The sequence below is a fragment of the Convolutriloba macropyga genome, chromosome 7 (assembly GCF_964194025.1).
Source record: "Convolutriloba macropyga chromosome 7, txConMacr16.3, whole genome shotgun sequence".
NCBI lineage: Eukaryota > Metazoa > Xenacoelomorpha > Acoela > Convolutidae > Convolutriloba > Convolutriloba macropyga.
The window spans coordinates 606,087-677,934 of record NC_134474.1 but is presented as its reverse complement, the minus strand read 5'-3'; the positions used below and the strand labels follow the sequence as shown (position 1 = coordinate 677,934).

Sequence of the window (71,848 nt, the reverse complement as noted above, 5' to 3'; positions counted from 1 at the left end):
CTCGAATAATTTTTTTTCCTGAAAATGTGAACTTTCTGATGGCGGAAATTCGTTTTTGACCCATTTCTTTTTTTAAAAATGCGAATTCAGACCTGGAAATGGTTTTTATTGCTAATTTCATTAAATAACTGAGCTCAATTTTTTTTGAAGTTAGCGTTGCATTGGGCCCCGTTTTGCTATTTAAAGCTTAAGGGGCTTGATCAGGTCTATATTCCTAGAGCGACTTCATCTGGATTTATCACGACTGAAAATGAGACCAACCTATTCCAATTTCAGAAACTCAAGTTTTCTTGGCTAGGCCAATCGTAATTTCTATGTTAGGTCGTTTTCAGTTCCTATCTTGAAACAGGAGAAACGGCAGTGAGCTAATTAATGACGTCCGAAATAGCCATAGTAGCTAATGAATTTTGGAGTTTTGTTTGAGCACTAGTTTTTGAGTTTTGTTCTCATATTTTAAAGAATTAGAATTCAAACAGACCCATGTCGGAGGTTTAAGTTTGTCGTCGTTTATGGCGGAGACCATATTTGAACGCACCCCAGGGGGTACGCTGCCCCACGCATGCGTTAAATAACCCAGGTTGAGGTGCCATCCGGAATAGACCTCTGATCAGACCGTGCCAGACGAAAGTAACCGCTGATCAGACCGTGCCAGACGAAGTTGACCTCTGATCAGACTAATGTGCGCTCAAAACACCGTGTGCGCTGAATGTGCGCTCAAAATGGTCCCTGATCATACCATTCCCATCCGGAACTGATCTCTGATCAGACCCAAATCAGACCATTGTCCAGACGATTTTGCGACCATGGCCCAGGCGATTGTGCGCTTCAGATGACCCCTGATCAGACTATTCCCATCCGGAACCAAAACCCAGACCCTGTAATTATGGTCTGGGAACACAACGTGTGCGTTGGACTTCGGATGATCAGAGGTCACTTCCGGATGGCACCTCAACCTGGGAATACATGGCCGATGATTCTTGCTTAACGAGCAGCATTCTCGCACACAGATACTTAAGGTCGCGCAACATTAACGCACCAGCTGGAGCCTGTTTTCCGGAAGAGAATGAAAGTGAGGCCTGTTTACCTGTGGTTCGTAGACTATGTCCAATCTGTCGTGTCCAGACTTAGTGTGGACTTTTGTACCCACTCCCCGGCTGAGGAGGGAAAAGCCACTGCCTCCAAGGGGCATACTCCTATTACTTATATAACCACTAGTTATAACTACTATGACAACCAGTTAGTAATGAAATAATTGATTATAATGGTTTCATTTAAAATTTATAAAGTAAGCAGAATTTATGGGAAAGAATGAAAAATGGTCTCAAATAACTTGCATCAGTTCTAACTAGTAATGACTAACAACTAATAATGAACGAATTGTTGATTTAAATGATCAAATAGAAAATTTTTACAAAAAACTACAAGAAAATTGGATTTCGATAGTAAAGACAAACGACCAAGCTCGATTTCATACTACATGATAGAAAAAATCCATACTTTAAAACGCAATGTGCATTTGATAATGAAAATGGTCAATTTGATTCGAATAAAGTGAACAGTTCATGTTTAGAGCTAATTAAACGCATGGTTTAAAATACACACACATTATAACGAGTAATATTGTTATTACTGTTCTTTATTATGTGTACTCAAATCTCGAACATAAATTGGTCTCAAATTCGGCTCATAATAAATAACATATAAATTTTTTAATTTCTTGAAAGCTTATCAAGCCTGTAGCGGCAAATTTTGTTGTGAAATTAAAATAATTTGGAATGTTTAAATTTGTTTTTCGTATTTGAGAAGCTTTCTAAGAGAAATAACAAGTAGATAAAGACTACTATCGCCACTTATTTTAACCGCGACAATTTTATCTTGAATTTCAAAAAAATGAAACACTTTCAAGGAAAATCAAGGAAGGCTGATAGTTAAATCAAAGATGCAAATAAATAAACGGTGGAAAAATCTGCAACCAAATAAATAAACGTTCTGGTGCGTTTTGAACAAAACGTTGGTTCTTTTCATTTCATGACAAAAGATGTTTTTCTATTTATGGCATGTAGTAAAATACAGTGGATACACAATCACGTATTTCATCAGTTAAACGTTGGCAGCATCAAAAAGATGATGTTTCTCTTTCTACATCAACAAAATGTGTTGTCAACCTAACAGTTTTCACACTGATATTTGTTCCGAACACACTTAATCACCATCGATATTATTATCGTAGAGGGTTCACATATTTTCACGACCCATGTTTTAAGACTACAGTTGTTTGCGTGCGTGAAAACTGGTTACACTAAACCAATGTAGTTCAAATTTGAGTAAAAATAATTCTTTTTCCACTACTAAAGTATATTCAACGCATTCTGTTGGTAGTTCTGAATTTTTTCACTGCATTCTGCTGGTAGCGCTGAATTTTTTTTGCAACGAATTCTGTTGGTAGCGGTGAATTTTTTTCACCGCTTAAGTGGTGAAAGAAAATTTTTCACTGCTACCAGCAGAATGCGGTGAAAAAAATTCACCGTTAAAACTTCAAATCTAACAAAAATTCACCGCTAAATTCAACACCTATCTTAAATTCACAGGAAATATCATTGAAGTAAGTGACAGAAGAAGTTGAAGACAGTGCAACAAGAGGTTTATGACATGTAGGTTCGAGCCCCGGTATGTTAGTCCTTTTTTGTAAGAAATCCAGTGAATACGCTGAAAATAAAGTTTCACCGCTAGAATCCAAATCTTACAAAAATTCACCGCTTTCTCCGCATTCAACGCAATAAGATGCGGCCGCTTAGCGGTGAAAAAGTTTATTTTTAACACCGCCTTTCACTGCTAATCTTACACTTTTCTTACCAAATCTTGACCCGGGTGCTTTTAAAATATGGGCGAAAGAAAATGGACTAATTGCATTATCAGAATGATTTTATTTCTACAAAACCGCAAAATTTATTGATGTCTGCCTATTTGGATATTGTCCACGTATTGATAAAGATAACCAGTGATGTGGAGTGTATATAATCATTTTTTTTGAACTGCCTGTTTTTGCTGAAAAATCAGCATTTAAAAATTTAGTGGACATTGGCAAAGTTTTGCCAATTTTTTTTTTCCAATTTGCACTGATTGATATTTTTGGTTTGATATTTTTGCACTTCTCTGGCTCAGTAATGCTGCAAACTTTGGGAAGCTTGAAAGCTTTCATCTAGCAAATTCTCATAATTTATTCCAAAAGAAAGCACCAAGTCAGTTAAATTAGCGCACTTCTCTAGAGCACTTACGTAAAACCGACTCAGATCTTAATTTACTGATAGCAGAGCTAATTGAACCCTTGACATCTACCAAACCTACTAGGAACAATTTTTGCTAACTCGAATCGATTGAACGCAATTTCTTTTATTATCAGAGTTATCTGTAAAAAAATTAGATTTTTTTGTTAGGTTAATTTATAATTTGATACCAGCTGCAATGCATAAGCTACAAATTTATTAATCTCATCATGACTTTTTACTATCCGTCTTGGCACTTTTTCGAAGTTTTGTGTCAGCGCCATTAAGAATGAGCAGGGATTTTAACTCACACTAGAGCAGTAATTTGAGTTATCGGGGGTTTGTTTCGAAGCGTAAGTTTGGTACTTTCTTTTGAAATGAAGCAAGAACAAGCAATTTTTATATTGATTGTTTTCGACTTCACAAGTAAAACTTCCACCAGTTTTTTTGTTTTTATTTGAACGTAAAACCTAATATATTCAATGTTTCTGCTCTAATAGAGCGTATTTGCTGTGTTGCACCATGCAATCAACTGCCCGCTATTGATTTCATCACTATGATTCTAAGTTTTTGTAGAAGTGTTTCTGAATACTTAGCTTTTGCTAGTATTTTTTGTTTCAGGTTTTATTATCATTTTGTTTTATTATCAACTTCAGTTTTGAATAAATGAAAATAGCTTTGAGTATGAGATCCCAAAGCTGTTGTCCTTTTTTGTGCTATAAATTGCGGCTCTGACACTATGTGTTTGATTACGTGATGAATAAGTGCTTGAGTACGTGGTTGTTCCTGTTGGTTTCTTGTAAACTTATGTTTTAGTCTCATTGTTTTTGGAAAAAATTGTAGTCATGAGATTTTAGCTGATACATAACTTATTGTATATTTTCATTTAATCTTTAGATAAAATGAACAATTTTTTGTTGTCTATAGCTCGTTCATTTTGCAGCCTAATTAATTAACCGAATCTTATTAATGAGAGGTTCAAGCAAAAATCAATTTGATTCGCCTTAGTTATTTATGGTTTTTGTAACAGTTCTTAAAACTGATAGTTTCTTGATTGAAAAATTCAAAATTATGAGTTAAGCCTAAATTTTGAAATTTTGTTTTCTGAACTAAAAGGAGGTTTATGTCAAAATAAACTGTTTCATCGGCAACTGTTTCATCATAAACTGTTTCATCGGTGTTACTTTTTGAATTTTTTAGCAACTTTCTTGATGCCTTCATGAAACAAGTTTGCTTCGGTGCGAAAGAACAACATATATTGACGACCGTCTATTGTGGCGCTTTTTAATTGAGAGCAATCAACTGCATCTGGCCTTCATAGGAAAATTAAACATTTTTCATAGATTCGAAAAGTAACGAATCAGAAATTATAGTTAAATATTCATTAACGTTTCCCCTGAGTTGACTGTTAAAACAAATAAAATGAACCAGACATAAACAAACAGTACTGATTCTATGCTACACTGACTAAAATATTTGCAAAACAGATAGAAAAAAAGTTTGAAATCATCATATCAGATTTAAAGTCTTACAAAAACGAGAATTTCTTCGATTTTTTTGGATGAAGAAGTTTTATCATTTTGCATATAGAACATATCAATCACCTTTAATTCTTGGCTCAAATGAAGCTGAATTTTGACCTCTAAAATAAGGCAATTTCAATCAAATGTTCATATATTTTTTTAAAATATCGGCGTTCTTGTTTAGGCCGCAAACAAATGAGTTTTCTGTTTTCAGTCTTTGACAAAATTCTCTGCTGCAAATACACTTTTTTATAAAAGATTTCCATATCGAACACAAACTGTCGTATTGAAAAGCGTACCTACTGGTTTTGCCAGGAGAAACTCCAATTTTTTTTATTCCAATATATTTATTTTCAATCCAAGACATTGTTCAGTTCATTGTCAAGTAGCTATCACCTCATGAGAAAATATTATTGAAAATCAAAGTTTGCTGAAATCTAAACCATTTTTGATATTTTCTGGACCCCAGTTGAAAAAATATATTTATATGCAATTTCAGCGGAAAAAAGATTTAAAACGTCTTTTTTTAAAGCAAGTATTGATTATGTTTCAGCAATGGCATGTGAAGCAGGCTTGCAATAACTGGCTACAATTATTCTCTGAAATGATATTTGTTGTTCATTTCACTGGAACCTCTAGTGGAAATTCAGTTATTTCGTAACTTGTCAAATTGTAATTAAAATCTTTTTTTAAGAAGCTGTTCTCTACAATCAATTCGTTTTGCGTGAGTTTGAACTTTTCATGACTCTAACACTAATTGGCACTGTTAAGGCTTCATGGGATATATTTTTTTATAACTTCCAACAAAAAATAGTTTGTAAAATTTTCATGACATTGGGAAGAGGTACTGATATACTCTACAAAATCATGTTTGCGGTTTTCCTTGGTTCATTGATGTCTACACTATTATCAAGTTTCACATATCTATTCCTATATTTTCAATTCTACATTCAGAATCCAGTTTTATTGCTGCGAGTTGTCTTGCTTCGGTAGTTGAGGCGAACCCAAAATTTCAAAAGAAAACTGTTTTTTTGTTCGATTTCAAGTCTTCTTTAAATGGAACCAGGTGAAAAATTTGTAGATCAGTCTTGTCTAAATGCAAGTCAATTTTTCATTGAATCTTTTTTAAATTCGTTGTATTCATTAACGAACATTATTTAATTGGAACATTTTTTAACTTTGGTTGAATTTTCTAAAAAAGTCCATAACTTCCAGATAATGAGCAAAGCCGTTTTTGGAACACCACACATCAAGTATGTGTTTATTTAAATAGTACTAAATAATTTTTCAATAATCAATTCGAGTCTAGTCGAGCGCCTGATAGATTCCAAGTTCAGGACGTTCATATTTATTAGTGTTTAAGGCAACCTCAAAAAAAATAGAACTGTTTTAAGATATACACAATATATTTCGGCGGAGAATAACCTTTTCTCTCTACATCTAGATGTAGCTTCAACCTTAGTTTCGCTAAAATGTAACTAATAGCTATAAAAAGCTACAATCTGAGTTAATAACTGCACATTGTAAATAGGAGATAGGAAAAAAGCTGTTGCCTGGCAGTTAGAGGCGGGGCACCTTAGAAGAATAAGGGACGTTAGGAAAATTTTTTAAACTATATGCATTTTGTCATGCATAACTATATGCATCTCCTTCGTAGGTGAAAGATACATTTTTCATAAATTCGAAATGTAACTAATCAGAAATTGTAGTTAAATATTCATTAAGTTTTCCCTTGAGTTGACTGTTAAAACAAATAAAATGAACCAGAAATAAACAAACAGTACTGATTCTATGCTACACTGACTAAAATATTTGCAAAACAGATAGAAAAAAAAATTGATATCAATCACCTTTAATTCTTGGCTCAAATGAAGCTGAGTTTCGACCTCTATAATTAGGTAATTTCAATCAAATGTTCTTATTTTTGAAAAATATGGGCGTTCTTGTTTAGGCCTCAAACAAATGAGTTTTTTTCCGTTTTCAGTCTTTGATAAAATTCTCTATTGCAAATACAATTTTTTATACAAGGTTTTCATATCCAACACAAACTGCGGTATTGAAAAGCGTACCTACTGGTTTTGCCAGGAGAAACTCCAATTTTTTTTATTTTCTATTTTTATTCTCAATCCAAGACATTGTTCAGTTCAGTGTCAAGTAGCTATCACTTTAAGAGAAAATATTATTGAACTTCAAAGTTTGCTGAAATCTAAATCATTTTTGATATTTTCTGGAACTAAGTTGAAAAACTATATTTATATTCAATTTCATCGGAAAAACAGATTTAAAAAATCTTTTTTTAAAAGCAACTATTGATTATGTTTCAGCAATGGCATGTGCTGCAAGCTCGCAATAAGTGACTACAAATTCTCTCTGTAATGATATTTGTTGTTCAATTCAGTGGAACCTCTAGTGGAAACTCTGTTAATTTGTAACTTGTCAAATTTTGATTAAAATCTTTTTTAAAGAAGTTGGTCTCTACAATCAATTTGTTTTGCGTGAGTTTGAGCTTTTCATGACTCTAACAGTAATTGGCACAATTAAGTCTTCATGGGATGCATTTCTATAAACTCATGTTTGCGGTTTGAAGGTTTTTCTTTGGTTAAATGATGGCTACATTATAAGCAAGTTTCAGAACCCAAATTTCTGTAGCTCTTTTGCACCAAGTTGTTTTGCTTCGGTAGTTGAGAAGAACCCAAAACTACAAAAAAAAACTGGTTTTCCTCGTTCGATTTGAAGCCTTCTTATAATGGAACCAGGTGAAATGTTTGAAGATCAGTCTGTTCTAAATTCAAGACAGTTTTTCATGGAATGCTGTTTAAGTTCTTACCATTCAATATCAAAGATTATTTATTTGGAAAATTGTGTAATTTCGATTGAACTTTTCTAAAAAAAGTTACACTTCCAGTTAATGAGCAAAACTGTTTTTGGAACATCACACTTCAAGTTTTTGTTTATTTAAAGCGTTCTTAAAATTTTTTCAATTATCAATTTGAGTCGAAGGTGTAAGAAATTCCAAGTTCAGAAAGTTTATATTTATTGCTGCTTAAGACAAACTGAAAAAAATACTAGTGCTGTTTTAAGAATTACAAAAAATATTTTGGCGAGAAAAGACTTTTTCTCTCCACATCTAGATGTAGCCTCACCCTTAGTTACGCTACAATGTAACTAATAGCTATCAGAGGCTACAATCTGTGTTAATAACTGCACATTGCACATTGGAGACAGGAAAAAGTTGTTGCCTGGCAATTGGAGGTTGGACACCTTAGAAGAATAAAGGACATGAGAAAAAATTTTTAAACTCTAAAAAAGTAACACTTTATTTATCCACAAAACAATGTCAAGAGGTAACATTATCAATGGTAGTGTAAGTTAAAATAATTATAGCTTTATAGATAAAAATACAGGTGGGTCAACAACAGAAAGTATTAAATAATCTTGTAATGCACTAGAGAAGGATCAAAGAAAACGCACATCACGCCAAGAAACATCTCCTTTTGCCACTTGGTACGTTTCGCAAAAATCTTTAAAAAAATTTTTTGATATGTATTTTTGCATCAAGTAGGGATTTGTTTTTCATCTTCGAAGTTATTGAACGTCGATTACTCCATTGGTTAGAAATTTTACTCAATTTAAGACGCTATATTTCCTTAAGTCCGCGAAATTCCTCTGTGCATTTTGTCATAGTGAAGCAGCATTGTCGAACTGAAGCAGCATTTAACTTAGACCAACTCACAGCAAACGGTTTTTCAGCTTTCTAATTAAACTGGGTTTCACTTTCCCGCGTCAAGCACTGCGCATATTTTCAAACCCAAAATTTTAAAAATTTCTCAGAAGTTTATAGCAAATAAATATCACAAAAAAGGGGAAAAATTACGGATATGAAAATTAGTTAGAGGGATACAACTAGAAGAGACAACAAAAACAAAAAGCGAACAAATTGAAAGATAAGTCCTGCGAGCATTAGATGACTTTTACAAAAAATAATTGGATCTTTTCCGTTTGCGTTCCGCAATACGTTAAGCTGCCCCTAGTTACAGAGCACGTGTCATTTCATATTAAGTCATTATGTAGATAATTTTTTCGTGCATCTGGAGGGAGCAAATAATGTGCACAAAGGCACACAGTAAGCTGGGGGCCATGAACGGAAAAATCAAAATTTTTATAAAAGGAAGGAAAATGAGGAAATGAGGAATTTCGCGGACTTAAGGGAGTACAGCTTCTTAAGTTGAGTAAAACGATAATTTCTAACCAATGGAGTATTTTTTAGAGATTGGAAGCATCAGAAAAAGAAATTAGGTCCACGGAGACAAAATTTACACTGATCAAGTTTTTTGTTCAAGTCTTTTTCTTCTAATTTCAAATATTGAGCTCCGTTTCGTTTTTAGATTTTATTTTCTCATATGTGTATTGACCAAAGTTTAAGTAAATTTTTTGTGAAGTTTTAGAAACTTGGTTCAATTTTACACAATATTCAGAGAACGTTAAATACATTTGAAAAAAAAACAAGCAGCGTTTAACGGCAGCGATCAAAAATTTTTTGCAATAGTTTCTGCTCGTATATGCATTTTACAAACATATGTCAGCTGTTTTCATTTTTTGTCTAGTTTTTTTTCTATAGCTCGCAAAAAATTTTAGTTCGAGGGGAAGCGAATCAATTATTTTCAAAAAATCGACTCGTATTTTTTTAACTTTCAGCATATATCTGTGGCAACGGCTTTAGAAGTTAAAAATTACCATTCCATAGATCAATAAACAAATTTTTTTTAAACGAGAGTAATGTAAAATTGATTTTTTTTCTGTTGTAGCCTGATTAAGCACTGTTTTTTTGCGAGAACATTTTCAGCAACCTTTAGTTTCCGCTAATTTTAAACCAAGAAACTTTTTTAAACTTTTTTTTTAAACTTAGAAATCAACCCATTCGTCTCATACCCCAGATGAAATTCCTCAAATTGTACAGCTGATGTTTGCTAAAGGATTCGGCAAAGATCATTCTGCCGACTTCCATTCGTGAAAAATATCTCAATCAGCTAGGATAATTTTTTTGCAGTTAATGTTTTTTATTAATATTCCGGAGTATGTATTTTTATGGATTTTTCTGATATTTATCTGCTACTTGAAACGCTGTTTATGACAGCCGGTTGCAAATTAGGAATTGTTATATAACACTTTTCTGTGTATGTCAGTCACTTCCTCGCCCAGTGGCATAAATATTATACCACAATATAGTAAAAATCGGAGGAGGATAATTGCGGCACATCTAAATTTAACCCAATTTTAAACAACTACTAAGCTACTTTTTCATTTCCTTCTTTTACATCACCCCCATAAAATTTGTGGTACATCTCTAAAAATAGATAATCATTTTTGCGAATACTTTATGCCAGTATCTGTATTACCTAGAGAACAAAATCTCAAAAAAATGAAGCTCGAAAAAAATTATTAAATGCCAAGAAAATAGCCGGCACTCCAACTGCTATTGATTATAATCCAGACAGGTAGATTTCCAGGAAAAATGTTGCAAATACCCGAACCAAAATGAATGTTTGTCATTTGAAATACCGATTTAAACTCAGTGGAAGCTGTATGCATGCTAAAATCAGAATCAAATTTCTGTTTTTCTATTGTTATTGACGAAATGTAACGAAAGTTACTGACGCATTAACTATATTTAGGGATATATTGCCCAAGAAACAGCGCTTAAGGTATAGACTAAAATATTTACTATCTATCATTTTCAATTTTTATTTTTCAATTCCTGCCAGCCGATAACGACAGGTTTTCCCTGTTTTCCTCAAAATTCCTGCTAATAGAATGGCAGAAATTATACTGTAAATAAAGGCTTACATGCATTCTATTGTCTCATCTCTGTTGTCTGTTTTACTTTGAGCCATTTAAAATGTTCATCCTTTTTCATCCGAATTTACTCACTTTTTGTTCAGGAAAAGAGTCTGAATTGAATATTTTTCACGCCTTCGCAGTAAATTCAGGATAATTCACGAGCTCAAGTGGAAGCTAATAACAAAAATCAATATTCCCAGTAGCGTAGGTGGTATATTACACTTTACTTCCCCCCCCCCCCCCCCACCTCAAAAAATAATCGCGACGCCTGTTTCATAATTTTCCACGCATTATTTTAGTTATTGCTTCTGTACTTTATAACCTGCTCAAAAATGTCGTCGTTCTAATTAACCAAATTTCTAGTACAAATAAATTAAGTGATAAAGATTTCAAGAGATTAAATATTTTCCTGTAAACTTAAACTGAGGTAATTTTGACGCATATTTGCTGTAAACATTAACTCTATTTGGCCCAACTCGTTTTCAGCTATCACACGCACAAAAAAATAATACTCCCCCCCCCCCCCCAAAAAAAATCACCAGCACACGTACTCTCAATAGCTTCCTCCGCGGTTTTGTGCGGGCAAAATTAACAACAACAAAACATTAGCAAAATATTTTTTGCGGGTCGGAAGAAAATTAGCTAATTGAGCATGATATAGCAGAAAAGTATGTCAATAATTGTGGATTGCTGGCCAAATTAAAAGTCGCAAATGGCGTCGGTTTAATGAACAGCGATCAATTTTGTGTTTCGCAATTTTCCGTCTGTGCCTTCCGGAAATAATCGAACTTTTCTTCCTTTCGTTAAAAAGTATGAAAACTGAGTCTGTAAGAAACAGTCGCGTTCACAATCCACTGTTTGCCTATTCAGCCTAAATTTGTGAGTTTATTAAGGCAGAAAACATTTCCTCAAAACTCAATCGAACGATTCAAGTCCTTCTAGTTTGATGAAATAAAAATGTCACATAATTCGTTGTGTTGAAGCTATAAATTATCATCAAGTTTCAACCAAGCTAGAATTATAACTCTTGTAGGCGACATTCAAACTATATTTTAAACCCTAATTCTATCTTATGAATTATGAAAATCAAACTACGTCATAGAAATTTTGTCCACAACGGATCAAAAATCTAGTGCAAACTTAATTCCTCTTTTATAAAAAAATGTTCGCAACCATTTCTTCTAACACTTAATATTTACTACATAAGACCAAAAATTGGCACATATATTCCATATCTATCGTCCCATAAATTAATTTTCATCTTTTCACTTCAAGATGTTGCAGTTTGGCAATCAATTTTTCATGCTTGGTTAGTGTAAAAAAAAACTGGTGGTCAAACTCAATGCCGCATTTTTTCGTCTAATAAGGTTTTCGACTATGCAAGATAGCTAAATTTGAATTTCCTTGTTCTCGTCTGAAAAAATAGTAATGAGAAAACTCAAAGCTTGAAAGTCTTTTTTTCCTAGTTGAGTTTGGTATTTTTCCCATTTTAACCACTTTTTATCTGCCTTTTATTAAAAATAAAAGCCCCATTTTAATAGGCCACGGTAATAAAGTCTGTTCAGCATTTGCACTCCGTGAATTTTAACCCGCATTTTGCGTCTTTTGGTTTTTGGGTATGAAAAAGGGGTGTATAATTGAGAGATGGGTATGCTTGTTTGGAGAAAGAAGGGCGAAAGAGTTGGGACCCGGGCGAGGAGGGAGGGAGGGGGGGGGTTGGTTAATTGAGGGTATGGGTAGCGAATGTTTGTCATTTTGAGGAAAAGGCAGGGATGAGTGTAAAAGATGTTTTTAAGGAGTATTTTTCACATTTTTCACTTTGGCGGGCGCTTTAATCTGGTTTTACGCTGTTTTGAGGGTACAGAAAAAAAGTGATATATTAAAGGGGACTGTGTTTTACCCCCTCAAAAAGCGTTCTTCTAAAGCAGACTTGTGTCATTTAACACCGAAAGTACATTAAAATATCGTTTCTATTTCCTGACCGACGTTAGATGTTGTACTTTTTTGCTATTTTCTTCCTTGTGTCTTATGAAGTGCGGGGTGGTGGTTAGTTCGCTTCTTTAATCTCCCAGGGAAATACAAGTATTATAATCAGCGTGGGGAGGAAATTATACTAAAACGACATTTTTGTGCCAACACGGCAACACTTTTTAAGCCATGTTTTACGCTTGAAGCAGTTATAATCTCAAAACCGACAACATTAAAAAAGTTTAGCTGCTTATTTCAAATTGGTGGGCTGCAAAAATGTTTTTTTTTTTACATTAATTAATTGCAACACTACACTTTAAGTAGTTTTCACAGTTTTGTAATTAGAAGTTCTGATCATCAGGAAGAAATTATAAAATATTTCCATATTGCTAAACTTACTAATCTCAGTTGCCTGTAAAAACAATCCAATTCTGATAACTGTTTAGTGTTTACTTTTTTACTTCTTAATAATTATGACGCCATTTTGCAACTAGAGGGCAATTAAGCAGCCTATAACCTCATATTTTTAACAAGATACCGTTCTTATTTTACCCACCAATTGTTGCTACCTGCTCAACATATAATACTCAATCGGGTAAAAAAGACCTGAGCAATAAGTGAAACAAAGAAAACCATTTCCTCTTTTGTGGGTTTGAAATTCACCTTTGTTAAACAAACAAAGTTCATTTTTATTATTTTCCCGTTTCCTTATTACCTATCAAGCTCCAATTTTTCCTCGGCGTAAAATATTTCCATGAAACGTTTTGATGTATTGCTTGGGAACGATATTGAAAATGCGAGGTATATATTATTGATCAGACATAATCAGACAGAAAAAATTCCATTTAAACTCATTTGTTTTAAGCACTGAAATTATTGCTTCAAATTGCTGTTAAAAGCCTCATTACATTAAATATCGCCTTCATTTTATTCTCTCGATAAAACCACGTGGTTTTCGATTAATACCTTCTGTTTTTTTTCAGTCTTGTCATTACCAATTTGCTTCAGCAGTTCAACTATTTGTTAACAAATTTTGTCTGTGTTTTTTTTCTCGTCAGCCTAGAGTCATTTCTGTGTTTTTAATGACATTTACAACCTTTCCAATAAGTAGATAGATTATTATAACTAGAAACATTAAATATTCTCAGTTTAGCTTTTCCTATAATTATTAATTGCTATTTTTCCTACAAGCTATAATCTATCCAGTTATTCGATGATGCCACGCAAGAAGTTTGTTAAGATATCTTGAAAAATTGAAGCAAATCTTTGACAAATTTGTTCCCCAAGAGATAAATTGCGTAACAATTTATTTATTTTACAGAAACAGACCATTCACACCACGAGAACCCAAAGCTTGAAACTTTGAAATGGCTGAGAAGCCAAATCACAATAGCCAAATTTGTGATTTGACAAACAATGATTTTCCTGATCAACAAAATAGCGATAGTGACAAAATTCCAACAACTGCTGATAACTCATCAGAAGTTGATATGGTGCAAAAAGAGCTGAAGAGAGGAAACATCAAGATTCTCTGCAGAGGCAGATTACACACGTCAAGGTATGGACAGAATCCCGTACTTTACCTCCAGAGCAGATCAGAACTGGAACAGACTAAATTCAGGGAAACTCTCAGAGCTAGATCAGAGTCCGATCGGATCACTTTTTACAATTGACAGAGTAGCCCCAGAGTAGAAGTATGTGATTACTCTTGGCAGAAGAGCTCCCAGGTCGAGGTGGCCAGACCGAAGTGACCTCTGATCGGACCATCTTTGAGCGCACACATGTTCTCGGTGCGCTCGAATTACATGGTCTGGAGAAGACTTGGGGCGCACTTTTGTCTGGACAATGGTCTTGATCTTGTCTGATCAGAGGTCACGTCGGTCTGGGACGGTCTGACCAGAGGCAATTTTGAGCGCAAACTAGTCTGATCAGAGGCCGATTCGTGCGCATACTGGTCTGATCAGAGGCCGATTCGAGCAAAATTTTTTTTCATTTTTTTTTGTTTTTGTTTTGCTGACTGAGGCTGTCTCTTCCAAGAGTCTACAATACAGACGCATTCTGGTCAGAGACCTACCGAGAGCCTGATGGGTTGATCAGAAACACGAGGCCCAGCTGATAGCAACTGCCGGTCCCCTTTTGAAAAGCTTGGGATTAAGCTGTAGATCAAGACATTACTATGTAAAACTGTCTAAGTTCATCTATTAAGTCAAAAACATGAATTATTGGCATACTCAACAAATTGTTTTTCCGGCACTTCTTTTAATTGGCAATACTTTTAATATAGGTTTTTCCTTAGTTGAATATTTTTTTGAAAACATCAATTTTCATGAAATGAATATATAACAATATTGAGAGATTTTTTCATGTTCAGATCCTTTCTCCGATCAGATTATTTTGAACGCACTTTAGTCTGATCAGCGGCAATTTCGAGCGCACTTCAGTCTGATCAGAGGCGACTTCGTTCGCACTTCAGTCTGATCAGAGGCGATTTCGAGCGCACTTCAGTCTGATCAGAGGTGGATCCGAGCGCACACTTATCTGATCAGGGTGTGACATTCGAGCGCACAATAGTCTGATCAGAGGGAGTTTTCGAGCGCACTCTAAGCGCACACTCTAGAGCGCACTCTAGTCTGAACAGAGGTCAAACCAGTCTGGCTCGGTCTGATCAGAGGTCAGTTTTGTCTGGGATGGTCTGATCAGAGGCCATTTCGGTCTGGACCTCATCCTGGGCTCCCAGAGTAGCCCTATTCTGGGCTATCCTTGACAGAGTTGGGCCCAGAGCAGGCCTACTCTTGTACAACTCTTGCCAGAGTTGTCCCAGAGTAGGCCTACTCTGGGACAACTCTTGACAGAGCTGGCTCAGAGCAGGCCTACTCTGGGACAACTCTCGGCAGTGCTGGCTCAGAGCAAGCTTACTCTGGGACAACTCTTGACAGAGCTGGCTCAGGGATGTTGGCTCTGCTAAGAGGCAACAAAAAAGCAACATTCTGATCAGAGGTACATCTAGTGTCTGATGGATTTGATCAGAACCAAAAGGGTCCAGCTGAAAAAAATGCTGGTCCACTTAAGAAGGAAAATTTGATTAAAATGACTAATATTATGGAAAGCTATCTAAGCTCATCCCTTGAGTCAGAAACATGCACTAACGGTATACTAAATTTTCTTTAAATCAGCGGTTGGTTTTTTTTCATTTGCAATAATTTTAGAATTGTCTTTTCTTCAGATAAATTTAATAATTCAATCATCATTTTATATGAAATAAATATATTATAGCAAAATATTTTGGTTTATTCTGTGATTAACTCTGTCAAGACAGACTCCAGAGTAGACGTACTCTGGGTTTCTACTCTGTCAATGCAATTTCCAGAATGGACTTACTCTGTGTTCTACTCTGTTAAGACAAGACCCAGAGAGTAGAGGTATCGTACTATGAAGAGCTCTTTTTGAGCTCTGATAGCGCTCCTAACGCTGGAATTATCCTGCTCCAGTTCTGATCTACACTAGAGATTCGGTACGGGATCTCAATGCGATGGGTTCTCTACTTAGATTTTAGTAACTGTTGCGCTAGATTGTGGAAAGTTCAGAAAAGGCATTTTAGAGTATATATTTTACAATTCATAATGTTTTTATTATTATATCATCTATTTAAATCCATTGTTTACTAGTACAAGTCAATCAGTTTTCTCGTTCATTGACACCAAAAATCTGACAATGCTGTCTTGTTTTTTCACGCCTATTCTTTTAGCCCCCGATATTTTAATCCCAATTTTTTTAACCCCTAAGTGATTTTACCCCTCATTAATTTAACGCCTATATTGTTTCACCCCAATTTTAAGCTTCCTATAAATAAGGATAATTAGGCCTCAGTCAATTCTTTTTAGTCCCATTAGCAGGGATTAAAATTAGGGTGGAATGATAGAGGTGTGAGTATATTTTACACATCACAATCATTTCACCAGAGCTTCCATCTTCAAACTCATTGATCATAATTGTCAAGGACATAGAATTACCGACTCAATAGTTTAAAGCAAAACTATTAAAATGAATGAATTAATTATCATATCTAGCACCTAATGGGAAAATTAAAACCAATTAAAAAGTGGATGGAACTCTAGAACATCTCTTGTTGCATTGGATTTTGAAACCAGCAAAATAACTCCCGACTTTGAGTTTACTATTTCTTCCGAAAAAAACTGTTTTCCATAAAGTCATGAGTTTTATGTTAAGATTTATCAGTGCCTGGATTTGCTCAAATTTTCAAAGCTACAGGTGCCGCGTTTCCGCTTTTACACAAGATGGCCAACTTATTCCTGTAAACAGTGAGCACAGCCATAATGCATCGATTGGAAAGCTGGCCACACGAAAAGTTTTAAAAGATATCAAAGCATTGAGTAAAGACTTAAAGCCAGCTGTAGCCGTAGCTTCCGCAATTTTACCGGTAACTGACGTCCTCTGGACGGGCTCTAGATTTCAAAAAATTGAGGAACTAGAAAACTCTTTTGAATAATTGTGAAAGAAATAACTAATCAACAGCATTTAGATAGCTTAGATATTGAGAAATTAGACGAGATTTATTTATAATTCCAATCATTTTATATTATGTGTCCAATAATTAACCGTCCTCCTATGTTCTCCCACAAATTTGGAATAAAAGAGACGCAGTCATTGATGGAGTCACAAGGACAACTAATGCTGTTGAAGCTTGCATTATTGGATAAAAACCCTGTTCACCGGATCCCACCCCGGAGTTTGGAAACTTTTGGCTAACTTGCATAAGAACGCTGCGTTGCAAAAGCTAAACTTTTTGAATGTCTCATCCAAGTAAAAGTACCGAAAGAAGAAGAGGTAAGAGAGCTTAAAAGGAAAAGTGCGGAACTTGATAGAGATTTAAAAGGATGAAGCTGATATTCAATTTTTCAGGGTCATTGCCAGTTTGACTTAGTTGTGTATTTAAAACATCATCGGGTTTGTGTTTTCGTGTTAATTTAAATTTGAAATCCATCTGAATTTTTATGATTTGGCAACATCCTTGCTTCCTCACGGAGTTAAGAAGCCTCATATCGTGACACACAACAGAATTTGATCCCGGAAGTTAAGCCTATGATGGGAACCCTAATTGGCAACAGAGTTTTTCAACATTTAGATATGGAACATGCACAGCGTAGCTGCTAGCAAAAACATCAATCTGGTTTTCTTTGAAAATTTTGTTAAACACACGGTTAAATTTCTGCAAAATTCAGTTTTGAAATGCTAATTTATGTCTGCTCAGAAACGTTTTAAAATTTTAGCTGATGTTTTATCTTAGGATTTAAAAAATTAGATAGGTATTTAAATTTAGCTTAAAACCTTTCATTTGAAATATACCGGTTCTTTCATCTTCTAGACAGGGACAGTTTTGAATTTTTTTGGTTCAAATCAAACTGCAACATAAAAGAGGTGAGATATTGTTTTGAAAAGCAGTTTTGTCTATATTCTTTGATTTCAAACAAACGCAAGCTGATGCAAGTTTTGTGCTATTTAAGTCCTTTGAGTTTTAGTTTTGCTAACTGTTCCTTTGGTCGCCGAAATAGATATAAACTTTATGTGTTAAACTTTTTCCAGGATGAACAAATTGCGGGGTTAGATGATTGAGGGGTGATTATGTACGGGCTTAAAGAATAGGGGTTAAATAAATCAGGGTGAAAAAAACAGAACCCTAACAACTCCTTTTATGTCTGTACTGAAAAATATGTTGGGGGAATTAAACAAGTTAGAATATACCATATAGTCCAATAGTTTGATACCAAAATGTATTCAATTCATGGCTTTTTATAGATTGATGGGGTCATATTTGAATATAATTTGAAACCAAACATCCGATCCAGAAAAAAAACAAGCCTGCTTTCTCTTTCTCTCACTCAATCAGTCGTCTGTGTGACAACAGAGCCCACTCCAGCACTCGGCTTTCATCTTCTCTCGAAAAATATCCGGCGGCATCAATTTATCGAAAAAGCCTCCAAAATAAAAGATAAAGAGGAAATGCCCATTTAATAAGTCTGATAGGTTAGAAGTTCACGGACACTGTCCTGTTGAATAACACTGGTCAAACATTTCAATCAACTGAATTTCAAAAACACTTAGAGCTGAAAATATGCAAAATTTAGCTCGTACTTATAGTAGTTTTCTATGCAAAAAAAATACTGAAAAGAATTCTTAGATCAGCTAAAAAATGTTCCTGTAAACAGTGAGCACAGCCATAATGCATCGATTGGAAAGCGGGCCACACGAAAAGTTTTAAAAGATATCAAAGCATTGAGTGAAGACTTAAAGCCAGCAGTAGCCGTAGCTTCCGCGATTTTACCGGTAACTGACGTCCTCTGGACCCATTATCAATGCCTTCCAAAAACCCAGCAGCTTCAATGCTATTGGGCTGCTAATTCCATTTAACCAGGATTTTTGTAAGGAAAACTGGAGCATGTTGACTAAAAAAGCTGGTGTCCGAAAATCAAGAAGCGGCCCTGGCATTTTAAAGGATCCTTGCTCTAGATTTCAAAAAATTGAGGAACTAGAAAACTCTTTTGAATAATTGTGAAAGAAATAACTAATCAACAGCATTTAGATAGCTTAGATATTGAGAAATTAGACAAGATTTATTTATAATTCCAATCATTTTATATTAAGTGTCTAATAATTAACCGCCCTCCTATGTTCTCCCACAAATTTGGAATAAAAGACGCAGTCATTGAGGGAATCACAAGAACAACTAATGCTGTTGAAGCTTGCATTATTGGATAAAAACCCTGTTCACCGGATCCCACCCCGGAGTTTGGAAACTTTTGGCTAACTTGCATAAAAACGCTGCGTTGCAAAAGCTAAACTTTTTGAATGTCTCATCCAAGTAAAAGTACCGAAAGAAGAAGAGGTAAGAGAGCTTAAAAGGAAAAGTGCGGAACTTGATAGAGATTTAAAAGGATGAAGCTGATATTCCATTTTTCAGGGTCATTGCCAATTTGACTTAGTTGTGTATTTAAAACATCATCCTGTTTGTGTTTTCGTGTTAATTTAAATTTGAAATCCATCTGAATTTTTATGATTTGGCGACATCCTTGCTTCCTCACGGAGTTAAGAAGCCTCATATCGTGACACACAAGGGAATTTGATCCCGGAAGTTAAGCCTATGATGGAAACCCTAATTGGGAACAGAGTTTTTCAACATTTAGATATGGAACATGCACAGCGTAGCTGCTAGCAAAAACATCAATCTGGTTTTCTTTGAAAATTTTGTTAAACACACGGTTAAATTTCTGCAAAATTCAGTTTTCAAATGCTAATTTATGTCTGCTCAGAAACGTTTTAAAATTTTAGCTCATGTTTTATCTTAGGATTTAAAAAATTAGATAGGTATTTAAATTTAGCTTAAAAGCTTTCATTTGAAAAGTACCGGTTCTTTCATCTTCTAGACAGGGACAGTTTTGAATTTTTTTGGTTCAAATCAAACTGCAACATAAAAGAGGTGAGATATTGTTTTGAAAAGCAGTTTTGTCTATATTCTTTGATTTCAAACAAACGCAAGCTGTTGCAAGTTTTGTGCTATTTAAGTCCTTTGAGTTTTAGTTTTGCTAACTGTTCATTTGGTTGCCGAAATAGATATAAACTTTATGTGTTAAACTTTTTCCGGGATGAACAAATTGCGGGGTTAGATGATTGAGGGGTGATTATGTACGGGCTTAAAGAATAGGGGTTAAATAAATCAGGGTGAAAAAATAGAACCATAACAACTCCTTTTATGTCTGTACTGAAAAATATGTTGGGGGAATTAAACAAGTTAGATAGAATATACCATATAGTCCAATAGTTTGATACCAAAATGTATTCAGTTCATGGCTTTTTATAGATTGATGGGGTCATATTTGAATATAATTTGAAACCAAACATCCGATCCAGAAAATAGAACAAGCTTGCTTTCTCTTTCTCTCACTCAATCAGTCGTCTGTGTGACAACAAAACCCACTCCAGCACTCTGCTTTCATCTTCTCTTCAAAGAGAAGATGAAAGCCGAGTGCTGGAGTGGGTTTTGTTTGAGTTTTAGTTTTGCTAACTGTTCATTTGGTCGCCGAAATAGATATAAACTTTATGTGTTAAACTTTTTCCGGGATGAACAAATTGCGGGGTTAGATGATTGAGGGGTGATTATGTACGGGCTTAAAGAATAGGGGTTAAATAAATCAGGGTGAAAAAATAGAACCCTAACAACTCCTTTTATGTCTGTACTGAAAAATATGTTGGGGGAATTAAACAAGTTAGATAGAATATACCATATAGTCCAATAGTTTGATACCAAAATGTATTCAATTCATGGCTTTTTATAGATTGATGGGGTCATATTTGAATATAATTTGAAACCAAACATCCGATCCAGAAAAAAAAACAAGCTCGCTTTCTCTTTCTCTCACTCAATCAGTCGTCTGTGTGACAACAAAACCCACTCCAGCACTCGGCTTTCATCTTCTCTCGAAAAATATCCGGCGGCATCAATTTATCGAGAAAGCCTCCAAAATAAAAGATAGAAAGGAAATGCCCATTTAATAAGTCTGGTAGGTTAGAAGTTCACGGACACTGTCCTGTTGAATAACACTGGTCAAACAATTCAATCAACTGAATTTCAAAAACATTTAGATCTGAAAATATGCAAAATTTAGCTCGTACTTATAGTAGTTTTCTATGCAAAAAAAAACAGAAAATATTTTTAGATCAGCTAAAAAATGTTACTCGATTGACATGTCATCAGTGTTAGTTCCAAATCCCGGAGATGATATTCTACGTTCATCAACATTTCATGAGAACCAAAATTGGCCTTGTTACAATCGAGTTCATTAGTTGGAGTTCGGCGGATGTTGGAATCAAGTGTCTATGGGTGGTAGATTTCGATTGATAGGTCAATAAGATAATGATGGCTTCAGATCGAAATTAGAATCGAGTTTAGTTTTGTGGCCATTACGTATCGACATAGCAAAAATTTTCAACAGGAATACTTTTCTTTGTTTTTTTGAAACTTCAATAAACATAACTTCTAAGAATTTTGATGTTCCTTTGATAACAACACGTCCTTCCTCTTTTTTTAGGCAAATTATTTAGTATCGGTTCTCCAAATGTGTCGGGTTGTTTGCTACTTTCTATTGTTGTGCTTGGAGGATCTGATAATTCCGGTTGTTGCTGCTCTTCGTCTTAATGTAACGATCTGCTCTTCGTCTTAATGTAACGATCTGCTCATCGTCTTAATATAACGATCCCACATCTGTATTCTAAACTCGTGGTTCTGATTGAGTTATGGTCTTCTCCTCTGGTGGTTCCATTTTAATTTTGTCTCGTCTGGTGTTGCAAATTGCTTTTCGCTCACTAGGATAGTGCGCGTTGAGTTTTCGGGCTGTATGAAAGATGTTCAAGCCCTTCCTGATGATAAAAATTGAAGGAACTGTCTTCGTCTTTTCGTTGGCCATGAGTAGAATGAGTTCGCACACGTCGAAATCTGCTATTGCTGGTAGTCTCACTATACCCAGAAGTAGTTCAACCGAAAATTTTCCCCTCATCTTTGAAGTTTTTCGATGTGTCATATTCGATGCTCCAAATGACAAAATAATATTGGGATTCCACGCTTGAAGCGCACGCTTCGTTGTGTGAACTGCTCTTTCAGCTAGTCCATAAGCTCTTGGATGATAGACAGGTGATTCCATTTTCTTTATTCGCAGTGATTCATACCACAGTGTAAGGTCAACACCTACAATTTCAGGACCATTATCAGACACTAAAGTTTTTGGTTTTCCGAATCTTGCAAAGATTTGACTAATATATACTTTGACTGTTTCTGATATTCTAATTCCGCTGAGAAAGCTTCTACCCAGCCTGAACCTGCGTCGACAAAAACTGAGATTCTGCCTTGGTCCTTATCATAACCCCAGTTCATGTGGATACGTACACAAACGTCGGCTTCTGGCCACATAGAGACTCTTTTTCTAGGCTTCGCCAGTTGATTTAAAAAATGTTGATTGTCCTGGGTGATTTCATTACACCATACTCCCACTCTGACTGATGCCTCAGTTGCATTCTTCTCAAGATGCGTGTCATGCGTTTTTGCCAAAACCAAGTGCCATAGTTGGGATCAAATGAAAAGAACATCACCTCTGAAGATGAATCCATTGTGTAAAGTCAGTGCATCTTTCTGTTGTTCGAATTTTTTTACCGCTTCTGAAAATTGTTTCCAATTGCCGCTTTTGAATCGTTTCATTATGTCCTGGACGAGTATACTTGTTCCGAGCTCAGTTTTGATTTCGGCTTGGGTCACAAAATCACTCTGAGCGAAGTAGATGTTGATGTTTTTGATTGCACAGCACACTCGATCGTTGTCGGAATTTTTTTGTCAATTTTTACTCTGCTGAAAACATCATTGTGGGGTATCTTCTCTCTTGGTATAAAGTTCAATTTAAAGTCGAAACCCATTGCAGCTATTGCCCATGTTGGGATTCTAGCTGATGCAGTTTTTGGGATCCCCTCGTCTGGTGCAACGAGATCTTTGTGTGGCATGTGGTCTGTCTGAGGGTAAATCGTCTTCCAAGAAGAAATTTTTCAATGTGGCCGCAAAGACAATTGGCAATGCTTTTCACTCTCTATGTTTGCGTAGTTTCGCACCAATGGAGTCAATTTTCTCGAGACATATATTACTGGATGTCCTCCTTAAGAAAGAACCCCGCCAATTGCCTTTTCAGAGGCCTCAGTAGTTCCGACAACTTTTTTTGCAAAATTCAAGGCTGTACCAGTGGGTAAGCACATAATTTGTTTTTATATCTTCAAATTGTTTGTTGCATTTTTCTCCTTGAGAAGTTGCTATTTCTCATGTCATTCAGTGGTAGCATTTTTGTTGCAAAATATCATTCTTCCGTGAAAATTTGCTAGCGCAACAAACGATTTGAATTGTTTGTTTTTAGTTGGTGCTTTTGCATTTTTGTTTTTTCAACAAACTAACGCTAATGAGTGGTTTTGAATTAGAATTTTTTAATTATTGGTAAAAATTTTCCTCAAGTAGTCGATTTTTGACTGCAATTTCAGTCCCTTTTTCAGACCAATTCAGCGTGTTTTGAAGGCACTTCTTTGAAATATGTGTATGGGCTTACAGACACAGGGGAGGGGAGACGCATAATTTCAAAAATTTCAATTTTTCCACTTTCTTTTTATAAATTTGTTTAAAAAAGCGGTAGAAAGTAGAAAAATATAAATTTTTGAATTATGTCTCCTCTCCCTGTGCCTGTAAGCCCATTCACACATTACTCTTCTTACATAAGTCTGCCCGTCAAAGTTGTTACCTATGACTTGAAGAAGTGGCTATTGAATGAAAAAGTGGTTTCTCATGAATCTGTTGGTATTTTTCTTTAGACCCATGTTCGAGACTCAGCTTGAGCTGTTGGAGGCATTACAGGAGGTTGTGCAGAGATGTTCAAAAAGCATTGAAATGTGCAGGTTTTTCAAAAATCGACTGAAAATATTATATTAACGCGCTGAAGAGTTCTGAAGACTCTGTAAGAACCTCATTAAAATTTCAGCGCACTTCCTAATTAACAATTTTGAGCTTTGAATTTTTCGAGATTATAGCGCTTTTCCTACATAAATATTGCAAAAATCATCGAGGAGTTTGTCAGAAAGAGGTTTCACTCGGAGAAAATGAGCAACTTCCCTCTTAGCTAATCAGAAATCACAGTTCATAGGTCACAATGACCCCTGATCACCATCTCATACCAAGGTGACCTCTGATCAGTCAGTCATTAGCTGCCACCTGTGATCAGACCTTCGTGCCGTGGAACAGTTTTCTAGGCTATCCCATGCAAGCATATCGTGCTTCGTTTGTTCCGAATATAAACTGATCAGATGTCAGTTGGGACTGTGAAATCGACTAGGGCAACTAAATGTTTTCCAGGTCAACAGATTCCGAAGGAGAATCGGGCAAATCTTCAAAGTCAGTATCGTCATCTTCATCCAATTTGAGGACGGGTGCTAGGTTCCACAACAGAGACAGCATCAAGGTCACCCGGAAGAGGTTCACCCACTCTGCCCACTGTTCCTATGACTCACCCTCCGATACTATTCCAGGGGGACCCGATTACTCTCCACAGTCCTACTCTGCGGCCCATTCTCAGAGCCAGTCACCCAAGGTAAATATTTCAGATTATCTATAATAGTTGATGTGTCCCCTTCAATCTTGTCTTGAGAACGCGAGTATTATTTTGATTGTAATCATTTAAGTTTGAATCCGTCGAAAACAGAATTCATTGCATTGTGTTGGAAAAACGAGACGAACAGCTGACAATATTTTGCCAACAATTAGTTTTAAAACTAAAAAAATGGAAAAATCACTTACGCGAAAACTTACGATAGGTTACAACTTTTAATGAGTAATAAGTTAATTCCCAAAAACGTTAAAAAAATAACACAACCCCAATTTAAATGTTTTTTCAAGAACTTCACAGATAATTATGTCTTCGATAATAGAACTATTTTTGATTTGCTTTACTAGGATGTCACCCAAAATCAATTTAGTTATTCTGGGATCCCCGCTTGATGAGTGGAACAACTCTTCGGTGATCCTTCCAGTTGTTAAATCTGAAGTTATTGTAAATTTATAATTTACTGTTACTTTTCTACAACAGCTGGTATATAAATAAATATTTAGTAAATAAAAGAAAGAAGTTTGTAATGCAGGAGTCACACGTTAAAGCTTACTCTGAAAAACTGCAAAATTTACAACAGAAAAAGTTAAATATCTCGGAATTGTCCTAGATTCAACGCTATCAATGCAACATGGGTTCAAAAACCTTCTCAGAAAAATGACTTTTAGCATAAAATTGCAAAATGCAATCAGTCCATTGTACCCGACTAACGCCAAATTTCTAATTTTGAATGCAATAGTCATCAGTCATATTCTTTACTCTTCTATACTGTTAAGTGGAGTTACAAAAATTTTAATTATGTCATCATAGAAACAATTGGGCTCGGCAGTCAAAACATTCTTGCTAAAAAAATTGATTTGAGTCTCAAGAACCTACACTACATCATGAAAATACGAAGCCTACAACAGATTAGACTACCCAACTTAAAAATTGAGCCAAGTTAAACGAAAAAAGTGTCCTTCACAATCCAGTTGTCTGACTTTTGATAAAAGTGTTTTCAAAATTGGAGTTTTATTACGGAACAGTAACAAAAAAACTGCCAACTTTGATCTCAAAAAATATAAACCTTATTCAAAACAAATTTAACCGGGAGATCCTCGACAAGCTATGGATGGTAATTTGAACGGGGCTGAAATTAAAATCAAAACATAATTCGTATTACTTTCATTTTAAGTCTTCGAAGATAATTTTGGCTCACTCTCGTATTTTTTATTACACTTCCCCATTTGAATGTAATTTCGCATTTATCTGGAGAATGAACGTGTTTTTTTACGACTAACCTAGTCCAATTCCGACGGCCATCTTTTTAGATCTCACAAGATGCTGCATAATCCCACCTGATAGCCGTATTAGAATAGAGTATGGTAACAGTGGTGATATAAAAAGAACATGAACAAACTTTTGGCATATGTTAGCTATCTGTTCTTTTCGCATCGCGATTTGATTAAAACATCTATGGAAGCAATGAAAAGTTTCATGAACTATTGTGATTTTTTCATCGACCACTTGAGTCAAATTCCTGATAATTTTTAAATTCATACGCTATGTTTATGATTCTGCTAACATTCTGCAAACAATATTTATTGGCAAAACGCACCAAAAACGGTGAATTTACAGCACCTGTTTCTCTCATGTATTAGTTTATAAATTGTTCAATACTTTTTAAAATCAAAACCCAAATAACTAACCAACGTTTTGGTAAACTTTGTGGACGGCCAAAAATATGTTACAACATCAAATAGCTAAGAAACGAGCAAGTTGGGAAAATTTTGTTAAAAAAACTCTATGACTCTGCGCTGCTTGAATTTTCCAGCAGAATTCATCAACACAAGCAAACTTCCTTCTTTAACAAAAAATCGACGGAAGACATAGTTTCTAGTTGCATTTAGATATCATGACCACCAAACTCAATCGTTGTTAGCTAATGCCAATTTTAAATAGACGACTGCGCTCACGTGCCGAGAACAGAACCCATTGCTCTAAAATGATCTCAAAGGTTGCCTTTGTCAATAAAAATTGGTAATTAAATAAAATTAAATATGATCTAAAGTTTTGCTATATTTTACTCTCTTCATTGGAAAAATTGGCAGAGGGTTAGTGGTTTCTGGCTGCCACTAATATTTGCGTTGTTTTTTTCTTGGCGTTGATTTTTGCGAAGAAACATGTTGAACAACTATTTTTTTAAAAAATTAGACGTTTCAAGCTGAAATAGTTTGATTTGAGTTCTTGTCAGGTGACGTAGAATTAAACCCAGGCCACCTCTCATTTACACGCAATTTACCACCTTAATGAAAAAATACAACGATCAAGTAAAGTTTTTACATCAAAATTGTCAAAGCGTGCTTGGACAAAGGTTGCTCCTCAGGAATTTTCTATCTGACCTAGGTGACAATTGTGTTTCGGGCTTCTCAGAAACGTGGTTGAAATCAGTTAACGATATTCCTTTTTGGTCGAAGCACTCAGAATACTTAGTTTACTTCAGATGCGACCGACGTACTGATCTTCAAGAGAAAAATAAAGGCGGTGGTATTCTTTTGTTCGTTCCGAAAAAATTTCATCCAAAAACACGAAATGATCTAGAGACAATGTCAAAAGACCATTTTGAAAGTGTTTGGGTAGAGTGTAAAATAAATAAAAAGCCCGCGTTGATAAATTTGGCTTACTGTCCAAAAAAACAACTAATAAATTTGTTTTTGAAAGAGCTAGCCCTGGGTTTAGATAGAGCAGCGACTGAAAATAAAAAATTTTTTCTACTAGGTGAATACAACATTAATTACTTTTATTGCAATGAAAGAAATCTCCTAGAAACTCTGATCTTGCCGTACGGTTTACTGAATTCAAATAAAACTTGAGCAACAAGAGAAACACCAAGAACGAAGTCGCTAATAGTCTATGTTATATGCGAAATATTTTTTAGTTCCCAGACACTAGACTCGATTCTAAAAAGTGATCACTTAGCCACGCTTACTTTAATTGGTGAAACCGTTAAAAATAAAAAAGAAGTTATCAAAAAATTGTGTTTGATAAAACAAACTACTCTAAAAATGCTTTTTCCCTAGATGTTGGAAAGATAAAATGGAGATCATTTTATTTATCAGAAAATCCTGAAATCATGTAAAAAAACTTTTGCTCGTCATTGGAAACGGTAATTAAAAAGCATGCTCCACAAAAGACCGTCTTCGTACGCTATGACAAGCCTAAATTAACGCTACATCAACAATGGATATCAAAAAACACAGTAAAAATTTTGCAAAGACATCAAATAATAACAACAAAAATGTTTTGAAACAGGAAAATGAAAAACTTCTGCTAGATGTGTTTCAAAACTTAAAAAGTGCAAGAGAAAGGTGGAATTTTATCAACGAAATCAAAAACTGTGAAAAAACACAGACAGAAATACCAAAACTCAAAAACAGTTTTGGAACGGTTCTGACCAATGGAAATAATATTGCCAATCTTCTCAACTATAAATTTTCAGCGTTAGGTGAATATTTTGGTAAAAGAGAACAGTATCAGTTTTTGTAACAATCCGGCACGCCACAGTAACTAATTTATATTCAGGTATACGACAACCAAGGAGATATTTGATATACTCAACAATTTAAATGTTAAAAAACCGCTGGGTCCATCACTCATTCCAGCTTGGGCTTTAAAAGATGCAAGAGAACACATAGCTGAACCTCTCTGTTTTTTGTTTAACCAATTCTTAACTGAACAACGCTTCCCTGAGCACCTTAAGCGTGCCCACGTGTTGCCTTTCTTCAAAAAAGATGATCCTGAAGATCCAATAAATTATCGACCAATTTCGCTTACTGGAGCTCTAGCTAAAATTTTTGAAAACCTTCTTCGAGATCAAATATTAGCTTATTTAGAGAAGAATAAGTTGCTTGCAACAACACAGTTTGGATACAGAAAAAAAGTATCAACTACAGATGCTCTTTTATATTGCACTGAAAAAATCAGATATGATCTCAATAAAAAAGACATCGTCACAGGAGCTTTTTTAGACCTATCTAAAGCTTTTGATTCCATATCACATCCTACTCTTCTGCACAAAACTAAAATTTTAGGTTTTAGTGCACAAGCAAATACAATTCTAAAATCTTATCTAGAAAACCGTGTGCAAAAAGTCAAATTCTCGAAGTAAAAATCAAATTGGATAGCACTTAACCGTGGAGTACCACAAGGTACTGTGCTAGGCCCACTGCTTTTCAACATATATGTAAATGATATGAAAGATGATACTGATGTGAATTCTAATATAATCCAGTACGCTGATGATACTTTTATCTTTTGCAGTGGAAAAAAAATTTATGAATCAAAGTTACATCTTGAAAAAAATATTGCTAAACTCATTCACTTTTTCAGGAAAAATGAGTTAAATGTAAATGAAAGCAAAACCGAATTAATTATTTTTGGAGCCCCTAAAAGAAACAAAATCAAAGAAATAGTTGTTATCGGATGTACAGTTCTCGAGAAAAATGTTGTGAAATACTTGGGAGTTCATATTGACTGTAATCTTTCTTTCGATGAAGAAATCAAAAATGTACTAAGAAAAATGGCTGTTGGCATAAAGGTCATTTACTCCATCAAAAATATATTTCCTGAAAAAACTAGATCTGCTTTACTGAGCGCTCTTGATTTAAGTCATCTGCATTAACCAATTGTTCTGTTCTCAGGTCTTATAAAATCACTTCGAGTTACTCTAAATAAAATTCGAGTTACTCTAATTGAACTGGATGAACAATTGAATAAAGACATGTTTCAATAGATCCAAATTTGACAGGACCGCTGATCTCAAGATCAAACACAAAATCTTACCAGTAGAATACCTCATAAAGTATCGGGTTATTATATATTTTATAAAGCTTCTAAAAGCAGATCTACCAGCTTTCGATGAACTCAAGTTAGCCACCCTAAGTGCTAAAATGACTGACCGTACAAACAAGCTGTCATTTGGAGCAAACCAAAAAACAAATTTAATGCAAAACTGTTTTTCAAAAAAGGCAATTGACTGGTATAACGATTTGCCTCTCACCTTGAGGCGGAATATCCCTAAAAAGCGGGCTCTCAAAACTACAATAAAAAATCATTTCTGGAATGAGTTTCTAAAAGACCCAACGGTTTCTGAATTTATTTCTAATCTCAAATCTTTCAAGTTCAATCTTAACTTGATTTAGTTTTAGGGCGTCTTTTAGTCTTCCATGAAATGTTAATTGGAGGAATAGCATTTTTAAAAATATTCTCTTTTCTCGAAAATGTTAATTGTAGAATTAGCATTTTTAAAAATTTCTCTCAATTATATTTCATCTCTCTTAATTTGTCGATATTTTAGCACATTGTAAATTTAATACAATTTTAAACTTTCACAATATGTGACGTTTGTTTCATTTATACTTCTTAACACTACATTGCCTTTAAACCATGTTCTGTATTTTATAGTTCATACTCAAAGGAATTAACAATGTTTTTCTTTTTTTTTGAGAATTTTGATTTGAAAGTATCAATATGCATGTAGTTTTTTAACGTATCGTATTAGTACACACTACTTTTAACTGTTTAAAAGGCAAACATTGGTTCTATTTATTCAATCTTTTGTAACAACGATCCGTGCAAAATTTTTCAATAAGCCAAAATCCTGATTTGGCGTCTTTTTGACGATAACTCCTTAAGACCTAAATTACGCACCGAATTTTTTTTAAATAACTGTGATATAATAATGCCATTCTGAAAAATGTCTTCTGAATCCGTTGTTACTAATTCATTGGAACTTAAGGATTCATTATCAATAAGGTTTTTCGACATTTCTATCAAGTGGCATGTTGTTGAATCTCATGGCGGACAGCAGTGAAAAGTATGGATATTTGTACCAGATGACTGTCAAGTAATCTTGTCTGCCTGTAATCATAGATGGAATCTTTAGTTTTGCTGGACGGTTAACTCTTCTTTTTTAATCCGACAACTTTAATCTGAAATAGCAATGAAGCTGTTTTTGTTCTTTCCCTGTATATATTTTTCATTTCCTGATACCTGTATATTTACGGAAACCATATTTGGGTACCAAATTTGGTCCTACTGATTTATGAGAAAAGAATCAGTGAAAACAACAAAATTACAGAAACGGTTCTAAAATAAAAGCAACTTACAAGAAACATGACTAACATAATTGTTCCGACCCCTCTTGAGGGGGGGGGGGGAAGAACTATATACTCAAATGGGTTTTTTTTGTTCAGTCAATTTTGGCCGATCGATATATTCATCGTAGAGAGTTGACACTGGTATCATTAGAAAGCTTGTCCACCGTAGAATATGGGATTGAAAATTTTTTGATTTTCGTTTTTGACAGGGAGATATCGAGGTTTAAACTTTCGAGAAAATAGAGTGAATTCCGTTGATTTCATTCACCTTTTTTCGGAATATTTGGCTAAAAATTCGCCTATTTTGTTAAAATTTATTAAAATTTTTCATGAAAATGTTGTTGATTTTACGTTTAAAGACAAAATGTATTGTCGGCTATTTAATAAAATTGAATATGATCTAAAGTTTTGCTATATTTTACTCTCTTCATTGGAAAAATTGGCAGAGTCGTTTCTGGCTGCCACTAATTTCGCAAATTTTGATGAAAATGTTGTTGATTTTAAGTTTAAATGTATTGTCGGCTATTTTCATTGAATTTTTTTTTGTCACAAATTCCGGCTAAATATTTCACAAAATTCATCAAAAACAGCACGAAATAGGTTTCTTTAGTCCACTCTGATTAAATTCGCAGGAACTGCACACACAAACACCACTAACACAATCTTTGTAGATTGAAAAAGGGGATAATTCCACTTCAACTTCCGTTGAGAGTGCTCTGTAAATAAAACTTTGCCGTCTTTTGCTAACTTTATTCGTTGATTATCAAAAACGCAGCATTTATTTTTGATTTTTTAACAAACAAAATATCTGTAACAATGACATTCCAAAAATTAAATTTTCCTAATGAACAATAAGCATTAGCAGTACTAGTTCTGTACCAATCTTGGACCATTACAATCCAAAAAGAATTCGGATTGTCGTCAGTCGGTTTTCTATAAAAAAAATTAGATCTTTTTTATATTAATTAAGTAACAGAACATTTCAAATCAAAGCTCACTAGTGATAGCTCCTATTGGCTTCCTAATTAGCTCGAAATTAATTTATCAAGTTGATTGCTTGAAACCTAATAGTCGTTTCCACTTTTAAACTATTTGATTTTTAAAGAAAAAATGTCTTATTGAACTTTGCCTCCATTTTTTTCTTAATTTGGTCAACTTGTAGATTAGTGTCAGCAATCAAAGAGCGTACCTTCTTTCTGATGAATTCAAATTTAGTCATTATTGCGGTTTTACGCCTTAAGTTTCGGTGTTCTGGCTTTGATACTACTAGATTTCATAAATTTTTTTTTGATTTTTAGGTATTTTCTCATTTTTCATGTTTTCTAGTTTTGTTAAATTATCACGTTATTGTCAATTCATATATAACATTTTCGCATTCAAGATAACGCACAATTGATAATATTTAAATCCTTAACGATATAGATGGTGGTTCTTTACTGCTTCGACAGTCCTTTCCGAAGAATTTATTTGAATTTTGTCTTTAGCTGTCGTTTTTACTTTGTCTTTAACTGTCGGTTTTACTTTGTCTTTCTAGTCATATTTAATTTCCTTTGCAATGACCCGGTTTGATTGGCTTTTCCTTGAAGAGCAGATGAGCCGATGATCTGATATTAGAAGATAGATAATGGCTTTCATGACTTTGAAAACAATTGTTTTCCAAAATGAAAAAAAAAAACATTTCAACTTCGCAATTTTGTTCGTTTTATTGTCTGTGTGTTACCTGGTCTCGTTTATTAAAGTTTAAAGATGACTTTATTTATGTCAAGAGAAGGTGTAGAAAGGGATTGGTGTCACAAAATTTAATGTTTTTAAAGAATTCCTTATGACTTTACTGGCTTCGAAACGGCTTTTTCACAAAAAAAAGTCAATTAATTTTTGATTTTTGTCATATTTGAGGCTCTTTTTGTAGACGTAAGACTTGTTCTGTGTAATGGCAGGTCTCGACGGCTTCCTTTGGAAGAAAAATCGAACCTATTCAATTTTTTCATTTTGTAATCAATGACTTTCATATCTTTGGAAATAAATTTTTTTTCGATAAAAACAAGTATTACATAATCTTTTTTTTTCTCTTTGGTCCAAATTGTTACCTAGTTTCATTAAAGAGAATTCACTTAATACAATTCAAGGGAAGGTGTCCAAAGGGATTGGTGTCACAAAATCTAATGTTTTAAGAGAATTCGTTATGACTTTACTGTCTTCCACACGGGTTCTTCACAAAAAAAGTAAATGAATTTTTGATTTTTGTCATATTCGACGTTCTTTTTGTAGACGTAAAACATATTTTGGATAATTGCAGGTCTCAAGGGCTTCCTTTGCAAGAATGCACGAACCTATTCAAATTTTTCATTTTGTAGTTAATGGCTCTTATTTCTTTGGAAATAAGTTTTTTTCGAAAAAAAAATATTACATAATTTTGCATTTTTTTCTTTTCTGTCTAATTGTTGCTTATTTTCATTAATGAGCGGCCACTTAATAAACTATTGTTGCTCGATGAAGGTGCAATCGAGCATATTTTGGGGGCCATAGTATGGCTTCACGGCTCCCAAAGCATTTTCTGGCAAGTTTTAATTGATTTTTAGTCTGTTGACTAATTGTTGTTCTTTTTGTAACTGCATAAAAATTTGAATACCAACAGTTATTAATTCCCTTCTATAAAAACATTGGTTATTGTAGACCTATGGGATATTTGTTGATTCCTAATGGTTTTCATTACTTTGAATTTAATTGTTTTTTTTAATTTCAGCGAATTTTCTAACTTTAAGGTTTCTGTTCTTTTTTGTCTAATTGTTACCAAACTTAATTATGAACTGTTGAATAATCATTTTTTTTTCTGGTGGTTAACAAGTTGTTTTGTCTATTATCAGTTTTATCTGACGCTATTTTGACTTTGTTATTAAGTTTTGTTTTTTTAAAACGGACATAAATTTTTTGATGTAATTAATGTTTGTTTCTGTTGTTTGATTTTGCCGTTAGTCTTCGCTCGCTTTCTTAATATCACCATATCTCATCAACCTAATTCTTCATTTTTTTCCACTGAGTTATTTGCTTTGGATGCTATCATTTCGTTCATACACCAGTTTCTTTTTTGAAAAATACTTGAATTTTTTGTGTTTTTCCATCTGTTCCTCATTTGCTAGACAATTATGCCAAAATTGTGGATGAGCGGGGTCGGAACCTTATGTGCGATTGCACATTACAGAGCCGCCTTGTATTATTATTACTGAAAAAATGGAACGATAATTCAATCAGGTCAAAATTTTGGATAACATTTTTATTTTCAAAAAGGCAATTTTGCTAATGCATTTCAAACACAAATAATGACAGTGTGAAATATATAACATAATTGTTGTTCTTAGATTTTTCAGAAAGATGCGCCGGCTATCTGGTATACTGCTGGTCCGTACATTAGATACTTAAACGACGGGGTTAATCGCGGGACCACATGTATAACTTGAGAGTTCAACCCCTAGTTCTACTCTTGGTATATCGTTAAGTATTAAAGAAAGTTAATTGCAAATATGAATTAATAAGTTATGTTAAACAGCATCAAATATGAATCGAGCATGAAGGGATAGAATAGTTAAGGTTATTAAGACTGAGAAAGTACAAGTTAGCACAGGTTGAAATATTCTAAGTTAACTTTTAACTTAGATAGAATTTAAGAGATGTTAAATTATAATTTAGAGTAGTTAAATTGAACTTACCTGATTTCCAAATTTGTGCTAAGTTAATATTTTATGACTTAGAGAGTTCTTAGTTAAGAACAAGTCACAAAATATTCTAAGATAGAAAAATATCTCAAGTAAGCTGAGATTGAGCAAGGGAGCAATTCGGGAGTATGATTTTAAATCAGAAGTTATCGGGGACCAAAAAGTGTTGGTAGTTGAGCGTGCAAGCTCCTTTTATACTTGCGGACACGTGGTTCTCTAGTATCCTATTGGATAGAGATAACAGTGTCGACAGAGTTACCAAGGTTAACTTGGTGTTATCTGTGTGGCGTGATAATATCACGTCATAGAATTCTCAGTTTTAGTTAGTGATCTTAAAATAGTAGCTTATTCAAAACTACTTAGTAATTTGTTCACACGTTAAAATGGACTTTGTCCAATTCAAGTTTGTGCTTCACGCACTATAACGTAAATTCTCAAAATAGCACTAAGATTATCAAATAGTGTTACTGAGTGTAGCACACTTCAGTACATCCCATCCCGGTCCATAGGTATTAAATCAAAACATCAAATTTTACATAATCGAAAAAATTATTTAGCTTAATTTTATAATAATTAAGCATTTAAAGTTTGTGAGGTAGATTACGTGGTTAAAGTTCTAAAGTTCATCGTATCTTCTTGTTTCTGAGTTCTCTCTTGAAGAAGGGTTGACGATGTCCTAAGATACAAGGCTGTACAAAATAATAGATCCAATTTTTTTTTTGGGTGGCCGTTATACTAGACCTTTTGAAGTTTTTCCATAAAATTGTGCTGTCAATACATCTGACGTTGAATAATAGAATAATATAAGTTGAGGAATATACTGGTTAAGTTAATGGTCTATAATGACAAGCGAGGTAAATGAATAGGGAAATTAAAATGACTGCGCACAACACCATAAGGGCCAGTGTTGTTGAAATAACTCCCCAAATAAAGAATTCCGTTTCGTAATTCATCATTATTTGAGTCTTGTTGAAGAATAAATCAATTGAAGTAAGCTTTGTAGCTATAGTTTAAGGAATTAATATTTAGGCTTGTTTGATCATTATGAATTAGCTTCATGAAATAATTAATCTTGCTTTTTGTCATTAGTTCAAAATAAATAACAATTTCTTTTTGTTCAAAGTCTTCAAGAAATAAAATAACTTCGCATTGAAATTCAGAATAATAAAATTCGGAGATTCTGAAAACTTTATCGTTAAAAATAATCTGTTTAGAAAAGTTAACCCATGCGGATTCAACATGATCAGAGAATTGACAATAGTCTTTAAACCATTCGATATCAACACCTCCTTCAAAATATGTGTTCATTTTGAATAATATAGTAATTCAATTTTTGTGTCAATGGGGAGAATGGAAGACCATTTAATCTTTGAAAGAAATTAACAGGAAGATCCAAATAGTACTTAAACTATAAATGGCGGATGGCGATGAATGCATACCTGTTAACGAAAGGTTGTAACATTTCTATATCCGTGATCACCAAAATATTGAAGACTAACATTTTAATTGAAATAAGTGAGCGGTCGAAAGTTTAGATTATTGATGTTAAGAATGTCTTCTGTATGAATAAGCTTTAGAATTTCAAATAAATCGTACTCAGGAACTTGATGAAAATAAACTACAATTTCATTAGAATTGTTATCTTGTAAGAATAAGATAATCTCTTGTAACTCAAATGTCCAATGAACTGACAATGGCGTATAGAATTTATTTCCAACTAAGAATGTTTTCGAAGTTTTAATAACTTGAGATTGAATAAATTCAGCGAGATCGCAATATGTTTTGAAATACTTAACGTCTACTGAAAGGTTGTAAGACATCAAATAAATTATGGAATTCAATGGAACAATCGAATGATGTCATAAGCAAGATAAATCGGTAAAGAATAGATTTTATTAGAGAAGCGAGAACAAATCAAATCTGCAATCTAAAGATAAGAATGGACTCCTTGTTCACCATAAATTGCGCTAAGTGTAATCATTGAAGATTGTTTCGATGAAGATTGAAGAAACGCGGATTACTTTACTTGATGTAAGTAATGTAATAAAGGAGAGTAAGGTAATCAAAATGGCTAATAATTAGGCGTTTAAACTAACGAATAATTTTCCTCACCGCGGGAGAAAGAAGAAGAAGTAATGAAGGAAGTACTGAACATCAACAACCACAAATTTATCTATTCCATTCCGTGAGTGCTCAACGTGATGAGCGGAGGATGTGGAGTTGATGCTTCAGATTTGCGATCTCCAGTTGGAGCTCATTAATCCGTTGTTCGAGCTGTTGAGAGCGTTGTCTTTCTGTTAGAAAGTTTTGCTGTACCTGATAAGTGAAGGTATCAAGCTGAGGAGTGAGGTTTGCTGTAATATTATCAAACGGGACTTGTATTGTTTGTCCTTGAAGGTTGTGATTAGTTAGTAGATAAGAATTTTTGTTTGACAAATAGCCAATGAGATTGAATCTATTGATGTTGGGTTGCAACTGGTAGATTAAATTCGTATCGTAGTTCGGGTGTCCACTAAAACCGGGGGTTTTAGCTTGTAACTCAGCTTGATGTTGTTTTTGTAGGCGGTCTTGCAAGGGGGTAGTTGTGTAATGATGAAGATTAAGAAAGTTTGGTCGTGACCATTGAGTAGTTGTAGTGTTTGCTAAGACGTTGTGTACTGTACTGTTTGTCTTGGGTATGTTTACTTCTAGCGGTGTCGCTGGGTTGAATGTCTCTCTAATGAATTGTTTACGTGGTTGTTTCTTTGCAATTGTATCTGCAGTTTTAGTTCTCTTCTTGGATGATGTAACCGTCGTTGATGAATTTGCACTAGTTGTTTGAGTTTGTACTGCTGAAATCTTGATAGCTGAGAGAAAGGTTGTAGATGGGGTAACGTGAGTTGTGGTTTGTACTAGTCTGTCGAGTTGTTTAACTCCAGATTGAGGTTTAGAAGTTGATGGTGTATTGTATTCGGGCCAACCACTTGAAGGTTCCTTCTGAAAGACTGGTATCAGTTCGTTAGGGATTGAAGAAAGTTCCTGAAATATCAAGTATTCTCTACTCTTATTCTATTCTAAGAGTATATTTTTTGAAGTTATTTTGCTAGTATTCTCTTTTTCTTATTATTTTTTTTGTATTCTCTTTCAAAGTAAATCAGTAGTAATTTTGAAGTCAGTCTATATTATCATCATATAGTTTGATGATATGAAAGTAATAGAGGAATTAATCCTATACTGGAGACGTAGGAACGTTGTGATCGTTTCTATTTTCGTCTTTATTATTCTCATCATGTAGGTTTGGGTAACCACTTTTATTCTCAAATCTTAAAGCTTGTAAGCCTATATTCTCTGCATAAGGTGGAGTTTGAATAACTCGTTCTCTAATATTAATATTTTCGGTTTTTGGAACTTGCATTGTCCGTTCTCTACTTTCATCAGTGTTATTATTATCAGAATTAGTTGCTTGATAGATAGAAGTCAAAATTGGAACTGACATTAAGTCAAATGTGGCAGCAAAGAGTGCCTTACCAAAGTGAATAGATGCATCTGTAATTTTGTTAATTTGCATTGCTCGAATTAATCATAAGACTGTGTCGATGAGTAGCTTAATGAATAAGAAAGCGGCAAAGAATATTCCGCATCGCTCAATTATATATTGTATTTTACCAAAGGTTTCAACAAATTGATTATTAAAGAAGTCCGGTGAAATGAATGAATCTAGATAAATAGTTCTAGAGTTATAATAATTTGTGCCTGAAATATTTGAAAATGATTCTCTGCTATCTATTAATGACTTAGTAAAGTGCTTGAGAACTCCTTTCATATTGGAGTTGAAAGTTATTGAATTCTAGAAAGACATCATTTCTTTATATGTGTAGATAGAAGCATAAATACTTGCAGTAATAACATTCGCAATTTTTTGAATAACTATGTGTGGTTTGAAAAGTGCAGGTCCTCTTACTTTTGTGATTTGTGGGGTTAGCTCAACCCATGAATTGTCATCGTCAACATCTAGTTGAAATAAGTTTGAATGTTTATCAGAGCACAATTGTTCTTCGGCTTCAATGAAGGTTTGTCTAGAAATGGGATCAACAAAATGAATTTCATCTTCATAAAGAATTGGTATTCGATTATAGCACTTATTAAGAATCTGTAAGGGTGAATGAAATTCAGGACAATTATATAGCCAGGCAACATTGCCATTTGTTTTGAGAAACATAGATCTGTTTCTTGTTAAGGTATATCCAGCTAAGCGCGGATTTTCATGAGAAATCATTAAAGTGTTAAGAATAGTTGAGCGCTCTAATTCACCGTCATTTCTTAATAGCTCTAGAGTAGAAGTTTGAAGTTACCGAAGATTATTAAAGTGCAAATAGTCAATTTTGGTTCCAAGATGTGCTTCGAAATCAATATTCTCATAAACTTGAGAATATGTTGTATCAACTGTTTTGTTGTCACTGGAATAGAATTTATTTTTCATAATTATAGCACCAGTATCGGGTTTAAATTTGTGAATGGGTTCTCCAGTGTTCATATCGAATCCGTCACGAAGACTAATGTATAGAGAATCATATGGCGTAGGATATACTATTCGTGGATGACTACATAAAGACTGTGGTTTATTATAAACTTGGAACATAAAGCTTTGTAAGTCGAAATCTGACTGAGCTGAAGTAAATTTAGGATCCTTTACTATGTAATACTTGTCATTAGCTTTAATCATTTGAGCGTCAAAAGTGCGAATTATAGTGAAAAGACAATTATTGGGTTCATCCCAAGTGTATGCAAATGGATCAGTAGATGTAGAATCGCAGCCTCCGGCTGATAAAGGACAAGGTAGAGGTATATTTTGCCAGTTATTAACTGTGCCATCTCTAAGGTTTACATTCAGGCTAACATTTTGCATATATGTTTCATAAGTGTAATGTGTAATCCAACCTCGGGAGTTACATTCATTTTTCCCAGTTCCAACATCGCCTGAGTTAAAGTTTGAGAATAAAGATTTGTCAAAGTCGAATTCTACTGAATTAGAAGAAGGGGAAAGCTTTATCTTTTTTCTTTCCTTTGCAAGTTTGCATTTCTGAGCATCAAGCTTAACTGAAGTAGTAATAGTATTATGTCTGGCATCTATGCCGCTAGAGTCAAAAGAATCGCAAAACCAACGTAATTGCTGTTGGGTTGCTTTACACATAGTTGCTTCTAGTTTTACTTTATAATTTCTTTGGTAGAGAGTGACTCGTGCTTGATTAGTGCTAATTTTATCGGGGCGATTTTCGCAAGGTGCTACTTTGTTGAGAGAATACATCTGGTTTGAGATCATTTTTGAGCAATCAAAGTGGTTAACATGAAGGTTAGGAGCTGTGTTTTCATAGATACTCATCTTTTCAATTGGTCTGGCGTCAGTGAAAGACGTTAAGAGTAATAATGCAAGAAATATAACAAAGATCAAATATTTTGCAGAGCAAGCAGTTATAACACAGAGAAGTGCGAGAGGTATTATAGCAATAATCTTAAGAAACTGAACAGAACGAATTTGGTTTCCTATGTAAGTTAAAAAATATTCTACTTTTGAAAGAAACGCTTTCTTATCAGTAAGTTTTTCTTTAAAGAACTGGTCTTTAATCAGTGATAGTGGCATATGGACGTTGCGTTTTGACCAAATTAATAGCTTTTCAGGAGGCTCTAGTAATTTAAGGTACGGAATTTCTTCAGGTAGACAATTATTTCTATTTACGACACATTCTATGAAGTGTGGGTGAGAATTGTTATATTCAACTAGGAATTTTAATTCTGCAATACGCTGAGCAATTTCAGATTCAATATCAGTTGCTACAGGTAGGAACAGAGTTAAGCAAAGTGATGTAAAAATAAGCATTTTGTAACTTACGTTTATTACTTCGTCTATTGCTGGTGATTTCTTGATTTCGCCGTCTTCCATTTAATAAACGAAGACAGTATAAGGTGAGTCTAACAAATTCAAGTTAATATTATCCGTGAAAGTAATCTGATATTTTAGCTCGTGAACGTGAGCGGAATTATAGGGTACCCAAAATATGACAAATTTTGCGTTATTTTCTGATGTTACGAAGAATGCAACTGTTCTCTGTTGATTAGAAACAAAACACTTGTCAAGTGTTACAGTTTTATTTCCGAATTTCAATATTTTCTGTAAGAGGAATATTCTAATGTACGATAGCGGGTCGAATGCAAGGGCAGTAAGAACTTGTGTTTCAAGGGAAGGTGGTAACGTAGATTAAGGGTCCACAGTACAGGGAGCTTCGATGATATCAAGGTCTATTTCGTCTCTGTTGTTCAATTGGAAATGAAAGCGTTCAATATGTTCTGGTTTGTTAGGGGTCCAACAAACAATTGTTTCTAAGTTTACAAACTGGTCTTTAACGAAGAAAATAAAAATGTTTTCTTTATATGAAATATATGATCGATCAATTTTTGCCGACTTGTTATTATAATTCAAAATTTTATGTGGGATGTTATAAGGACTGTAAGAAGTTGAGAAAGTTGTCCTTGAAGCTATAACCCAATAATCGCTTAGCGGAATATTCATTGATCAGTTGGTGGTTCTAAAACCAAACAAGGGACATTTAAAATGTCTAAGTCAACTAGGCTTGAAGAATGAATTTGAAGTAATAAACTGTTAAGTTGTTGAGGGTTATATTTTCCCCAGAAGACAGCAATAGGGTCTTCGTTAGAGTTAGTAGCAAAAAATACTACAGTTCTAACTTCGTTAGAAATTTGACAACTGGTTAAGGTGTTAAACTCACTATTAAATTTCAACTTTTGATTTGCCTTAATAGAAACTTTCACAAGTGTATCAGGGTTGATAGAAAGAGAAACAAGAAAACCGTTTTGGTCGAATGAGACTTCTGTCATAAATTAGACTTGATCAGCTTTAAGGGGGTTTTAATTGTGTTATGCAATGTGTTTACTGGTGATGAATGTGTTCAATATGAGTAGTGTTTGTTAGAATTTAGAAACTTTCTCAATTGTCAGTTTTGTACTATGTTCGATCTGAAGGGTTATGTACTCCTTCTATAGTAGCTGACTGAGAATTAAATTAATATTGAACTGAGGTACCTGATATATGTGTTGCGGAGATGTTTTGTGACAAGTATTTGCAGGTCACAAATTGAGATGCTTGAAAACTTTTCTAAGTTTTCTAAGTTATTATTTGAAAGGGGCAAAATGTGAAGATAGAATTTGGGACAGAGAGAAGAGAGAGAGAGAGAGAGAGAGAGAGAGAGAGAGAGAGAGATGAATTAGAACTGAATTTGAAAGCGAAAGAAGTAATTGATTTCAGAAGGTAACTGAGAAAAGTGATTTTAAATTTTGGTAGGACTCTTAAATAGTGATTCTCAGGGTTAAGTCACCAAAATATGTGTGCTCAATTCTGATTGGCTAATCACTAGCTCTGACTAGTGCCATGTAGCATAGTATTAAACTGATCATATAACTAAATTGTCACGTTAAGTTTTCTATTTATATCATTATATCAAACTATATTAGAATATGGGCGAATATAATGTGTTTTTCGTTGCATTCACCTAATTTTTTGAGGAGCAGAATTATTTCTGATGGGATTTGAGACAATTTGTAATTAGTCAGACAGGGATAACTAAATTTTCTGAACAAAGCCAGCTAAATTCTTGGGAGAAACAATTAAAGATCTTATTCATCAGCTCAAAATTGGAAGGTTTTTTCAAAAAAAAACTATGAATTAAGTGAAAAATTCGAAAAAAGTTGAATCAAAAGACTCCTGGTGTGGCTCTTGGCTACACGATGATGTTGGGTATAGATGTGTCTAGTTTGGCTTTGTAAATCAGTTTTTGACCAACGGAATTTATATTGTATTTTCAACTCTCTGAGATGTTTTAGGGACGATAATAAACTATTGATTGGCAATATTAGAATTCTGTTTCCGCCATTTTACACACTTGGTTCTTGTCTATCTTTGGACAAAATTTTGCGCGCTTGTAATATGTTGTTGAGAAAAGGTCGCACTTAGAAGAACAAAAAGTGTTAATTTTTGTTAGACATATTTGTCTCACTAAATCTGATTAATTCTCTTTGTGTGGAGAGCAAAATTCGAAATTGTTTTTGGGATATCTGGTAGTAAATTGATGTAGCACTCAGACACAATAAATTTTTTTTATAATTGTTTTCGTGTGGAGATTGCAAGAACGCTTAGAAACTGAAAAAGTAGTATTTTTAATGTATAATTCGTAAATAAATATATTTATCCGTTCCAAGCTTATATTCTTCAAGCATGCATTCTAAACAGTTGTGGCATGGGTTGTTGAGCGGATAAGTTTATCAAGCTCAAGCTCTTTCTAACAGATGCTTAAGGTCTGCACATAGTTGACATAATTCCTACTTTGAGAATTTAAAATTGCGGTTAGCTGTTTGTTTATAAGTGCTTTAATGTTTATTTTAAACATTCCTTGGGTCCTTAAGCTAGTAAAGTTAGCTCTATTTGTTGACTATGTGGGTTGCTTAAATGTGCGTTTCCTGACAAATATGCGATTCAGTGTGGTAAAATAGTTTGCAAGGGGCAAATTTCTATAATTAAGCAATTTAAATTAGATAAGGTAATTGCTCATGGGGGAATAACTTGTACTTAGTTTTGTTTTGGGTAACATGTGTTTTCAGCGTTAGTTTGCAATAAAGGGTATGCGTAAATTGTGAAAGTTTATGAGTTTTGAACATGTATAGAAGTTTATGTGTGTGTAACAGCTTGCAATGGTGATTAATTGCGTACTTTATGTAAGATTTGTGTTGAGTGGGCTATTTGCTTTTTGCCTTAAACGTTCATACTATACAGTTGGATCTCTTACTCAAATCTTTAAACTTTCTCTGATTTCTCTAACCTTCTGATTTTTCATTTCTAACTTTCTTTCTTTAATCCTTAAACTTTTATTCCTTCTTTTTCTTAATCTTAGTTCCTTCTTTAATTTGTTTCTTCTTAATTTTCTTTTCTGTTCATTTCTTATTTCTTTTCATTTCATTCTTCTTCTTATCATGTCTCATATGCATATCAATTTTTTGGAACCCGATCACGATATGCAGGATGAATTGGATCGTGCTAAAGTTGAAATCAGCAGAAGGGGGCTTGAGCTTACTTCCACCACGGGATTTAGGAAGATGGTTAAGAGTTATTTCTATCGGAAATATATCAATCAGGAGGTCGCCGGATTGGATGCTGACGATTTTCTGTTCTTCATGTCTGAGGGCTATAATGACCTAAGGGTGATTTTGGGAGATGAAGAAGTTCAAGCTCTAGACAGGGTGAGTGTCATGGAGAAACCATGGAGGCGGCGTGACATTCAGTGTGTGTCCGTAGAGACCTTAGAAGTTATCGATTTCTTCCTGGGCCTAGATGTGAGTATCTGTTGATTTATTACTCAGAATAACTGTTTGTTGTGATGAGGCCTTTAGGGGCGTTCGGAGGAGAGAAAAATAAAAGGGTTTTAAGGTAGTAGAAAAAAAAGAGGGGAATTGTTTGTTAGCCAGAGTGATAAGGAGAAAAAATTTTCGATTTCAGTTCTTCCAAAAATTCTTTGTGGGGGACAAAGTGGAATGGGTGTGGGAAGAGCAAGAGGCCTTAGCGAAGCAACTCTGGGCTCTTCACTATGCGTGGTGGGATCCGGAATTTGGTCCCGTGCTTCAAGGAGCATATAAGATGCTGAGGGAGCTGAAACTTCCGGAGTGTGCCATCTTCAAGTGTGACACGCTCAGGAGCGCTGTGCTTAAGAACCTGCTAAAAGACTTTATGAATATGCGGGTATGATTTTAATTTGTGGAGATTTGCGCTTATATGGGGTTTGTGCGCGTGATATTTTAACTATGTAAATATATTTTTATTTTATTTTTGGTGCGTGGTTACGCTTTTTAATATAAAAGTTATTATTTGAAAAGAGATTTTGTGTCTCTATTTCTTTTTGAGTTTCTGTATCAAGTCAGAAGGAATAGGTTCACCAAAGAATGTAGGTGCTTTTCTATTACGTTGAGGTCTGCTTAATACTTCATTTGCGTCTGGTAAATTAGAAACATTAGGTGAAGCTGTAGGTGTAGAATTATGAGGTGATGATGTGGGGCTATTATGCGATGCTTGGGGGAATAATTTGCGTGTAGCTTTAAATTTACTAGTACTATCAGGTGGGGTAGAAAAATTTTCTTGCTGTGGGCTATTAGGTGAATACATATTTTGCATAGGGTAGGGGGTTGAAATGCGTGGGGGTAGAAAATTAGAAGAGCTTGTGCCTTGTATATGCGTAGTATTATCTGCTCGTGTTTGTAGCGATTCTAAGCCTGAGTCCTTTGTTGGGGTAGCCTCAACATTATAAGGTGGCTGTAGTGTAGTATTAGGATTTATAGTAGGTTGTGTTTCTACTAAGGGCCACTGCGAAATAGCAATATGTTGTGCGCCTCTATAAGCATTAGATTTGGATATATTATGCTTATTATATTGAGTATAATAATCATCCGTATCGTCTGGGACTACATAGTTCTCAACTAACTCTTGTATTTTTTCTTCTTTCGGGTAATAAGGTACTATATGATTTCTATGCACGGTTTTCTTCTCATTTGTTTTATCATGTTGTATTTCATATGTAGTATTAGTTAGCATTCGTTTCACGGTGTAAGGGCCTGAGCGTAGCTCTTGTAGCTTTTTAGACATTAGTAGTCCTTTGGAGTGATTTTCTAGTAGTACTTTTCTACCTTCAGGTATAGGCTTTCCGAGTTTAAATCTATTTCTATACTTGTGCGCTTTATTCGTAGTTTGTCTACATTTAGTATAGGTATTCGAGTATATAGTTTTAAATGTATTCTCTCGCTTTAACATTTCGTTAGATAATCTGTTTTGTAATAATTTCTCTATCTTTTTGTTATTACAAGTTTCTTCACTATGTGAGTGTGGCGGTAGATTATTACAATACTCTGATGTGCATTTCTTTTGATTATCTCGTAGTAGTCCTAACTTTAGTGATAAGGGTATTTGTGGTTTCGTTCCGAATAGTATTTCATAAGGGGTATATCCCGTACTGTAATTTACAGCAGTATTGTGTGAGAATGCAAATTTACTAGTGTACTCGGACCAATTAGATCCACTTTTACTAATAAAATGTCTTAGGTAATTAGTCAAATGTTTATTTTGTACTTCTACTTTGCCGTTAGTCCACGGTGAATATGCAGTTCGGGGGCATAGTGTAATTCCCATTTCATTTGTGTAGTGAACGAAATCATTACTAATAAAAGCCTTGCCGTTATCATGTACTATTTGTTGCGGTATACCAAATGTAGTTATAAATTTCTCTAGTTGATTTACTGTTTCGAGAGCTTCAGCATTCTTGCTAGGGTATACTTGTATAAATCTAGAGAAAGCGTCTACTATTACAAGACAAAATCTATTTCCTTTTCTAAGTGGTCGTAGTGGACCTTTGTGATCAATATGAAGTGTATGTAGGGGTATAGCTTCTAATTGTCCCCATGGTTCTAAGGGTGCTTCGTTCAAGTCTTTGCGTGCTGACTTATTAGTTTGGCAACTTAAGCAATCTAACATTAACATTTCAATCCATTTAAACATACCGGGCCAATAGAAATATCGCTTAACTCTATTGTAAGTTGTGCTTTCTGCTCTATGACCACTAAGTTCATGCGTATGTGCGACTTCGAATATCTTTATAAATAGCGAAAGTGGTGCACATATCCTAACGTCAAAAGAGCCGTCCTCACAAGGTTCGGAATAACAGAGTAAATCATATTGACTTTCTAAAAACAACAAGTTGAAATTATTTCTATAGGTCTGTAGTGCTTTACATTGTTTAATAATGTAGTCCTTTTCTGGAGCTTTGCCTACTTTTAGCCAATCTCTAACTTTATTTATCACGGAGTCGTTTGCTTGTTCTTCAAGAATATTAACGGTGTCAAGATTAGCGTTTTTTGCAGAATCTGTAACTTTAGCTATTAAATCTAATGTATCTGTGTGGACATCCTTTTCTGAGATGTTTTGAAAAGCTTCTGGTTCAATAAGTTTCTTAAATTTTGTCCGTCTGATATAGTCGGCTTTAGCAGATTCTAATTGTTCAATAAGTGAATTTTCAATATTTCCTTCTACTAGATCTAACCAATCTTGGTCATCATAACCTTCTCGGTCATCACTTATTTCAGCTATTTCTTCTATCTCGGAATAGTAGTGATTATCATACTCGCTAGTTAGTTCTGAAGTTAATTTCCTTATTTGATTTATTTGTGTGCCGTAGCGAAAACAATCAGAGAAACTGTGTATAGCATTACAGTGTTCATTTATGTAGTCTGGTGCATCATCTACGCTAAAGTCACCTTCATCATTTATATTAATAAGTTTCTTTCTTTCGCCTTTGACTTGAGCAATAATTGGATAACAGTCGTTAGCGGTTGCGTCCTTATCGTCTTGATGCAATACAGAATAGTTAACTTCTTTTCCGTTAATATGAAACTTTATATCTTTAGGTATCACTTTGTGTTCTAGTTGATAAAGTTTAGCATCTGCTAAAGAAACGTTTCGGCTAAGAATGTCAGGGAACGCTAAGTTTTTGCCTTCAGTGTATATAATTTGCAAGTTTTGGAACTTAGTTATTACAACTTGATACTTAAAGAAACGATGTGACATTTGTCCTCGTCGTGACCAAAGAAATAGAATTGGTCTGTGATCACAGTATAGGTAAATTGGAAAAGGGGATCCAATAACATAAAATTCATAAGTTTGTAATGCAGATATTATTCCGCATAGCTCTCTATGTTGAGGGGACATCTTTTGTTCAGCTTTGTCAAATACTCTCGAGTTTGCTGAAATCATACGTTTTCTATCAGGAAAATCTTGTATAAGAACACAGCCTGTTCCTAAATTAGATGAATCAGCATGTATATGAAAGGGATAGTCATTAGAAGGAAACGCGTTAGAAATATCGTGACAGAATCTTTGTTTAAGGTCTGTGAATACCTTTTTGTGTTCTGGTAACCACTTGAATAGTGTTGTATCTTTAGTTAAGTCATATAGAGGTTTTGCATCAATGTGAAAGTTCAAAATATAGGTATGATAGAAACCCATCATTCCTAAAACTCTTAAAACTTCTGTTTTCGATTCTGGCGTTTTTAGGTTTCTAATATCATCTATGCGCGAAGCAATAGGCGATAGTCCGTTCTTAGATATAACATGTCCTAGAAATCTCACTTTTCGTAAGAAAAACATTGTTTTATCGGGGGCTGCTTTAAGGTTTGCCTTTCGAAGCAAAGAGTGATACTCTTTTACTATTGTGAACATTTCTTGTTTATCTTTAGCTTGTAATAAAGTATCGTCTATATATGTTATGGCTTGTTTACGTTTTATAAGGGGTCCAAATGCATAACGCATTAGTTTGCTAAAGAAACTGGGTAATGGCTTGAGACCATAAAATCCTACTTGATAGGTGTACTGTCTGCCTCCTACAATAAAACTTGTAACCTTCTGTGTATCTTCAGTTAGTGGTACTTGATTATAAGCCGATGATAAATCACTACTTGTAAATATAGTTCCAGTTATTCTTGTCATTAGAACATTTAGTGGTTCGAGTGGCTAACTAGAATTACTTGTATCAGTTATAGAGTTTAGGTATCTAGCATCAATGACTAGTTTTACATAATCCTTCTTAGGTAATATGATGACGGGATTGACAAACCAACTATTCATATCATCGTTCTCATTGAGCTCTCTGATTATCCCTGCTTGAATTAATTCATCCATTAGTCTTTCTAATTTATCTCTGAGATGAATGGGTATTTTGCTTGGTCGTTGCTTTTTAAAGGTTGCGTCTTTTTTTAAGGGTAAATGGAACTTATGTTTAGTTCTGCCAATATCATACTTATGATGTGAATAGACATCATTATCCTGAAGTATTATTTCTATCAACTCAAACAATTCATCATCAGTCAAATCACTTTGCGTGAAATCAAAGTTATCTAAGAACCTTTCTAGATACTCTATGTCTTGAACTGTATTTCTGTTTTGCTTAATTACAAAATCACTAACTGCTTTATTTATGATTCGGTTGCTTTGTAGTTTATCTCTAAACTTAGGAAACTGTTCGTTGACTTTAGGTCTACATAACTCTTTTGCTTCGGTAGAGAAGTCTGTGGCTAGTTCTCTCTCATCTTCTTTGCATTTTTCTATTAAGTCACTTTCAATAATTTCGAGCACCTCTTCCTGTTCTAGTGTATTAGTCTCTACTTTCTGTAGTTTATCAATATCATCCTTGCTTGTATACACATAGATAGTTATTCCTGAATTCTTAAAGGTTTGTTCAATTAGAGAAGATATCTCTCTCCAATCCATTCCGTCTAAACCACAAGCTATTTTTGGCATCGCTATACAGCGTAAATTTAGTCCTAGTGCATGATCTCTCATGGCAAGTAGTGTTGTTTTGATTGTGTCAATTGTTGGCTTTTCATAATGATTAGCCTTAGTGATGAGATTATATACTAAGTTATTATCTGCTCTGAAAGTTATTATGTCACCTATATCACAGTTTCTACTTTTACAGTAGTCCTTTAATAAGGGTATTCTTTTGGAGATTGTGTTAGCAAAACCTTTTTTCATTTCTGCATCTGAGGATATCGTGTGCGCTATAGGCATATTAGAGTCAAATATAGATTGGGTACGAAAATCTACATATCTAATGCAAGAATTAGTTTGGATTTGCTGTCCTTCTTGTAAATTGTTTACTACTGTGTTCAGTATGAAGCAATTGTTATAGTCCTCACTTTCATTTAGTATTGTACTTGTAAATTCGGCACAGTTTTTGATATTGTATCTTTGTATAGGTTTGTCAGTTATATCGCACATAGCATAACCTATTATTCCTCTATTTATCTGTATTGGGTGATTCTTTTGATTCTCCATAAATATGGGTAGAAATTCTTCAGGTTGTGGACAAAGTGTGTTCACAAAGACTAGGTCAGTTTTTGCAACGTTAATATGGGGCATGAAATATGTTCCTGGTGGAAATAAGGCTTGACTGGGGTGCTTTTGCTTGTGCAATTGTGTACTTTTCTGTTGTAGAAAGATTGGTTGAGCTATGTTTAAAGCAGTCATCTCAGTTATGTATGGGTAATCTTTCTCATTGTTGAGTGAGCCGTAGCAAATTAGGTTTCTCTCAGTTTTTAACTCTACTGCGGGGATATCGAAGTGAAGTGCTTTTAAAAACAAATGACAAAAATCGATACCTATTATGTTCTGTCTTTGTTCTTTAGTAACGAATACTTTATGGGGGACTGTATATTTACCGTCAGTTTCGAAGCTAGATTGAATAGTTGTGTAGCCAAGCATTCTGATTGATGAACCAGTATATGTTTTTGAATCACAATTTGTATTTTGTAAATGCAAATTTTGTCCAAGGTTTACTAGTGCAAGGTATGTAGGATGATTGATAATAGTGCAGGTTGATCCTGGGTCAATCATGAATTCTACTTCTAAACCACTATTGTTTTTAATGTCTCCGGTGGCAAAGTGATATAAGTTGAGATAAATTCTTGACTTAGTACTACTTTCTTTAGTAGCGTTCGGAGACTTCAAAAGTTTAAAGGAAAGAAGTCCGTTATAGCATTTACGTAGTCATCGTCGCCTTCAACGAAACTTATTTGATTTGGTTGTTGCTGAATATTGTTGGGTTTTGATTGTCTTTGTTGTAGATTGTTATTTCTACTTGGTGTATAGAAGCTAGCACTTTGTTGTGGCTGTTGCTGTTGTTGTGGTGATGGTGATTGTTGTTCAAGATTTGGTTCATTATTTCTATAGGTGTTTTGCAGAGGGAAGGTTTGTTCGTATGGTTGAGTGAATCTATTGCCATAGCTGCTAAAAGATGTATTTTGTTGTTGATAGTTAGGCTTGTTGAACCTAGGATTATAGTTTGAGTAGCCACCTCTTGGTTGATAGCCTTGGTTTCTAGGACCATTGAATCTTGTATTGCCTCGGTTATTCTTTCTGTAATCATTGGAGAATGTTATATTTGGCCTTCTTGGTTCAACAAGTTCCTTTCTCAATTTGTTAACGCTATCATCTATCTGTTTCTTTGTGCATCTAGAGATGGAATGACCATTGCTTCTGCAATAATCACAGAATCTAGTACTGTTAGGTCTGCCTTTTATATTAGGGTCTCTTGGCCTAGAAGTATCTATAGCATTCACTTCATTGCTTTTGAAAAGACTAGTTAAATCGTTAATTTTGCTCTCGAGTGTTTTAAGTTTATCTATTCCTGTAGCTCCACTAGACTCTGTTGTTACAGAAAATGTTAAGTCTTTTACGACTAAGTGATCAACAAATTGTGTCCAAGTTATTGAAGGATTTTCAATAAGTTTCTCGTGCGCTTTGCGTTTTAAACCTTGTGGTCTTAGTCCTCTTATAGCAAAATCTATGTATTTCTGACATCGTTGTCTTTGTTGGATTTCTTTCTCCCTTCTTATATTGTCATCACCTTCAATACTTGTTGGTATCTTTTCTGGCCAACCTTTATCAACTCCACTTTTTATTCTATGTAGATAGTTCTTTATTAATTCTACTTCTTGCCTGAATGTGTTCTCAACCTCAAGTCTAAATCTAAATTGGTCTCTACCGTCTATTAATCTTTTTATAAATTCATCTTTTAAAGTATTCCAATCTGTAGCATCTGTGACTTCACTTTCAAACCATTCTAGTGCTGTATCAGTTAAAAGTGAGCCAAATAAGGATTGTTGCCTTTTATCATAGCTAGTTTGTGCAGCGGGTGCTGTAGGCCTAGTTCCTAATGAAAAGAGTATTTTGTTTTCTACAGAGTTCCAAAAAGAAGTGGCATCCTGATTAGGATCATTGCCTGAAAAAGATACAAGTGAAAGATTTGGATGTGTTATGGGAGTTTCAGGTGGGGGAGTAACGGCAGGTGGAGGAGTACTACCACCAGGACTGGCCATTGTTTGAAGGACTGAAGTTATTGTATTAGAATTATTAATAACAGAGGAATAGTTTAAATCAAAATCAAAAAAGGATTTTAGTGAGAAGCCCTTTGACTAGTTAACTTACACAAGTTAATTTAATGGCTTTTCTACAATAAGTGAACAAGTTAAATTTAGGCAGGCTTCTCTGATAGTTTAAATGAACAAATTAAATTGAGAATGCCTTTTCTATATTAAATGAACAAGTTAAATTGAAGTAGCCTCTCTTTATTAAATGAACAAGTTAAATTGAAGTAGCCTCTCTTTATTAAATGAACAAGTTAAATTGAAGTAGCCTCTCTATATTATTCGAACAAGTTAAATTGAAGTAGCCTCTCTTTATTAAATGAACAAGTTAAATTGAAGTAGCCTCTCTATATTATTCGAACAAGTTAAATTGAAGTAGCCTCTCTGGGACCACCATTTATACTGCCGGTCCGTACATTAGATACTTAAACGACGGGGTTAATCGCGGGACCACATGTATAACTTGAGAGTTCAACCCCTAGTTCTACTCTTGGTATATCGTTAAGTATTAAAGAAAGTTAATTGCAAATATGAATTAATAAGTTATGTTAAACAGCATCAAATATGAACCGAGCATGAAGGGATAGAATAGTTAAGGTTATTAAGACTGAGAAAGTACAAGTTAGCACAGGTTGAAATATTCTAAGTTAACTTAGATAGAATTTAAGAGATGTTAAATTATAATTTAGAGTAGTTAAGTTGAACTTACCTGATTTCCAAATTTGTGCTAAGTTAATATTTTATGACTTAGAGAGTTCTTAGTTAAGAACAAGTCACAAAATATTCTAAGATAGAAAAATATCTCAAGTAAGCTGAGATTGAGCAAGGGAGCAATACGGGAGTATGATTTTAAATCAGAAGTTATCGGGGACCAAAAAGTGTTGGTAGTTGAGCGTGCAAGCTCCTTTTATACTTGCGGACACGTGGTTCTCTAGTATCCTATTGGATAGAGATAACAGTGTCGACAGAGTTACCAAGGTTAACTTGGTGTTATCTGTGTGGCGTGATAATATCACGTCATAGTATTCTCAGTTTTAGTTAGTGATCTTAAAATAGTAGCTTATTCAAAACTACTTAGTAATTTGTTCACACGTTAAAATGGACTTTGTCCAATTCAAGTTTGTGCTTCACGCACTATAACGTAAATTCTCAAAATAGCACTAAGATTATCAAATAGTGTTACTGAGTGTAGCACACTTCAGTACACTGGAAATGATCAGAGCTAGATCAAATTTAAGAAAGTTGCATACGTTTTTTGACTCGAGTCGACTCGAGTTTTTTGAAAAAAACTGGTGACAACAGATGATTCTTGATATTTCTTTTAGTAGTGAAATTCTAGAGGCAGAAAGCTTCAAACTGATATTACACGTGACAGCCGGGGATGCCCTCATAAAAGTCAAAAAATATCTAAAAGAACGTTCGGCTAGCATAAATTTCTCACATTTTTTCGAAAATGAGGGAAGAATAAATTCTGTATTAGTAGCCTAAATGCGAGCAAAAGATGAATATTTTTTATTGGACCGTAGAAGAAAAAATCATATTTTCGAGCGAAAGCTAAGGACATTCATTTTAGATCCAGCCAAAGTCGAGGACAACGTCCGAAATCAAGCAAAAGTCTATTCATACGCTTTTCATATCTGTTGAACGCTATCTTTTCATGCTCATTAATAGTCGAGGAAAATCTTTTTATAAGTCAAACTCCAGACTAGGGTTTTGCGTCAACCATTGCTAGAATCGCTGACCTTGTAATTTATGTAAAGAAGTATCCCACACCTCGAATTTTATAAGTTCGACCGCCGACAATACTCTTGAAATATCTTGAGAGAAAAAAAGGTCATTTCCAATAATTTAAATAAACAATGTTCTTGCAAGAGTCTTGTACGATTTAGCAGCCCCTTTTAGACAACTTGCGAGAACTTTACAAGATTGACTTGTGTTTTTAACAGGGGCGTTTTTTTCATAAATTCAAAATCTCAATTAGTGTAAAGTAATGTTTTCTTTTGTCAGATGAGTGGAGTTGGAATTGGAGAAGGAGGGGGTAGGATGAATTTCAGAGGAGTGGGGAGACCTACTAAGCTCAAGTCAATGTCAGATGACAGTGTTATGGAGTCCCTTCTATGCCAGAAGACTGCCGACTCATGTGTCCTAATAGAACAGAATCAAGGTCAGTCAAAACAGAGATTTGTGAACAAACTATCTTGTACTTTTGCACTGAGCATGAGTTGCTAGAAAGCCTCACTTGTGACGACCGGGCAAAGATGGTCAAATAGTTTCAGGATGTCAAGTTTTTAGCGAAAAATGGTCGAAAGTGACAAAAATGATTTTTACCATTTTTCATAATTAATGAACGTTTTTAGCGACCGTGCTTGATGTTTTTCCGACAAACTCAAATCAAGACAGCTTTTCAAGTGTATTTATATGTATATCCAATTATATGCATCAAATTTCTTATTAATGGTTAGCAAATCGCACTAAAATCAATCCACTGTCAATTGGCAATTTTGGTCACGGTTTTTGATCTTTTCTAAAAATGGTGATCAGAAACGGTAATTTGCTGCGTTTGAAAAACGAACGAAAGCAGTCATACAGTTTAGATTAACATTAAAGCTATTTGACAGATGTGACAATTTTATTTGTTTGTTGGTGCGAATATTACGATAAAAGTAAATTAAGTGTATTAAATCTCGTTGTGTGTTTTTAAGGGCAATATAGGGTTAAGGAATTTAAAGTCAATCACAATTTTTATAGAAATTCAAATTCAGACTTGAAAATGGGTTTCGCAGTGATGCACTAAGATATAATAAAGTGGAAAATTCCCAAAATTCTGATTTCGGCGTTGCCTAAAAATTAGAGTGAGAACTGCATGCGCTTTGCTATAGCCGCATAAATACTTCCAAAATGTAACTTCTAAAATGAACCAGCGTTTTTGCAATAAATTGTTGATGTAATTCTTATTTCAGAAGCCACACTTGTTCAAAAACCATTTGATCCGCAGAAAGAGCCAAAAAAGAGCATCCTAAAGAAAAAATCTGACTTGAAAGAAGACGCGGAGAAAATTGTGACCGAATTGAGAAAAAACGAACAAAGTGAACAACAGGGGTCACGTGACAACATCTCGCTATCAGTTGAAGAAAACAGTGACGTCATAACAGGAACAGATGAAAACGAAGCTTGACATCAGTTTGAAAAATAACCTTTGATGTTCTACTAATTATCAATTAATTTAATTTCTGAATAACTCCTGTAAGTAGTTGCCAAATCGAAAAAAGAGTAAAATATAGAGAAATTTTAACTTGCTAAATTAACGTCTTTTAGTAAATTGTTGTTAGGAATACACGATCGATTTATGAGTTTTGTGTAATTAATAACGATAACTTTATTAAATAGTTGTAGATTGAGTTTGTTTTAGTTTGGTTATACAAATCTAAGAAGTCAAATTGACAGTTTCAGATGTTGACGTGTTATCATTGAAGAGCTAAATAGGTGAAAACACTCAATACTCTCAGATATGGCAGTAGAGAATCCCGCCATGCAGTCGCGAACTCACATCTCCGCTTGATCTTTCCATCATATTGTCCAAAAAAAAAACTGTCGATGAACTTTCAAGGCAGTCGTTTCTTCGGCTGAAACTGTTACCAACAACTGTCACGTGGTCTGGCAACTACCGAAATTTCGGTCTTTTCTGAGGCATAATTTTTAGAGCTATTTAGATCTCTAAGTGACGAAGTACAATGGAAAGTTGATCGAAAGAACGGTAGGAGGAAAAATTGCAAGATCTTTCATTAAATTACATGCCTATTTTTTGATGGCCCGAGCGGAACGTTGCTTAATATCGCCATGTTCAAAGAATCTGAAAAAAATACAGCTTTTGCTATGTCTTACACCAGCTTTTCTATTACGTCTATTTGTATCTCACTGCTGTTGCAAAAATTTCGGCATGTCTATCTTTACAGGCTCTTTCTCATCAAAAATTGTAATCTAGAACGTTGCTGAAACCTTAATTTCAAGTATTAGATAGGAAAATAAATACGGAAAGAGAATTTTGAAGATACTTGCTTAAGATTTAATGATAGTAATATTCAACATCGACTAGGGTAAATTCTGTACTTGTTCAAATGATTTCAATGTTTTAGTCATCAAGTATTTTCATAAACGAATAATATGTGATTTGAATAACTATATAATTGAGCGGAGATGCAAGCCCTTATAGTAACTGTTGATAAATCTTTCAGTTCGAAAAAAAAATCCACTCTAAAATATTAGTGTTACCAGAACCGAAAGATAAGAAACAAAAATATATCCCTCATTGTAATGATGCAAAAAATGGCATATGAGTAAATTTTGTATAAGAAACAGAAAAATAAGAAACGAAACCAAACAGAGAAGAGGATCCATTATGTCTTGTTGAGGTAAAACTACCAGAAAACCAATCAAAAATCTATATTCTGAGCAAAAATCGTAATTTGAAAAAAGACTTATTGAATCTATTATACTTACCCGCGTCTTGCTATCACAGTTGCGTCATGTGTATTATTATTGAAATCCTCTTATGTCAACGATTCTTTTTTTCAATTTATCATAATTTTTAGAAGCATTTACTAAGTTCATGAAATATCAAATCAAATAATTGCGTTTTTCCCTAATTTATATGCCAAAAAAATCGGATTGTATGCTTTTGGGTAATTGCTGTGGATGGTGAAAAACACAACCCGATGTCAAATAGAACAAAGTTCATACCAACAAGGCTGGAAATCAGTTCTCGCCAAAAATGTTGGATCTAGCAATTATAACAGATGTCTACAGACATATGAAAACTCAACACTGCACCAAAATAAAATTTTAAATTGGAAGGAGTTAACATCCTTGCCAAAAACTATTACGTCAACTAAGCAAGTGAAATTGCGAAAAAATTTATCGGTAACCCCTGGACATTTCTTAGACTGCGTATTATGAGAGATAATGTGGAAACATCCAACATTGTCAAAATGTTGGAAACAGTTGAGAACACGACCTTTTCCACTACTTTGAGGGTTACCTTGTTAACTGATCTGGTCGAGATTGAGATCGTTTATAGTCAGGACACTCAAGGGCTAATTTTTTGCCATTCTTCGGGAAAGTAATGTTTTTTTTACAAATCAAGACCAGGTAATATGACATAGCTAGGAGGCACACCAGCAGTTCCTGAGATACAACCGATGTCCGTGGCGTCTCCAGAAATGCGGAAAGATAAAAAGATAACCTTTCGAGAACCGATAGGAACCGTAACTCAATTTGGGAATTGAATAATAAAAGTAGAAAATTTGTTACTTCGTCTGCTTGAACGTTTTCTACGTGACAGTGAAAACAATACTGTTGTTTGCCGAAGTACGGGGAATCTTGTCTCAAAAGTACTCAACTCTGCTTCCAATGAAACAAAATACGTCAAGGGTATATATATATATATATATATATATATATATATATATATATATATATATATAGTAATACGCCAATAGTAATATATATATATATATATATATATATATATATATATATATGTATATATGTTTGTATGTATGTATTTATGTATATATATATATATATATATATAAAAATTGTTCAAAATTTCTTAAGAGAACATACGTTGCAGTCTGCCTGGTGAAAAACTCATCAAGAGACTTAGAAGTTTATCATATCCAACACCATTCATATTCGTTGCGCCATTTAAGACAGGAAAACTATCATATAAATGAGCCTCAGGGTTTTTGCTGTGCTTAAAATGTACTTTCGCAAAAAATTGGAATCAACTAATTGCTCAAACAAAAAATTTTATCAGCAACTTTTCATCCAATGAAGAGAGATATAAAAAACCGATGGAACCAGGTTGAAAACATTTGTTTAGTAAACTTCGAGTCATAACAATTATAAAATTAATTTTACAAATTAAGACAATTTAGCATCTGTTTTGTGATTTTAAAATATAACCTTTTCCAAATTCGACGCCAGGTTTTGATTTGACACTAACCGTTGTCAGATCCGTTCCTTGTTTAACAAAATCGGAAACAAAAAACTCTCCGCTTGTTTGCCAATTTTATGTCATTTAACAATTTGAATAGAAAGCAGAAACACTTCAGACCCACAGTGAGCTATGGTCAGACTATCCAGAACGAAATGAGTTCTGATCAGAGTTTCGAGCCCAAAATGACCTTAAAATGACCGTACACATACCATGGTCCAGGCAATAGTGCGCTGATGAACAGACTCAAATTCAGACCAAATTCCAGACTAATAGCAAATTTGATCCGACTTGTCAGATCGAAAGAAGCTCTGATGAGACTCAACCTGAACTAATATAACCCCGGTTGAAATTACCGCAGAAAAATACTCATTCCGTTTTTTTAGCTTTTTTTCTAGACAAGATTGCTTTTTTAATCGATTTTTAAAGACAATGACGGTTCTTGAACGATTTTTATACGTAAGAAATGTTTTAACCATTTTTTTTACAAGACGCTTTGTTGGCCGTTTTTGAAACCGTTTTTAGCAGAGTAGTTGTTTTTTTTTCTGTATAATCTAGTGAATAGGGGTTCTCATGGGGCTTGCTCAAGTTCAAGTTGGAAATCCTAGCGTGACCGAAACGGTCTCTGATTACACTCAAGTGCGTTCGAATCCGCCTCTGATCAAACCTTCCAGACCTAAGTGACCTCTGACCAGACCCAAACCAGACTATGGTCCAGTCTACTGTGCGCTGTAGCCACGGTCCAGACCCTTTAACTTCGATCTGGGAACACACGGGTGGTGATCATAACTCAATATGGATCTGGACCTCAACTTGGGTGGTGGAGCATTGTATATAGAAGTAAATTATAGGGTTAGTTGATTCTATTTTCCGGTTAACTTATTGATGAAGTGTCCCAAAAATTGCTCAATTCTCGCTATTTGAACTTCCATTTTGTATGGTTTCACTGAATTTAGGGTTTCCCCATGAATGTACTTCGCCAGAGGCTAAAAACATGAACAAAATCCCACCCAAAGCTGAAATGATGCCAATGACATAGAAGCTGTACAGCCACAACTCCTGGCTGTGAACGTTAGAATCTGTGATTCTTCCGACAATTTCTGGAGCCAGAATTCCGGCGGTTGAACCAATAGTGTTCGTAATACCAAAAGTGATTCCGGCAAAGTAGGGTGCTATGTCCTGGATGTTGCAATAAGCACCCGGGTATCGAAACCCGTAGAAAAACATGGCCGCCGATACCGAAATAATCACTAGGGTCGCATTACAATCAACGTAACCTGCCAAAACTAGAAAAATAGCAGAACCAAATGAAGCTATGAGCTGGTTTAATTTCCGGATAAATGTTGTTGTGACGTACTTTCTGCTTAACAGGAAATCTGTGAGTCGAGACGTGGTAAGAATTGCGAGAAATGTTAGGAGCCACGGCAGAGAATTGTAAAGTCCGTTTTCATTGACATTTAAATTGAGCACGTTTGCTAAATAAAGAGACAAGCAAGTCATTAGTGCATATTCTACAACATTAATCGTTGTCTCGGCTATTATTATTGCAAAAAAAGGAAAGCTTTTGAACAATTGTTTCCACGGTATAATTACATCACTGTTGTAATTGGTTTGGAAATTGATTGAACAGGTAATGTACGTTTTCTCGTTCTCTGTTATTTTGGGATGATTTTCGGGAGAATCGGATGCAATCCTCATCCAGAAAAAGAACCAAATTATTCCCAGAAACCCATAGAAAAAGAAAGCCAGAGGCCAACCCTCTAGCAAATCGATGGTACAGATAAACCCAACGATAGGTTAAGCCAGCATCATTCCAATAGACACACCAGAAATCACAAAGCTAGAAAAAAAGCTCCGCTCACATTCTGGTGCCCAACGGCCCGCTAAATATTGGAATGTTGGCAACGTAATGCCCTCAGTCGCGCCCTCAAGTGCTCGAAAAACATAGAGCAGCTGCACTCCTCCAAAATAGGCAACAAATGGGTTCAATGCAAGCAAAAGTGCACGAATGAGAATTGCCCATCCGAACAGATTTTTGCCGTTGTTTTTCGAAGCAATATATCCTCCGGGTAATTGGGTAAGAGCATAGCCGTAGAAAAAAGCGGAGAGCAGATTTGCTTGTTGGGAAATGGTCCAGTCAAACTTTCCCACCTAATAGGAACTTTTTCTATCAGTCGTTTAATTGAAAAATCAATTAGGAATCGAATTGCTCCAGATGTGTGATCGTTTATAATGTATTGACAAAATATCAAGGTATTTTCCCAGATGTTCTATAATAATAATAACGAATTCAAATCAAACAAGGTTTCCACCATCTTGTTTTCGCCACATTTAGGGGAGGTTCAAATTCGATTTAGGTTTTCTAATGGATCCCATCCAGAAAGATAGCAGTAATATTTGAATTTAGATATTGCTTGTGCCTCAAAATTTTTGTCATTTCTGTTTGGAATGTTTTGGGATTCATCAGAGGTGGACAAGAAAGACTGTAGGGGAATGAAAGAGCATTGTTATACTTAGCTACGCGAACGAAAAAGTTTTCCTGGCACAGCTTCTGTCTCATCTCTCTAGCGACTCATCATGAATATACATGATGGACAGCGTACTCTCTTGAGTCGTCATTGATAGCTTTTGATAGCAATTCCTTTTTAATGAGAAAAAAAACCGTCACTGAATTTGAATGTTATCGAAATCATTGAGCCATAATTTATTTGTCCAGGGTTTTTGTTGAGTTGTTCCGTAAAACTATTCTTATATTTGGTTTTTTGCTTTGCAGCTTCTAAGATCTAGATAACATTTGCGCGAAAAACATTTGGGCATTGGAATTGAGAAGACAATTTTTGTCAAAAATTCCTGTGATTCAAGTCAAAAATTCTTTTCCTTAAAAAGTTATGATCATCCGTAATATCAGGTGTTTCAGACGTACCTCTTGGAGATAATTTTTCGATAAAAGCAAAAATTGATTTACTTTCTTCTTTAGCTCATTTATAAAACAAATCGAACAAATTTGAATTTTTTTGTTTGTTTCGTAGATTAGAGACTTAACAGACTTGTTGCACTTTGATGGGGATTATACTCACCATTTCTTGATATAGACATGGGAAATCAAACATAAAACCAAATGCCCAGAAAAACAAAAGTTTGCTTTGGACAGCAACCAATTTTGAAATTAAGCTTATTCAATTTAAAAATATTGAAAAAGATCCCTCTTGGCTCATCTTTTCCAGGGAAGAATTGCTGTTCTGGGGCAGAGGACAGTTTTGGCTGTGAGAGTCGTCTTGTGTTCTGTGTTCCACGACCATATCCACAATTGCAATGCTCAAAGTAACTCTCATTGAAAAGAGCAAAGCAAAGCCGAGGAATGCAAGGAGTCCAATTCTGTATCTTATCGAGAATAACTTTCCTTCACTCGTTCGATGATAATCGATGCCATCATTTTTGAGAATATTTCTTCTCTCGTCATTTTGTGAGCTCAAACTTCTCACCATTTTTGAATCAGTCAAATTACATGTCTTGGATCACTAATCTATCAAAGTTCTGATTGTGTCACATTTCAGACTTGGCATCGCTTGAACCAACTCTTAAAACTTGATTCATGTCCTGAACACAGTTTTTAGTGTTGTTGTTCTTTCATTTTTTAATCAATGAAAAAGGCCGCCATTTTCCTTGGTTTATTGCCTTCAAAAAGTGATAAATTCTCCAAAGTGATAAAGCCCACAAAAGCGAGAGCACTTCCACAAAGCTCACTTGACAGAGAATGAGAAGTATTCGAAAAACATAAACTGGAGTGATAAAATTAACCAGAGCGGCTGAAAGCTAAAAGAGAGCCAAGTCCCAGAGATCAAATAAAATCTCTTATTCGATATCATAGAAGCTGGAGTTTGATAATTTGTTTGAAAATCACTTGGTATTTTAAAGCCATCCAATATGAATACGATCGAAAAATGAACCAAATGATGACCTTTTTAGCACCGCACAAATAACTTTTAATTCTACTGCATATACGCTTTTTCTTCGATGCTCTTCAAATGTTCAAACTATCAAATATGACTTTTATCATTTATGTAAAATGGATTAACCAAACATATAACAACAGCACCTAAATGGTTGGCCTAAAGGATAACCTGAAAATATATGACAAGTTTCAAATTGATCTTGATATACGTGTATAAAGCAACGCAAACGCAGGTTTTCAGTGCCCCCTAGTCGAGACTTGGAAATATTAAAAGACCGACCGCGACAGATTTAAGGTATGAAAAGACTGTTCTCGGCAGATATTGGGTATGAAAAGAATTTGTCTGGACCTAATGTGATGCCCAGGACTTTGGCTGGAACTAAAACAACCGTCCCAGAATTTTGCTGGAACTAAAACATACGTCCGGGAATTTGGCTGGACAATAAAGGTGTTCTGGAGATTTGCTCGACAATAAAACATGTTCTGGAATTACTCTCGCGACCATTATAATGACTTGTTTTCATTTTCCTTCAAAGTTAAGGACATGTAGCGCAATTGATTAAGCATTGGGGAAGATTGGAGAAGGTCACGAGATCGAACCCAGAAGTCGCGGAACTTTTTAGTTTGCTTCATTTTTGCATGTGAAAAGAATTTGGCTGGACTTATGGAAAGAATTAGCCTCGAATTTAACTAGGGTCCTCGACCGTGTAATTTAATTCAATATTTCCCCCCTCCCTCCCCCCCCCCCACCTGGAGTTAATAGGTCTTTTGATAAATTCCACGTCTCGACTAGGGCCGCCTTAAAACATTATGCCCCTAGCATTTTGTTTGCCCTTATCAGTGTTTTTTTTCAGCAATTACTTTGTGCCCAGAGCCTAGAAAAAATACAATTGTAATTATTATTCAGTGTGAATCTTGTTTACTATCATATCTCAAGATGATTTGTCTATACCCCACCCCCTTATGTTATATTTAGGGTAATTTATGTCGGGGGATATACCTTTTATTACAACTAATCTGGGGAATAGGTGTAATGGGAAATCCCAGGATCATTTATAAAAATTCACTTCCACTTAGATCTATCTTAAACCTGAAATATGTTTCAATGTCGCATATACAGATGCTAAGCCCCATTCTTCTTTATTCGGAGCTTCTTGTGAGCAACTCTTTTGTGCTTTCCAAAGATGATGGGAATTTGACTCACAATATTGGGAAAATGTTCAAACCGGATTCAAAATCTTGCGCGAACACCACCCCTTTCTTGGTGCCTCTTTTAAACATTTTGCTGGTGTTTATCATTATATAAACAGTTTTTAGTCGTCATGGATAATAGTCGTATAACAGTCTTGTCTCTAATCGTCAAAGAAGTTATAGAGGCTCATGCAAAAGCTAGCGCACTGCCGAGCAGAAATTTTCTGAAGAGAAAAACTTGCAAGACGTCTTGCAAGTGAATCGAAAAACTTGCAAGGCATCCTGCAAGTGAATCGAAAAGCTTGCAAGACATCTTGCTAGAGTCTTGGTATCGGCATGAATTCACTTGCAAGATTGCCTTTTTTATTCATCGACCACTAAAGTGTCCAGACCGAAGATGAATATCAACCTCCCTGACAGGGATCTTCAATAATCTTCTTTATAACTACCGTTAAAATAAGACAAAAATATCCAATCAATTTACACGCTACATTCAGTAATATAAGCATGATAGTTATGTGCTATTAGAAAACTGTGCTACTGTGCTATTAAAAACTGAGTCAGAGTGCGTGAAGCACAAACTTGACTGCCGCAAAGTCCACTATATCAAGTGAACGAAATACTAAGCAATTTTGAATAGCTACTATTTTTTGAACACGAACTGAAACTGAGATTGCCATCGTGACTTGATGAAACTACATCCCATTGAGAACACCAAAACAGTGTTGATACCACTGCCGACATCATTATCTCTATCCAAAAGGTAACTAGAGATCATATGTCTACAAGTAAGAATCGAACGTGCACGCTGAGCTGCCAACAATAAATGGCTTGTGATAAATGCTGCAAACAACTTTTGTTATTTTTTGCATAAAATCAAATTTCTCAACTCAATGACAAAATCTCTCAACTTAGGAAATCTTGAGACATTTTTGAAATTTTATAAGCTTCTTAAAATATCTGAAATTTTGCATAAATATTGGCTGGGAGTTAAGTTCAACCTCACGATCTAAGTCCTATTAGTTTCGTCTTTGCGTTACAAAGATACTTAGAGAAATGCAACTGTTTTATTGTCAATTTTGATCCCCCGCTTATTCATATTAAGTTTATCTAAACTCAAATTTTCAATTAGCTATATTTAGCAGTAGTATATACCAGAAAAGGGTTGTGATTGAACTGTGAAGTGATGCACGTCATCTCGCTTGTTAAATTTGTCGCTTAGTTTTTCTTGTTCAAATTAATAGTATAAACGGGATGCCCGAGAGGCCTCTAATCTATTACAATCATAAATAAACCAATTTGTTTTGTTTTTTAGGAAAATATTAAGAAGTGTCGAATCCAATTTCGTCTCATTTAACTAATTTCTCTCAGTTTTATCCCAAACACAACGTGTACCCATTTAACATTTGTCCTCTTATCTGATATAATTAAAATAATTCAGAATTAATTTTACTATTTCAACTCCTAGCTTCACCTCTTATATCATTAATTTAGTTTGTTTCAACCCGATCTAGTTTAAGCCAATAAATATTGATTTTAGTGCTAACACCCCTCCCTCCAGCCACTACTACTATTACATACACACCTATAACACATCATAATCTTTCACTAGTATCTTTCTCAGGCAACTAAACAATATGTTGCTCTATTCGGAATTCTGTAAAAAAACAAGTCCTTTTTTATTTGAAACTAGACCTTCAGCTGCTGCTGCAAAACCTAGTTAGGATGAAAGGCAACAATTATTATAGGTTTACTTTTAACTGTTACAGAACCCGAATGGCTTGAAGTGAGGTAAAATGGGCCGCAGTGTACAACAATAGGAAAGTCATTTTAGATAGGCTACAATTTGAGGATACATTTAGGCAAGAAGACAAATTATTAAAGAAGTACCTGCAAATATTAAAAACCAATGTGGATCGAAGTGTAAATCTTCCTTTAATTAACCTTTCTCTTTGCAAGTTTTTTTTACCCTGCTGTTTCATATTGTTGCTATGCGTTGCTTTCAGACACAGAATTTGAGAAAGATTGTAAGAATCCTAAAGCATCTTTTTCAAGATCTTAAGTCAACGCCTATGTTTTCCAAGTTCCTGCAAGTCGCCAACATCAATCGCGTTATCTTGGAGAAATATGACATGAATTTTCTGAATAAAATTTAGAAACTGCTTTCTGGTTTTGAAAAGCTTATCAATCTTCTCAATATACGTTTTTGGCCGGATTATAACTATTCCAGTTTGGTTGGTTATGAAGAAATTTAAACATTGTTTATCAAGGACAAATCCGATAAAGTTGTTCGAATTAAACTTCAATATCAAACAAACAAACAACCGCGTATTACTTGCAGCCGTTGGGTTTGTTTCAACATTTCATCTTTGCAAAAAAATAGGTGAGAACAAAATTATCCTACAATTGGATTGGGTTTCGGGACTAACTGTTTTTTTCAGAATGAAACGTAGATTTTATTAATAAAAAGTTACCTCTACTTCTGAAAATCGTGACTGATTTGCTTCTATATCATCAAATATTCTACGAAGAGAGAAAAACAGTTCAATTGGAGACGCTAACTAAAGATATCCTTTTGAATTAACATATAGTTTTCAGAATAAAATTAGACTGATATCCAATCTGAAAAATCTATCTACTAACCCGATTATCTGCTATAGCTTCAAATGGCTTCAAATAAAAATTGGACAAGTTGTCTCTGTCGCTACAGTTTTGAATATAAAAAATTTCCATTCCTTTATCAAAAGTTTATAACAATCTTGAAAATCTGAATTGGAGTATTAGGTCCGTTGTCAGTGTTGGAGTATCAACGGCTCTCTTTATATTTGTTTTTGGTAATAGAATGCTAAAAATTTTATTTCCACATAAGCCGCTATTATGCTCAAATTGGCGTTGCTGGTGTTTTTTTTTTAAATTGGACAATCTTTGCAAGAGGAAATTCCTTTCTATATCTGCAATAACAATGTTCGACAAAACTGGCGAAAGAAACGGGGCTTTTATTCGGTTTTTGTCGTTTTCATAGATTCATTTTGTAAGGGGCACCGGCTGTTCTTTTTGTTTCTTTGTTATTTGTTGGTCTTAGCGTCCAGATTGCCAATCATCGTAGCTTCTTGCCGAAATCTAGAAAACCGATAATTCTTCAGTTTAAAATTTATAGAAGCCACTCAATACGTCAAAGACAAGAACTTTCGGTTTTGGCAAAAAAATCTACGGAGACCCACCAGCTCTTATGTTTAAAATGAATAAAGATCTTATTTCGGGTATCTAGTAGTTTATCTCAACCTCTAGCTCCCTTTTTATAGTTAACATTCATTGCTGATGCAAATAACCAAAAAGTTCAAATAAGGTATTATCAATCTCATTAGAGTAGTGGACTGTCCAATCCACGCAGCCATACTTCTTAGCACCCCGTAGCACCCCGTGGATTCAGTAGGGAATTTGCGGTCAAACCGCAACGCACGGCCATCATTTAAGCTGTTTTTGTCTTTTTCTTTTTTGCTAATTTTCGTTTTTTTTGCTTCAATTTACTGCGTCACGCATGATAGGCGTGTAAGTAGTAAGAAACCAGTACACCCTAGGCCACTTTTTGGCACATTTTACCCAAACGTATTCGATCATGCGCGCGGATGAAAAGTTCTTGGCAATTTTTCCCTTTTAGTTTAGGATTGTTGCCTGAAATTGTAAAAGACTTACCTGAAATCCATTTTAAATGTGGCAGTGTGGAAGTTTATACGGAAAATTAACACACTGTGGAGAATACTGTTTGTATATCCGACAAATGCCTAAGGGCTATAAATCCAGTCTATATTTGTCAAAAACACTTTTGCGCAGAAATCTGGGCGTCTAATGTGAATAAACTATATATTGGTATTGCGAATGCAGGCTTAATTCCTGCTTACGCAATTTTGAAGAACACAGATTTATAAGTTTAGAAGGGATATTTAAACCCTGTGAAGAAGTTTGTTTGTATACATACGTTTGCGGGCTATAAATCCAGTGAACACTTTTGCGCAGTAGCAGAAATCTGGTAGTCTAGTGTGAATAATCTATCTGGGTGTCTAGTGTGAATAAACGTTGAAGATTTTGTTTTTTAACTACATGTGAAACGTCTGGGTAGGAAGCGTTCTACTTTCTGATGATATTATTACCTAAGGGCTATTTTTAGAACACGAACTCAAACTCGAACTCGTCTGGCTCAGACTGTTAATAGACTTCCCTTTCATTTATTACACAATAAGCCATATGATTCAGACGTATTACATTTTGACGAAATTCGTATCCGAAAACAACAAGTTCGAACACGATAAAAGGAAGTAATTGATTCTTCAATAGAATTTATATAAAAAAGGAACAAAAAAGCATTCTGAAAGATAAAAATTTACTGAAAATTTGACCTCATCAACTGTTGTTTTGTCCAGCAAAGACCAATTGACAGGGAAGACAATCTTCGATTAGAAAAAACACAAGTTGAGAGTAACTTCTACCCCCCGCAATTGAAATCAGGTTAATTCATCATTTGAAAAGAAATCATCGTTCGAAGTTATACTAAGAAGTTAGGTCCTTGAGGAATCCGAAAAGTATAGGAACATCTTGTTTTTAGTTTTGAAGGATCTATCAGAAAAACGAGTAGTGTCAAGAAGAACAGTTGGGTGTAACAACATCTTGTCACTTTGGTTGCAGAGAATACAAAGACACAAAAGACCGGAAAAAACCTTGTTTGAACTCCGAGCGCTTCAAAAACAAATTGGTATCAGGAAGCAAAAAAGAACATCTGTAAACCAGAGGAACAGCATTTTGTTTGTCTATCATCAGAGCGCATCAAGAATCCCTAAGCAAGAGGAGTGGTTCAAAACAGAAATTTTGTGCAAAGTAAGTTAAAAAACTTCTTTTGTCTTCATGTAGCTCCTCCATCATTTCAACCTATATAACTCATCCACGGACCAAAACAAGGTAGTCGGAAAACATCACTTTTGCTCATATAACATATGTATGAGTCATCAAAGGTCAATTGTACATTAATTTTTTCCTCTTAATGTACAAGTCCTAGAGAAAAATTTCTTAAGGAAAAGTTGTTGCACTAGTGAAAACTAACACAAATAAACTTAAATAAACATCAATTTTGCTTACATAACATATGTATGAGTCATCAAAGGTCAATTGTACATCATTTTTTCCTCTTAAAGTACAAGTCCTAGAAAAAATTTCTTAAGGAAAAGTTTTTCCATTAGTGAAAACTAACACAAATAAACTTTAAAAAACATCAATTTTGCTCACATAACATATGTATGAGTCATCAAAGGTCAATTGTACATCATTTTTTTCCTCTTAATGTACAAGTCCTAGAGAAAAATTTCTTAAGGAAAATTTGTTCCATTAGTGAAAACTAACACAAATATACCTTAAAAAACATCAATTTTTCTCACATAACATATGTATGAGTTATCAAAGGTCAATTGTACATCATTTTTTCCTCTTAAGGTACAAGTCCTAGAGAAAAAATTTCTTAAGGAAAAGTTGTTCCATTAGTGAAAACTAACACAAATATGCTTTAAAAAACATCACTTTTGCTCATATAACATATGTATGAGTCATCAAAGGTCAATTGTACATCATTTTTTTCCTCTTAATGTACAAAACCTAGAGAAAAATTTCTTAAGGAAAAGTTGTTCCATTAGTGAAAACTAACATAAATATACTTTAAAAAACATCAATTTTGCTCACATAACATTTGTATGAGTCATCAAAGGTCAATTGTACATCATTTTTTTCCTCTTAATGTACAAGTCCTAGAGAAAAATTTCTTAAGGAAAAGTTGTTCCATTAGTGAAAACTAACACCAATATGCTTTAAAAAACATCAATTTTGCTCACATAACATATGTATGAGTCATCAAAACTCAATTGTACATCATTTTTTTCCTCTTAATGTACAAGTCCTAGAGAAAAATTTCTTAAGGAAAAGTTGTCCCATTAGTGAAAACTAACACAAATATACTTCAAAAAACATCAATTTTGCTCACACAACATATGTATGAGTCATCAAATGTCAATTGTACATCATTTTTTTCCTCTTAATGTACAAGTCCTAGAGAAAAATTTCTTAAGGAAAAGTTGTTGCACTAGTGAAAACTAACACAAATAAACTTAAATAAACATCAATTTTGCTTACATAACATATGTATGAGTCATCAAAGGTCAATTGTACATCATTTTTTTCCTCTTAAAGTACAAGTCCTAGAGAAAAATTTCTTAAGGAAAAGTTTTTCCATTAGTGAAAACTAACCCAAATATACTTTAAAAAACATCAATTTTGCTCACATAACATATGTATGAGTCATCAAAGTTCAATTGTACATCATTTTTTTCCTCTTAATGTACAAAACCTAGGGAAAAATTTCTTAAGGAAAAGCTGTTCCATTAGTGAAAACTAACACAAATATACTTTAAAAAACATCAATTTTGCTCACGCAACATATGTATGAGTCATCAAAGGTCAATTGTACATCATTTTTTTCCTCTTAATGTACAAGTCCTAGAGAAAAATTTCTTAAGGAAAAGTTGTTCCATTAGTGAAAACTAACACAAATATACTTTAAAAAACATCAATTTTGCTCACATAACATATGTATGAGTCATCAAAACTCAATTGTACATCATTTTTTTCCTCTTAATGTACAAGTCCTAGAGAAAAATTTCTTAAGGAAAAGTTGTCCCATTAGTGAAAACTAACACAAATATACTTCAAAAAACATCAATTTTGCTCACACAACATATGTATGAGTCATCAAAGGTCAATTGTACATCATTTTTTTCCTCTTAATGTACAAGTCCTAGAGAAAAATTTCTTAAGGAAAAGTTGTTGCACTAGTGAAAACTAACACAAATAAACTTAAATAAACATCAATTTTGCTTACATAACATATGTATGAGTCATCAAAGGTCAATTGTACATCATTTTTTTCCTCTTAAAGTACAAGTCCTAGAGAAAAATTTCTTAAGGAAAAGTTTTTCCATTAGTGAAAACTAACACAAATATACTTTAAAAAACATCAATTTTGCTCACATAACATATGTATGAGTCATCAAAGGTCAATTGTACATCATTTTTTTCCTCTTAATGTACAAAACCTAGGGAAAAATTTCTTAAGGAAAAGCTGTTCCATTAGTGAAAACTAACACAAATATACTTTAAAAAACATCAATTTTGCTCACGCAACATATGTATGAGTCATCAAAGGTCAATTGTACATCATTTTTTTCCTCTTAATGTACAAGTCCTAGAGAAAAATTTCTTAAGGAAAAGTTGTTCCATTAGTGAAAACTAACACAAATATACTTTAAAAAACATCAATTTTGCTCACATAACATATGTATGAGTCATCAAATGTCAATTGTACATCAATTTTATCCTCTTAATGTACAAGTCCTAGAGAAAAATTTCTTAGGGAAAAGTTGTTCCATTAGTGAAAACTAAAACAGATATGCTTTAAAAAACATCAATTTTGCTCACATAACATATGTATGAGTCATCAAAATTCAATTGTACATCATTTTTTTCCTCTTAATGTACAAGTCCTAGAGAAAAATTTCTTAAGGAAAAGTTGTTCCATTAGTGAAAAATAACACAAATATACTTTAAAAAACATCAATTTTGCTCACATAACATTTGTATGAGTCATCACAGGTCAATTGTACATCATTTTTATCCTCTTAATGTACAAGTCCTAGAGAAAAATTTCTTAAGGAAAAGTTGTTCCATTAGTGAAAACTAACACAAATATACTTTAAAAAACATCAATTTTGCTCACATAACCTTTGTATGAGTCATCACAGGTCAATTGTTCTTCATTTTTATCCTCTTAATGTACAAGTCCTAGAGAAAAATTTCTTAAGGAAAAGTTGTTCCATTAGTGAAAACTAACACAAATATGCTTTAAAAAACATCTAATTTGCTCACACAACATATGTATGAGTCATCAAAGGTCAATCGTACATCATTTTTTTCCTCTTAATGCACAAGTCCTAGAGGAAAAATTTCTTAAGGAAAAATAGTTCCATTAGTGAAAACTAACACAAAACTACTTTGAAAAACATCATTTTTGCTCACATAACATATGTATGAGTCATCAAAGGTCAATTGTACATCATTTTTTCCCTCTTAATGTAAAAGTCCTAGAGAAAAATTTCTTAAGAAAAGGTTGTTCCAATAGTGAAAACTAACACAAAACTACTTTAAAAAACATCAATTTTGCTCACATAACATATGTATGAGTCATCAAAGGTCAATTGTACATCATTTTTTTCCTCTTAATGTACAAGTCCTAGAGGAAAAATTCTTAAGGAAAAGTTGTTCCATTAGTGAAAACTAACACAAAACTACTTTAAAATACATCACTTTTGCTCATATAACATATGTATGAGTCATCAAAGGTCAATTGTACATCATTTTTTTCCCTCTTAATATACAAGTCCTAGAGGATAAATTCTTAAGGAAAAGTTGTCCCATTAATGAAAACTAACAAAAATATGCTTTAAAAAACATCTAATTTGCTCACACAACATATGTATGAGTCATCAAAGGTCAATTGTACATCATTTTTTTCCTCTTAATGCACAAGTCCTAGAGGAAAAATTTCTTAAGGAAAAATAGTTCCATTAGTGAAAACTAACACAAAACTACTTTGAAAAACATCATTTTTGCTCACATAACATATGTATGAGTCATCAAAGGTCAATTGTACATCATTTTTTTCCTCTTAATGTACAAGTCCTAGAGAAAAATTTCTTAAGAAAAGGTTGTTCCATTAGTGAAAACTAACACCAAACTACTTTAAAAAACATCAATTTTGCTCACATAACATATGTATGAGTCATCAAAGGTCAATTGTACATCATTTTTTTCCTCTTAATGTACAAGTCCTAGAGGAAAAATTCTTAAGGAAAAGTTGTTCCATTAGTGAAAACTAACACAAAACTACTTTAAAATACATCACTTTTGCTCACATAACATATGTATGAGTCATCAAAGGTCAATTGTACATCATTTTTTCCCTCTTAATATACAAGTCCTAGAGGATAAA

At 34.2% G+C, this 71,848-nt stretch overlaps 2 protein-coding genes across 2 annotated transcripts; one reads left to right on the top strand and one right to left on the bottom strand.

Moving 5' to 3' along the window:
* The first annotated feature begins 12,717 nt into the window (after positions 1-12,717).
* LOC142342028 (uncharacterized) lies at positions 12,718-55,088 on the top strand. The gene is made up of 4 exons (XM_075393196.1): positions 12,718-14,150; positions 24,534-24,768; positions 53,639-53,795; positions 54,592-55,088. Exons 1-4 carry the CDS (start codon positions 13,960-13,962, stop codon positions 54,804-54,806), a joined length of 798 nt encoding a protein of 265 aa, XP_075249311.1. The 5' UTR covers positions 12,718-13,959; the 3' UTR covers positions 54,807-55,088.
* A 3,379-nt stretch (positions 55,089-58,467) lies between these two features.
* On the bottom strand, positions 58,468-61,562 carry LOC142342369 (sialin-like). The gene is made up of 2 exons (XM_075393675.1): positions 60,821-61,562; positions 58,468-59,402 (listed from the first exon to the last, which is right to left on the bottom strand). The coding sequence occupies exons 1-2, from the start codon at positions 61,109-61,111 to the stop codon at positions 58,533-58,535; spliced, it is 1,161 nt and encodes a 386-aa protein (XP_075249790.1). The 5' UTR covers positions 61,112-61,562; the 3' UTR covers positions 58,468-58,532.
* Between the last annotated feature and the right edge of the window lie 10,286 nt (positions 61,563-71,848).

Excerpts from the sequence above, each read along its gene's own strand:
- LOC142342028 (XM_075393196.1), top strand. The coding sequence starts at position 13,960 with ATGGCTGAGAAGCCAAATCACAATAGCCAAATTTGTGATTTGACAAAC. Across the intron at positions 14,151-24,533 it reads GGCAGATTACACACGTCAAG|GTCAACAGATTCCGAAGGAG; the intron begins GTATGGACAGAA and ends AATGTTTTCCAG. Across the intron at positions 53,796-54,591 it reads CCTAATAGAACAGAATCAAG|AAGCCACACTTGTTCAAAAA; the intron begins GTCAGTCAAAAC and ends TTCTTATTTCAG.
- LOC142342369 (XM_075393675.1), bottom strand. The coding sequence starts at position 61,111 with ATGGTGAGAAGTTTGAGCTCACAAAATGACGAGAGAAGAAATATTCTC. Across the intron at positions 59,403-60,820 it reads TGAGCCAAGAGGGATCTTTT|ACCATCGATTTGCTAGAGGG; the intron begins TCAATATTTTTA and ends GGGTTTATCTGT.